Below are 72,089 nucleotides of genomic sequence, written 5' to 3'. Positions count from 1 at the left end.
AGGGGGAGAGCTCTGGGTGATGGGATCTAGCACACGAACCTAGAAGTTTCTTCTGTTTCTGGTTCCTACACTTCTGCAGAGTGAGCACTTGGGGAGGGGTGGTGGTGTCAAGAAGGAATTCCCCTGCTGCACAATTTTTTTTAGCTTAATGGAGGTCAGGCTTCTCGTCAAGAATCTGGTAGTAGCCATAGCTGGAGTCAGCAGAATGTCTTGATGTGCTGCTGAGTTGATGTAGCTTGGCAGAATCCTATGTCCTTAAATTGTAATCCAGTTCACCCCCAGGCAATAATGCTTGCATGTCAAAAGTTGGCTACTAGAGAGTATGGAAGTTGGAGTTGAAAATCTGCCACAAGACTTGGGGGGAAAACAATGAGTGAACATAGAGTCTTGGAATGAATGTGACATTGGCTGTTGTCTGCACAAGGAACTCTGTCATTTCTGTGCCAGGGTGAGGGTGTGCGTACTCTTCAGTCACAGGAAACTTGTGGTCTTCTGTTTCACTATAGTCCTCTGGAAACCCTTAATGGAATGTGAGAGACAAATGAAGTGTTTCCAATTAAGAGCTATGAATAGTATCAGTGAGGGATGCATGCTCTGAAATCTGTCTGTTAATCAAACACTTTAGTGTGCAGATGCAAATCAACAATATCCTGTGGAAAAAGTTGTGATAACTTCAGAAATTGTCTCAAACGTAAAGCTACTCTTCCCTTGTTTTCCCCACTGAATTGCATTTATAACAGAAGCTGGTCTTGACGGCAAAAGCTTCCTAAGAAAAACAAATCAAAATAAAAAGCAATTTAAAAATCAGTGCAATTTTCTCAATTTTTCTTGTATGTCCTGGTTGTTGGTCCTCAAGGGAAAGCTGTACTTTCTGATCAGTACTAATACAAAATTCATATTTGTCTGGGCTATTATGTGCAAAGTAATATGTAATCCCTCAGGTTAGAGTGAAAAGCCAAGTCAAATATTACAGAAGACCTTTCAATTTTGAAAGGTTTCAGAAATAAGCACAATACAAACATATAAAGGGATCCAATTATATGTAAACAAACTGTTATTGCAGTCTCCTCCTTAGAAAACACAATTAGGTTGCCAACAAGATTGCTTTTGGATTACTTGGATTAAGCATTGCATTCAGAGGCTTATGAAGTACCTGGAATTTCATTTTTCCCTACATTCCAAGTTGTGAGACTCGGTTATAGAGGGCTCACAGGCTTCCACATGTGCCGAGGTGCTCTGCTGTGGTCTCTGGTGCATGTGTTCCTCTGAACAGACGTTGCACTAGTAAAAGGTGGTTCCTGGCGATAAGGAAATGGTTAAGCCATCTTTAACAAAGGCTATATAATACTAAGTTTACTGAGTAACCTAAAAGTTAATTAAAAGAACCATGTAGACATAAAGAAATGCAGAATTAAAGCTGTCCCTTCTGATAAAGTAGGAAAATCACTAACTCTGCCCTAGGGGGAGATGTGCCTCCTTTCTTTGCATGTAGGGTACCTAGATCTAGAGAAATCCCAGAGTAAGGGATTCGGCTGGAGTCTTTCTCTCTCCATCAGCATTTAGTAGAACCAAACAGGGAAAATGAAAGTAAAATGTTCAAGAGAACAAAGTGGTGGCAATTTCATTGAGGGGAGAATGTAGATACACTGGGTCCTGTCCCCTAAGGCCCTTTGCTTTGGTTACCTTAGGTTTGGTAAGGGCCCAGTGACATTTGTGGGATTCTTGCGATTTGATGCAATTCCAGGGGATTCAGTTAATTCATACGCTTCTACTATCTCACGGATTGGTTTGCATCAGGTATGACCACAAATCACCCTGAGAATCACTGACAGAAACAGTTGGTTGTTTATCTCTCTATTGCATCACTAGTCTTGAAGTATTAAATCCAATGAAGATACGATCAGAATAACCTCTTGAGTTTGATTTTGGTTTGGTTTTTTTTTTTAATGGCCAGTAGCTCTGCTAGTGAGATGCAGCTCTGGTATAAGGGCAGAAATGTAATGTAGCAGCGCACTGAGATTCTCTTCAAGAAAATCTGTTTCAAAATATGATGGATTCTCACTGATATATCTATAAAATATGCCTGTATTTCAGCCCAAGGTTTCGGAACAGAAGATCTTTAGGATTACTTTGACCTTCCACTCATTTTTCAGTAAGTTGAGGACCGTACCGTTGTCCTGGCTGCTGACAAGAAATTGCCTGTTCTCTTAAGTAGGAATGAAGTGGTATAAGATAATTATGACCCATTTGGCCTGAACAAAAAGCTGGTGTTGTGTCCCTTGTCTTCTGTGATCAGGAAGAATGAAGAAAAATTGACTAGATGCTTGTTCCATTTCTGAAAGTCATATATGTATTAGTGCCAGCAGGACTATCGATTTTCTTTTTTCCTTGACTTTTCAGGAAGTAAGGTTTGGTTTCATTCAAGTTACATGAAAATAAAAGACTGGAAAAGCCCTGCTCCATTTCTGATGTGATTAATAAAGTTTAGGCTGAGCTTGTTGCCAGTGAATAGAACAGTAACAACAACCAAAAGGAGAGATGGGATTGTGCCAGCTGGAGAACCTGTCTTTTTGTATAATTTTTTTTTCTCCTTATTTTGCCTTCCGCACAGAAGACTTCTTGTGGAGCTGAACAGGGAACCTGAATGATGAGTTCACATTCACGGATCAGTGGTGAATGATGCTGGGCAATTATGTAGGAAAAATATGACATTTTCTTACAGGGACAGTGAAAATGCGGGTTAATTTTATTTTCTATATTTGTCCTCTTGTTATTGTCTTAAGGAATACTGTTTCCTGCACACAGTGAAACTAAGAATAGAAGTGGGTGGTGCGGGCTGAGGAATAATGCAGTGAATCAGAATTTTAATGCTAATAAAATCTGTTGATGGTGCCGATTAATTATTACTAGTGCTGATGGGAAGGCCAGACTCTATAAGCTAGTTTAATTATTTTCCAGTTAGTGTTAATCTCAGTTAATGAAGACTCTCAAAGCCAGAGAAGAGATGACACAAATCACTTATTCCTGAGAGGCTCTCTTAATCTATAAAACATCAAAGATGTCATTGCAAGTATCTTTGCTTTGCTTGTATTTTATTTTTTTTAAATGATCATAACACTCTGTTCTCAAGTTCTTGATGAATCAGCGTGTGACAGTTCAGAAAAGATCTAAATAGGAGATGATCACTTTTCTTAAAGAAATGAAAGGCATTGACTCAGGCACGAGCCCCTACACAAGCACGGGTGTCGAGGTAACTGTGTGATGCTTTGTTATTTGTATCTGTGCAATACCTCTGTCAGAGGAGGAACAAGTCATTTGAACTGGGAGCAAGTCCTGATCCTGAAATATATTCATATGCCTGAACCCTAAGTGAATGAAAAATGAAGTGGCTAAATAGCTCTGATAAACAGCCTAAATGACTAGCCTCAAGTTGCCTAAAAAACCCCAGTCCAGCAAAGACTTATGAATTGCATCTGCTGTTTTTAAGGCTCCAAAGTGTGCCTTGGCTATTTAACCACTGGTGCTAGTGAGAATATAATCTATAACATCGGGATTGGCTCCAAGTCTATTAAACAGGCCAGTGAGGTAGAACTCGATCTGATCACATTTTTATAAGTATGTGAGGCCACAAGAGGTAACACAAAACACCGAAGTAAGCACATCCACTGACTGTTCTGTATTGATCAGAGCACGGTAGCACAGTGAAGAGAGAAGTACAGTGGAAGCTGGTAATTGTAGCAATATCTAGAGAAAACCTCAGTGTTTTAAAGTAGTTATAAATGTATGCCATATAGAGCAACAAACATACATCTATCTGGGGGAAAAATTGCCTCTTTGCAGAAAACCAGCACAAGGGTGGAACTTTTATTTTGTTTTGAGGCGTTAAATAAGACAAAGCTTGCTCAATAATTATGTATAGAGACCTGACTTTGGACATATTATCAGGTGATGCATAGGCACAATAGAGTGAAATTCAGTTAATTTACATTAATTCATAGCTTTAATGAGTTTTTGAATGGACTTCAAACACATTCTATTCCTATTAACATTCTTTTTTATTCGTATGATGCAAATGATCATCGTCATTTTGGCAATGCTTTTCATAGGACAGGGACCATAGAGGGAGCATCATGGTTTCTCTGCCTCTCCCTCATCCTTTCTTGTTTTGTGTGTTCAGGCTAACATCAGATTGGTTTAATGCTTTTCATTCCTTTCTTAATTGCTGTAGATATATAAACTAGATCCTCTGGTAAAATGGAAAATACATAAGGACATGTCTGTATGTTCATACAGAAAATTGTGGAAGCATATGTAGTTGTATTAGTTCAACACTGAGTATGTTGTTTTAAGTCTTCTGAGTTTGCATTCCTTCATATACGGAACAGAGCACAGCTTAAATCAGAAATTAACTGAACCGGGGGCTTTTGAGCCTGAATGCAGAGGCTGGCTAACGCTGAACAGGGGCTGGAAACAATGCACTAATAACGCTCTAGTTCCAGAGAGCAATTTGATTAGAGGGAAGGAATCTCTTCCATGGATAACATTTCTCATTTTCATGTCAAACAAGAACTAAATAGCACAAGTTAATAAGCATGAAAAAGGAACATGAAATCAGTAAAGTATGTTATGTGGCAAGGAGGAAAAGAAAGAGCAGAGATGGAAATTGCAAGAGGGGATAATTTGCTGTATTCATGTGACAGTTTGGCTGCGCTCTAAGTGTCCATTTCAGATCTATGGATCTCGATGCAATTGTCAGTGTGATCAGTTGCTTAGTACTTGAGAAGGCAACTGGCACCTCCTGACTTAATATGTGTACACACACAAGTGGTTCTTGATGCAGCTTTGAAAGTTTCTGCTGCTGTTGACAGCACTGGATTGATCTTACATTACTCAAGAGATGTGGGAAACTTTCTTTTACTGAAAGACTTCTGAGAGATTCCCATCTGGTTAGCACTCCAAAAAAATAATCAAGTGTACAGATGAGCTTAGCAAGCACTTTGGTACCCTGGTCAGAGTGTGTTCAAATAAATGCTGAATTCACTTGCATGCTGTAACTAGAAGACAGTTGGTCCCTTCCAATGTAAGGTTTCTCCATTGCTCTGTAAAGAATTCCATGCTGTAAGCTAACTGAAGCTGAAGTTCTTGCTTTGAACATTTTCTTGCTTTTACAGGAACCTTTACTAGATTCTGCTATATGTATTTTTTCTGAAAAAATGGAGGCTGATCTATTTGCTGAAGCACTGTCTCAGAACAGCTGGTTTAGAAACTTCTCTTTGGGGGGAAAAAAAAATAATTAATAGCCCTGGTTTTGAGCACTCCTGGCAGATCTGTCATCTGTTCCTCAGCCCGAATGACAAGTGAGTTATACAGTGGAGCTTTGCAAAGTTCAAACCATATTGTATAGCAGATGCTGTGATACTATTATTCAGTAAGTCCACACAGACTCCCCATTGTCATCTCCTTCCCTTGTGGCAATTTACGACCAGTTCTCTCTTTGCAGTGTTACATTATGACTACATTAATCCTAAAGATACATTAACCCCACTTCTGGCGTTACAGATTTTTCTGGAGTTCAGCTCTACCCCTCTCACCATCATCATGCAGGGGATTTGTTCTACACTGTTTTCTTATTAGTTTGAAGGTGATCAGTTTGATGTATTTCAACATTTTCCCTTTAATTCACTAGTTCTGGTCTTTCCAGATTTAGTTTGCCTATAAATCCAGTAATAAATGCAGTAATAAATGCTTTTGGGGGTTTGTTTGGGGTACGTATCCAAATGTTACTAAGATGCAACATTGAACTGAGTCATCTTGACCAGAAGCGTGAATCAAAAATGAAAAATAAACTTAACCGAATGGTAAAATTTTCATTAAAAACTGACCTGAGTTTCCCTAGACCTGTCATATAGTCTGTGACTGTCTCTGAACTGCGTCACCCATTCCTAATTGAATCCCTCTATACCAACACTTAGAGCCGAAATCTAACACACCGACCTCCAGTTGATCTCAGGAATGATATTATCCTATCCATTTCCTAGCAAATTACAGTTCTTTGCAGGAATGCATTAAACTATCAGATCTTTCTCATTATGGATTTCTCATAGGGCTTTTAGCTCCAAATGAGCTTTGAGGCCAACTAAAGCTCTGATGGAGCTGTAGCTCACTCACTGCATGAAATGAAAAGTGCATCTTCTATGCTTGAATGTGAGAACAGGTTTGATATTTATTTTTTTTTTTAAAGAGTTAGGCAGCAATAGGCACGGATTGCTACAGCTGAGATGGAAAGACAGCATTGCTAAATTGCAAATGGGCTCAGGCTCTGTACCAGTGCTGGTATGATAAAAAAAAATTGACTACAGTATGTTTGATATTCACATTCTCCTTTTCCTCCACAGAATCACCCGTAGGGGAATTCTCAAGGTATTTCTGGCAGCCTGAAACTCACTGAGTAATTATCAGGATGTGCACTAACATAAATACTGTTACACCAAAGGAAACATGAATCTTCTCTGATCAACTCTTGGCATCCTTATGATTCTGGGAATATTTAAAAGGTAAGAAGTCCCAAATTAACTATGTAGATTGATTTAGGATCCACTTTATATGTCTGCTCTAGCTAGCAGCATCAGCTTTATTGCTTAAAACAAAAGCTATTTCTATATTTGCATGAATGGATCTGTTGCCATTTTGCAGAAGAAACAAGGGAAAAAGGGGTAGAGAGGACCTTAATCTGTGTCTGAACCTTTGAAAGCTACTTCCTTCTCATTCTGCCATCTTAACTTCTTCCTCTGTTGGATGGAAATAATGTCTTCCTTTGAAAAAAAACCAATTTCACCTCCATATGATGAGGCCAGGAGAAGTGCTAACCATTGCTATTAATACAAAATGATATATCTGATAGACAGCAAAGTATAGGCAGTGTGCACAACATAATATATGCTGTGTGTAGTAATGCAGTTGGGTGTAATGGCCATCCTTCTCTTCATGGGTTTGTTCAACGGGCTGCCTCTCCCCTTACTTTTAGCAAGATAGCAGTCTTACATTACACCGGCTCTGGTTACAGATGTGCAGCACGGCCAGAGTTAAATCATTCTCCATGAGATAGTCCCAGGCTTTACAACTGGTTTAAATGAAGAACTCAAGAAAAGCAATAACAATTTATAAACTTCTAAGTCAGAGCTATAAATCTCTCTCAGCTTGTTAAATTAACAGAGGCATTGTGCTGTGAGAAGGGACCAAATTTAAAAACTCAGCAAGACAGATCTTAGCAGGTTCTACTATTAAAATCTCTCTTAAGAGGGTCAAAATGGAGAGCAAAACATACTTGACTTCTGCTTGAGACAGGAGGAGGTAGATTCTTCACATTTCATTTTTGGCTCCCACTTAATATATTTCCTTCTGGCTCTTCTTTGCTACCATGTTAGAGGGGTTGTGTTGATAAGACTATGCGGAAAGCCATCGTCTGGGATATCGCTGAATAGGTGTTGGACACAGGAACCTGCCCGCAGAAGTTGCACTTCTGTTTACCCTGAGTTACTGTCTGACTTCCCAATATGGGTTTATATTGCTCTAAACAAGTTATATTGCTCTAGCTTTCACTATTCCAGCTAAAACTAATATAAAAATGTCCAGCTACAAAGCTGTAACATTTTAACTAAACCACTATAAAAAGCTTACTCTCCAGTTAAATGAGCTCATGTGTGTGCATAGGTAAGATCCAGGCACCATCAGCCTTTGTGGCTGAAGCAAAAAAACAGGTCTGCAGGCATTGCTCTGAGGAATCAAGCACTTCTGGGCTCCCAAGCTTTCCCTTGCAAAGCTGTCTCTTTTCTGGGCTGTGATTGCCATATTTTAAAGACAGTTTTTCTTAAAATCTAAAAGCAGAAATGGAAGTAAGCAAAATGGAGGGTTCTCCCTTCTGTAGCCAGCAAAAAGATTGATGAAATAACAAATAGTCTTTAACAAAATAGCAAGTCTACCTGACAGGAAGCACACATCCATTCAAAGGATACAACAGCAAGACTGATGCATTTTAAACATACTCCCAACTGGTTTGTCAGTAACAAATTAGACTTGTCACATTCTCCAAACAGTTTTAGTGAGAACATTAACAATGTTAATGATCTACGGTCTCAGCAGGAGGAAGAAGTTGGAGACTACTTCCAGGAAAGCAAAGAATGGCTTGCAATTGTTTGTGCTTGAGACTGCAGGGTTTAAAAAAAAAGAATAAAATAATGTAAGCAATTGCTCAGTTTGGAAATGTAGAATAATTGGTAGTCATTATGCTCTGGATCATATAATTGTGTCAGCATATGCATAACTTGACTTATTTGGTACCAGATTTCAAAAATATACCAGCTCCTTTCTGAACAGTCACATAAGGGCTAGAAAGCCATGGCACCCAGTTCTGGGTTCTGAGCTGGTATGAAAATGTTGGTCTCTACATTGTTTACATAATTTACAGAACTGAAGGAGACTCTTGTCTGTGAGACAGGCAGGGGGAGCTGCTGCAAAATTGTATGAAATTAGATGCAGGTTTCTGCCAAGTTCTTTTTGAGTTTTTTGTTTTCCTTCTAACAGTCTTATTGCATTACCTTTCTTGTTCAAGGTCTAATTCAAAGTAGAATATTTTATGAGGGAATATGTCTATTGTTGAGTATACAGGAGCACGCAGAAACCAATCTACCTGTTTCTGTTAATCTCCAGTAATTATGCCAATGACCCAGACTCAGTGCAGAGCTAGGGGAGAGAGAAGCTTGGAATGAGGAGTTGTTCAGGTTGAAGCCAGCTGGTAATTAATTCTGCAAAGCAAACACTGTAATTACTAAAAAGTAATAAAACTTTACATTACATTAAAGGGTATAATAGGTTTTCTAAAAGGATTCTATTAAGTTTAGTGCATTAGAAATATGCTATTTATAAATGCGAGCCTTGCAAAGTGTCAACAGCCTGGTATTTACCTGGGAAATTAGGTAACTACATTAAAAAATATATTTAAAAACACATTTAGAAATTCTTCCATTAGTGAAATTAATTACATAATCTTAATGAGGCCTTTGGTGCATAATATTTCTAATTTGTGAAGCTCTGAAAATAAAAATTATCAACAGAAAACGAGAACACAAACCAAGGAAAATATCTACTCTTACTTGTTTTCATTTTAAAACCAAAAGGCTCTGAATTTAACCCCCTTTAAGGAGAACTGGGAACTCCTTTGGAGGTTGGGCTAGGGATGTGGGAGTGGGAAGCCCTACTGTGTTGACTGTGGGTGGTGATTAGAGGATGGTCTCTTCTCAGGTGAAGTTACCACCCTGAGATCTGGCAACTCATGAATTTTTGTGGTAGCTTCAGCTCAGCAGTTTTATTTTGAATAAAAAGGAATCTGTTGATAAGAAATGGGACTGTTAATTGTTGTGGTGACTGTTTTTGTAACAGCAGCATGGAGAAAGAAACTGGGCTGAGGCTGCAGCACACTCATCTAGTAAAGCTGCTTATTTCTGCTGTCTCTGTATTAGAACCACTGGCCTATTAAGAAAAGGCAATTTAAGCCATTGTTGATTTGGCAGAATGTATATTCCCTGTAAAAGTAATGTTTTTTCGGTAAAGTACCAGCTGTCTTTGACCAGGTTGAAATAAATAGTAGTAGAAATGAAGTACAGTGTCTGTACAGTCAAAATATATTCCTGTGTACCCCTCACCCTGCAGTTTATCTTGACTGTTTAACCCAAGGTAAAGGCATGCTTCTTGCTGGGATTTTGCATTAAAGCAGCTATCTCGGGTCAGCTATTTTGACATGAAATATTTCTTCTTTCTCCTGCCCTGAAGGTACCAATTCATCCAGTCACAAATATGCCATTGACAGCATGCCTTTATTCTGACTTTTGTTTCTGGTAGGGCTTGTACTAAACTGTGCTTTGAAAACTGCAGTGGAGGGGAGAAGAAAATGAGGGGAGTATAGTTGTAATACAAATAAATACACAGACACTCAGCTGGACTAATTCTGCCACCTACACCCTCCATATCCTGGTATTGGGACAACAGTGAGTCTCTTTCAGCTTATGCTGACAGCGCTGTAACTTTTGTTCCTGTGTCTCTGAAGACCTCTGTAGCACTAACATAGGAAGCTGAATTTCTGTGGGACACACTTGAGTGTTGCACAATTAATTTAGGGTGGGTTTTTGTCTTGGTCTCTCTTGTGCCGCTTGTTGTTTTTGTTTTTTTTCTAATAGTTGTCAATTCTAACCACCCTACTGCTTGTGAAAAGATGTTGAAGCTCAGTAGAGCGTCTCACAGGGCTGGTTGGCCATAGGAGTTTCAAATGGAATGAGATTGCGTCCTTGAAATATATATATTTCTACCTTTGCCTCCAAAAGCTGCCTTAAAAAGCCTTGAGGGTATCATTGCAGATTTCACAGGAGACCCAACACGATTGGCGGCGCTTGCTCCAAATCTTTCTGAGGCCAGTGCAGTTTGAGTCAGACCCCTTAATTACAACAATGAAGATAGGAAAAGTAAGTGCAGAGAATTTGTGTGTTACTGCAGAGAAATGGGGGGAGGAGCACAAGAAAGTAAACTATAAACCAGCAGCCTCCATTCTCACATGCGTATCATCCAAGTGGAATACCTTGCAGCTCCTGCTCAGAGACAATAAATGTTACAGCTTTACAGTGAGAAAAAATGACAAGTGCCATTCCCAAAGGATACAAAATACATCTCTACCTATGACAAGCCGTTAGCAATATGGATAGCGTCTGCCTGGGCTTTTATCATGATTTAAATTTGTTTTCTGTTCACCAGGCTCAATTGCAGGAGAGTAATATTGAAATGTGCATGAACCACTAGATACGAATTTTATTACCACCTCTGTGGTACACCTACTGTAGAGAGAGAAGTTTATGAGTGAAAAAGATCACAGGATACTTAGTCACCTCCAATATTTGCAGTCCAGACTGGAAGAAGTAATTGATTTTCTAGTAACAGAGGAAATTCTTGACTGGAGGCATAGTATTGTGTTTTAGCCCATTTTTAGGTGGTGTAATTTCCACTACAGGGAGTCACCGTACAGTGATTGGTTTGCAGGATTACTTCTTAACAGTCTTGCAGATGATACATCAATGCTGGGGCTTTCCAGCCATTAGACTCCTTGAAAAATGCGTTCCTATTTCTTGCAGCTACAAAGTTGTTGTCCCCTTTGAATGGTGCTACAGTCCTGGGAGGCACAAAGTGCCAACTTTATGGAGGGTAAGTCCAATTGAGTATCACTGAGCCCTGGTAATGACAGAACAGGCACCTGGAGGCCAGGTGGGACAGTCTCTTCTGCTCCTACTCATTGAATGCAGAGGTTGCCCGAGGCTGCAGAGCGCTGTGCTGGTGAAGGACACCGCTGCCTTTTGTGGAGAGCTACCTCCCAGCAACACTCTTTAGCCCTTCTTGGACAGGAGAGCTGGTTTGTTTTGATAGTAGATCTGTCTGACCTGTCTGTACTGGGACAGAAACAGATCAGAAAAACAGATGCTGTGATAATAGATCTGAAGAGATGGGAAGCCAAGGAATGGTGGATACAGTAACTGCTCCAGATAAGGTAGCTGCCTGTCCAGACTGGGGAAGGAACATCCATATGCACAATGTATGCAAAGGATGTTATGCAGTGCATTGTGGGGTTTTCATCTTTCTAGATATAAACAATTCATGTCCTTCAGAGTGATTACTTGTCCTGGTAAAAGCTGTCAGTTGGGAGAGAGAGCCTTCTGCATTTTACTGACTGACTGATTTCTGTGTCTGGGGCACAGTCTCAAAAGATGTGTTCCTGCTTTTATTCTGAATTATTGGTATTCATGCACAAAAAGTATACATGCCAGGTTAGAGAGACCACAGCAGTGCAGCCCAGTGATGTTCAAACAGATTCTGAAAGGGTTTCATATGAATTTCAAAGGGCTTTGGATCCGATCTTCTGTGAACTGTATCAAAAATGGAGTTTGGGTCAGTAATGTTTACATTTTTTCATAATGCTTGTATTGAATTATTGCACATTCACTGTCATGTTGTCAGTTAAGAGACGGGAGCTGGAGCCTGGGAGTGCCATGTATTTTTCATGTTGCTGTGCAGTTATCACACCAATTCTGAGTGATCAAAAGGGGGGAAAGTGCATATGGTAATAGTGTCCTGAGGTTATGTTGAGCCTCTAATTACAAAATACAGTTTGGGCAATTTGATTCAGTTTTCACTCATGAGAAGGTTGTTTGGCTCAAAATGGAAACTTCTAGTTTCTAATCTTGCAAATAGCCAGCTTTGTGGGCTATAACTGTGTTTATCAGTCTGTAAGATGGGGGATCTCAAAACAAGGTTCCGTGGTAGTTGGGTATGTACAGGTCTCCAACCCCAACCTGTGTCTTGTTCAAGTGGTGAGAGACTTCCCCTCTCCCTTTTTTCTCATCATGGGCTGAGGGCGTGAATCAGGAAAACAACTGGCATGTAGAACCCCATTTGATGTTTTGGGTTGCTGTCCTGGCTGAAAACAGAAGAATAGATATGACTGCTGGTACTCTTAATGAAAATAGCCAGTGTCTTGATAGGACTGACAGACAATGATCCTTTCAGAAGGTTTGGGATTAACTGTAATATGCAATAGAATTTACCAAAGTTCTATTTTAATCGGTTACACTGTTGGCGAGAAGCCCAACAGAAGCAGATGCACAAAGAACCGTGACCCTCCTTTCTTTTCTGCTAAGTTCTTCTCACATTCGTGAGGTTAACTGGTTTTGTATTAATATTAGCTGTGGTTCAGAGTTTTCCATAACTACCATATTAAGAAGAATGTGTCAGGTAAGCTTCCTTTCCAGCTTTGCTGATTCTGAAAGGCCACGTTTCTGAAAAGAACTCTAAACTAGTGATCCTTGAACTAACGTACAGGCTTGAGTTTTCAATTTGAGGGGCACACCAGCAAAATAATCATGGAGGGAAGTAAGAGGTGCAACATCAGGCCATTGTTTTATACAATTCTAAACAATTATGTCCAGTATATATATCTGGTAGGCAGCCATACTAAGGACTTGTAATGTATTTTGAGAGAATTGCGGAGGAAAGGAAGCGTTGTCCTTTGTAGATGCATTCAGAAGAGTTGCGGTCACTTAACAACTTGATGGACTCACACTGGTAGAGAGCTCAAAGGTCTGCGTCTGTGTTTCCTTGTCCCAGCCACACATATCTGGCAGGGGGATCTCATCAGCATTCCTGCTGTAAGACTTGCTGCCAATATGGTCTTTGTTCTCTGAGCTTAAAAACCAGCCTGTTTTCACTGCTGACAGCTTTATGGAAGCAGCTATAAAGTTTTGCCAGTGCTCCCTCTGCCTGCACCGATGAATCTACATTTCCCACTACAGAAAGATTGATAGTGGGCTATTTTTATATTCTGAGCCAGATTTATGCATTCTGCAGAATCATATGAAGCTAACCACATAATAAATGCATGTAGCAGTGAGTGTGCAAAAAGTTATGCCAACTCTTCCTGAATGTTTCCCTACATATAACTAGTTGTGAAAGAAGACTTTTGGAAGGCAAATAATGTGGCAATTTTAATTCTTTTTTTCTTACACGTGGTTGGTCTACATGGAGAGGAAAACTTGGCTGTATGCAGAAAGGTGCAAGAGGAAACATTCAGTTAAATCAGAAGAAATGAGTTCTAGTTGTCAGGCAGCCCCAAATCAGGGGCAGTACTACCCCTCAGGGCTCAGGCTCAAATGAAAATCCCGACAGTTCCTGTAGCTGAGTTGGAAATCTTCCAACAGAACAAAATAGATTAAAAAGTAAGAGGGAGAATGACAAAACTTTTTTTTCCTTTATTTTCTGAGCTACTTTCCCACAGCCTGATTTCCAAAGAGATCTGTTGATATAAGTGCAAACGCCAGAGATGAGAGGTTTTTAAAACAACCTTCAGTGATATACAGTTTATACTGGGAAAATAATTATTCTTCAAAGATTCCTGAAAAATAGTGTTTTAAGGTGTTTAATGATTAAAAACCTGATGTCCTTGAATATAAAAGTTAGATGAAAGAACTGCCAGGGACCTTAATGCAGCTGAAATGATAAACATAAAGGGAGCAATAATGATCAAGCCTGAGGTGATTACATTCTCTAATTAGAACACATGTATCATTTAGGCGTGTTAATCTTTGTCTGTCTGTTGTGCTTTGGTTAGACTAATCTATATCCAGTGCAGACTCCTTTGATGGTAACATCAGCACGTGTAGCAGGAAGGAGCATTACATGTGTTCACCTCTGCAAACACCTGAGTGGGCTGAGAGCCCGGCTCCCACCCAGGTGTTACTGGGAGCATCTTGCTGTGGTAGACCCCTTGGAGTATTCACAGCAGTATCTCAGGAGCAGAGAAGAGGTGTTTAAAATAAGGAGTGACCCAAGCAGTAAGTTTAATCATAGAATCATAGAATGGTGAGAGTTGGAAGGGACCTTAAAGATCATCGAGTGTCAAACACCTGGTCCTTAGCATCCTAGATGAAAAAAACCCATGAATGAGGTTATATAGCTGCAATCTCAGCTGCTGGGTCAGTTTGTCTCTATGGCCATGACTCAAAATTAACTGAGTTATACCTCTTTGTGCTTGCTGGGGATCTGGAGCAAGGATTTTGGTTCCTAGGCTGAAATATTTAAGAGGCCCAGGGAAAAAAAAAAAACAAACCAATCACAAAACGAACCAAAAACCCCGCCAAAAACCGAAACAGTGTTAGCTTAAGTCCCTTGGAAGTGTCCACTGCAGTAATCAGCAGGTGTGATTCTGCTCGAGCAACTCTGTGTGAATGTGTGTCACAGCCATTGTGTCTAAAAGCCACTGTGCTTTTACCAATTCCTCTGCACAAGCCATAGAAAAGTGCGGCAGCGCAGGAAAAGCAGCTGGGCTGGCTACTAAATCTATAGTTACTGACAGATTCTGCAGTCCCAAGGGCTGTAGAGTATTGTTACTTAATAAGCTGCTTTTGGGCCAGGTGGAGTCAAAGAGGAACCTGGGAGAAATAATAGAGGTTACAACATAATGTTCTGTGGCTCTGCTTTTCAGATTGAGATCTGATTCTTAATGTGACTGCCCTCCTGCCCTCTCCCACTCCACTCCATGTTGGTGATGATGATGCTCATTCTGTTAATTTTGATTGCTGAGAGGTTTCGATGGGAGTAATTTACTCTAAAACTGGAGATACTTAAATACAGACCCATTTTAACCCACGGGAAATTTTTTTAAAAGCGAAGGAACTGATGGCCGTGCAGCACTTGCGCTTCTTGTTCCCACTTGCAGCTACCCCTTCCCAGCTTCTCCCAGACGGAAGAAGGTTTGCCTCTTTCCAGGTTGTCAATTGAACTGGAGCTTTCTTTGCTAGAGCTCAAATGGAGGAAAAGCGTGTACTGTGTGGTGCCTGTTTTAGTGAGCCAGGAACCTCTCTGTGGGTTGTAACCAGTGTGTGATACTGATGTGTTACAGCAGGTCTTGTGAGGAGGAGGTGTCCTTGGCTTGTGTGCTACTAAAGCGTGTTTGTCTACAGCAATAGGGTCGGCTGTGACGAATCATGGAACTTAGAATGGGGACAATTGAGTATGTTCTGACCCTTCTTGGATCTGCACATATAGGTGGACCTTTATATATGATGAGTGAACATGTTTGGTCATGGTACCTCTCAGGAGCATTCTTTATTTTCAAGGTTTAGGGTCAGGAACAACAGGTTTGGGTCCAATTGTGTTTGCACCACCTCGGTAACAGCAGTTCTTGCTGGTGAAGCAGTAAATGATGACACTGTACAAGGCAATGGGAGTTGGTAGTTCTGGCTTCCATTCCTGGATTTCCCGGTAGTCAATAGGCATGGAAGACTCTCCAGCTTCTTGCACTTCAGTGTTTGTTCTATAAAAGAGAAATACTGTCGGAATTCTTCATCAGTGTAAATAGTGGTTTTTACTCCTGGCAGTAACAAAACTAGTTTGTCACTGCTGGTAGAGGGAGGAGAGCTGAGAGCTGGGACCTTTGGGAGAGACAGTTCCACTCGCCTGCAGTCCTCCTGCTTGACTTCGGGGAGGAACAGAAGAATCATGTACTACTCCTTTTGTTTCACCTCCCTGTATGGAAAATGGGGATATGCAATTTCCCTCCCACACAGACATGCTGTGAAGAGAGCTCTGCAAATGACTGATATGCTCTTGTACTGTGGAGAAAAGGACCAGAGAAACAACAAGGGCCCAATTTATCCCTGTACAACCCATTTCAGACTCCTCACTTGCATCCTCCGTCCTAACTCCCAGGTGATCAGTAGCCCTATGAGATTTGTTAAATCTAGGAATTGCCCTGCAGTAGATCTCATCCTGCTATGTCCGTCATTTCTCTTGAATACTTGTGTCTGTGGATACTCCTCCACAGAGGGAGAGTTGGGAAGGACAGTTGATCCTGTTTTGTGCAAAGAGTAATTCACTATAAAGCTTTTGTGTGCGGCTGGTGGAAAATACAGAGATATCTTGAAGGACAGTTAGGGATTCCTTAGGGGATTCTGGCTACCAGCATGCGGGTAAGACTTTTCTGTGCACCTGCCTTTATAGAACAGCTTGTCCCAAGCTGAGAGGTGTCCCTCGGGGCATGGCCTGTGAGGTTCTCTGGTGCTAGGCTGTCACTGTCTCTTTGGCACATGGTCTTTTCTCCCAGCCTTTTTTTTTTCTGTACTCTCATCAGGCACAAGAGGCCCCATAAGGTACAGTGTGACTTTCAAATCAGCGTGATTGAGACAATCAAACTGGTTGCATAAGGTTGCATAAGGTTGTTAAGAGAATTCTTCATTAACTTGAAGTATCCCTTAGTAATGAATGCTGTGGATAAGAAAGCTTTCGAAGGCCAATAGCAAGCCGAACTTTGCGACTGATGGGCTGTATTTAGAATCAGTGTGTGTGGAGGGAGAACAAGAGCCAGGCCAAAGAGATAAACAGATGCTTGAGACGGGCATCTGAGAATGCCGACAAAATGCAGAGGTCAAAGGGAGGATCAAGTTCAAGAGTAAGCTCTTGTCACCCTGTGCTTGCTCCATCACCAGTGGGTCTGAATTTCGTCATATTGGAGTTCATTTTCTGATATTTTTTTCTCCCCTTATTGTGGCCCTAAAGTGTAGCCATAACCACTTGGAGGATATGGAACGTGATTTCAACAAATAAAGGTGGGGTCCTATTATTTGAAGTATTTGAAGTCAAGTGACCTTACATTTACTAATGTAGAATTCTATGGCATGAGATACATCTGGTTGCTTCAAAAGCACTGCATGTACCGGCATGCATGTACTGAGCTCAGAGAGACCATCCTTTAGGGACTGACAAATGGCAAAGTCCACACAGGACTGTGGTTCTCCCAGAATGCCCAACTGAGGACTGAGGAAGGCTGCGCACAGCCCCTGTGTTACTCAGGCATGCTGAATTTTCTGCTGATGGGTTCCAGCTAAGCCTGATGTATTTTTCTTGCTTGTTTGCAAAGTTGCTGGCCTGGGCCTTAGGACATCTCTGCAGTTCACTAATCCCTTCCAAAAGGGGACTTAAAAAACTTCCTAGTTCTCAGCAGTGTTAGCCTGGCCTGAAAGATGTGAGTTAGGAAAGCTGCTGCGTTTTGGATGTAGATGCAGCATGTCTGGCCATCCAGCCTGATGGGGCCCGTAGACCTGCTCAGGGGCCGGCTCTACCAGAGGAAAGCACTGCGGGAGGCATGAGAGATTATTATCCTCATCATGAGAAAATGAGAAATGATCTTACTAATAAAATACATGCATTATATAAATAAAGAGAATTCTTACGCAATTCATTCTCTTCATGGACATGTTTGATTCTATGTCACATGGAGTGTTTGTATGTGCATTCATATTAGGCAGAATAATGGCCTTTCTGGAAATATATTAGTGGATTATTTTACTCTTGCTGCAGGTGGCATTAAGATGAGAGGCCTTGGCTATTGTGCTGTCAATTTGTTTAATGATTATTAGAGGAGCAGGTGATTTCTATTAAAGGGAAGTGACAGACTGTCCATTAGATATAGATGCATGTTTATTAAATTGGAAGCCTGGAGCAAGCAGCCTGGCTCATTTGCTTCCAAATTCCAGACCAATCTGTTTTATTTTGCACCTGGAAGGTTCAGAGCACAGTAAAAGTGGGAACTATTTACCAGGCAGGGATAGGAAGACTCTTGCATTCAGGCACATATTTTCCCTTCTGTCCCAAATGGGGATTGCAGTGGCAGGGAGGCTGGGGGAACGCAGGCTGTAATCCATGGTTCTCAGTTTAATTTCTCAGCCTTCTTGCCTAGATGGGCTTGGAAGCAGAGAGAGATGATATAAGGATTGAATCTTTAAATGCAAACCCTTTGTCTCTTCAATCTGTGTGTGTCTCTCCCCATAATAGAGAGATGGGTGATTTCCTCTAGACCCGTTTATCCCAGTGTGCTGGGTCTGCTGGTAGCCAGCTGCTCAGTGGGAGATGTGAGTTCTCCACAGTGATCAATTACAGAAGAATCTACCCCAAGGAGACATTTATTTGTAGTCCCCACCAGCTATTGGTTTATGCTCTGAAGCAGCAGAATTTATCTTTCTCTTTAATCCGGTCTAATGTGACTGTGGATGTTCTCATTACTCAGACAGAAGTTTAATCCTTTCGGGAAATGTCTCCCCAATTCAATGCCTCTCTTATCCTTCTTTCCTCTCAGTCAAACTGGTGCACTTTAAAATGAAATCTTTCCTTTCACGGGTCTAATGTAATAAGCTTACCACTCCATCCACCCCCATTAACCAGATCTTCACTGGGATAGTGATTTGGGGTCTGGTGTCTGCAGATCAAAGAGGATGCTGAAAAATTGGAAGGGTTCATAAAAGAGCTGTATAAATGATTCAGAGCCTGGGAAACATCTTTCTAGTGAAAGATGTAAGGAGCTTGATCCATTTAGGCTATCAAAGAGGAAATAAAGAGGAGACTCCATCACAATGTGCAAGCACAAATATAGGGAAGATGACTTCTTGTAATAGATGGCTCCACTAGCCAGCAGAAAAATATACAGTGAAATTGGGCTGGAAGGTCAGGATTCAGCTTTTGTTGGAAGCTGGAGCTAGCACAGGAGTTGGAAAAAAGTATATATGTTTTCATGGGAAGATAATTAGCCATTGGAGGAATTTACCATCTGAGTAACCAATTAGGAAAATCCAGAATATGAGCCTAATTTAGGAGATCCATAATGGTGTCTGATGAAAAGCCTTATTTTATTCCACTGATTAGAGACCAAGCTAAATGATGTGTCACAGTGGGCACTGAACATTCCTCTTGGAGACAGCAGCTGAGCATCATGCTACCGTGTTGCAGCAGTGTGGCTGCAGAAAGGAGGCAGCTTAAAACACAGACTTTTGTGCCAGAAAATTATGAAATCAGGTTCCTGGAATCGTACGGAAATCGTACGGCCCCTTTGGGGCCTTAATTTTTCTCATTCAGTTTTTCTACCTGTGAATATTGATAGCACCGAGCTCTTTCCCGTCAGGAGACAGGTGTGGATGTCCTCACACTCATAAAGCACTCTGAGTATCTGTAATGCTGTTCTTGCACCAGAAATGAGCAGTACATGATGCCTCTTGGTGGATTTCCACTCTGTATTTAATTCCAAATGCATGCATCAGTGCAGCCTGAACTACGATTTAGTCACATTAAAGAAAGCAACAGACCGCGCTCTGTTGTGTGTCTCTTTCCTGGTTTATGTGTCTGTCACAGCGGAGACAGGGCAGGGCGCTACTGCATGCTAATAAATCCCTTTCTTTTTGCAGTCTGTGCTCCCACGGAGTGGCTGCGATTTGTGAATGACCTGTTTCTGCTCTGGGGACAGCTGGACTTGAGGAATCAGCTGGGAGTTACAGTGAGCTGGTTCCCGGCCTGGCTCAGCAACAAGGGATGGGCAGAGGCTGCCATCTTCAGTCAGAACCTCTCTACGGCAGCAGGAAGGAGAACTTCAGAGGGGAGCTTGCACCGCAGGAGATGTGAGACACAGCGGGGACCAGGGGCAAGAAATGTGTTAAGGAAACACGTGGAGCAGAAGTTGCACGGACTGGTGTCACATCCCTTTGTCATCTGGGGCAATTCCTGTCCCCAGGTAAACGATTCATTGCTAAAGTGGGGGTATCTGCAGAGTGAGGGCGATTTTACTGCTGTCCTTAGTCCCCAGGGAGAGTGAACCTTTTCTCCACCCCTTCTCCCTTTGGGAACGTATTTTAAGTTCTTTCTGTCCTTGGCTCAGGCATCCCGGAGCCTTAGATGAGCTGATTGCAATTTTGTCTTATTAGTCTCTATGAAAACACAGGTAATGACTCCTCAGCTGACACACTGTCCCCAGGACCACCCTCACCATTCAAATCACCCTATTGGTTCCAGTCACTCATAGTCCCCTCTGATGCTCAGCGAGGGAGGAAAAGGGAGGGCAGACATTAAATATTGCTGTATTTAAAGGCTATGATACCATATTCTTTGCCTCCCTGCCTACTGTTTGCTGGGCTATTATTTCACTGTTCTTTTTTTGGGTTTTATTTTTTCTTTTTTTTTTTTCCTGGGCACATGTTTTTCCCAGGCACATGTTTTTCCCAATTGAGGCAAAATCACTACTTCCACACTCAGCTGTCCTGATTGCATGAAGAAGAGTCTGATTGCATTATTCATCTGCAGTGCTCATAAGAGTTCAAAACTCTTGACGAGACCTAAAGCTTTTGATGACGCTCTGTTTCAGTAGAAAGGGGAAGAGATACTGCGTGAACCAGTGGCATCTGATCGTGGTGCCACCCCACCAGCTGTGGGTGGGACAGCCAGGCCTGTGGTACAAGATGAACTGTTGCTTTTACTGAGCAGTGTCTGGGATGTGCTTTGCTGTGCTGTTCTGCTTTGTTGATTTTTTTTTTTTTCTGTGTCCAAGGCTGCAGTGATGCTGAGAATCAAATTGGTGTTACATACTGGTATGCAGAGGTAGCCTAACTCCAAGGAAACGCTGCCACCTGTGGGCATGAGAGCGCATTTATCCCAGCTTGGTTATTTTCATATCATTAGGAACTCTGACTTAGCACTGTTCATTGGGGCAACCAGTAGAGAAGAAATGGGACTGCATCTGTGTATCACAGTCTGTGTCTGCACAGCACGCCCTCAGCAAATCCCAGGACGATAAGGCTTTCTTGAAGCTTTTAGTAGCTTAGCTGGAGGAAAATATATTCCACCCCCCTCTTCCTTTCAATCCCCGTTCAGATTTGGTGGTGGCTGAGTGTGTTGGCTTTAGCCATCTTGGGAAACAGTGTCTGGCAAAGCCAAGGTTAACGATCTCTGCCCCTCCCTCAGGAAAAAGATGTCTGGTGGCCAGGCAAAAGGAAACGCAGTTTGGTTTAGTGGATCAGAGTCTTCTCTACACAGGCAGAAACACTGCTATCAGCTCAGACATCTGTGGCGTGTGTACTGGTAAGTAGATCGATTAGCGCAGGTTTCCTCTTCTCATGGACCGTGTGTAGCTTCAAGGCTGGATTTTGGGAAGAACTGAGGGACAGATGTGCAAATCCTACAGCTTTTGAAAAGCGCCCGGCACGTGTTTTGGTACCAACATTTTTCAAAAGCATTCAAAGCCCAGCTGTTGTTATTGCAATGTTTAGAGAACATGAGACTTCTAATAAAGCTTGTCACCCACGACCCAAAGCTCTTTTGAAAGTATGGCCATCTATTTTTTGGTACCTAAATGGTAACGGGGCTCTTCTATAAAATCCAGCCTTCAGAAACATTTTGATAGGAATAAAATACCAAGACTGAGTAGGAAAGCACAGTGCGGCCCCTGCCAGTCTTCACCTGAAGACATGTATTTTGTAGAATGTGCTCGGGGTAAAAAAATATTAATATGTAAACCCCTTTGATTTAATATGCCAGAGCATTGTTCTCAGTTCTTTGCTTCAACTGGTGCACAACACTGGAAAAATAAAATGGAATCATAAAATAAAATAAATAAAAAATAAAAGCTGTGGAGCACTCTGAACTGAATTCAATCAGCAGGGGTAAACCTAAGAAGTAGAATTATACATCAAGAGCAATTCAATATTGTGTTTAATCCCAAAACGTTATAAATCTGACAAACATCTAGGAATAGCTTCAGAATGGAAAGAGTTGGGTTTTTTTAAGGAATAAAGAGGCAGTTAATCCTATTTATACAGAGTTCTTTCCATGAATAGTGTTGCACCTGGAGGTGAGAGTAGATGTTCACGTGAGAAGGAAGCAGACTGCAAAAATGGGCCTCCTCGGGGGGCTCTGATCATACAGCACTGATGCTTTTTGATGTTATTCATCTTCAGTTTGTGGCAGCAGACGACGAGCTGAGGTTCTGGCTCGAGCTGAGTTCTCTTGTGGATTTCTTCATGATCCCTCCGGTTTATCTTTCCTGTTACTTGAAGAGGAATTGGCTTGGTAAGTAAGACTTGGACATCCTGCTTTCCCTCCATGTTGTTCTGCATCTTACATCGAGACTCCCTTCAAATTTATTTTCATTCAGGGAGGCTTTGACCATCAGTATGAAAACTCCTTTGAGGGGCTTTTAATTTCCCTAAGTCTATCTCCATTGTGTTTTTCTGCCTCAGCAGTCACTGTAACTGGCTGACTGGGTGAGGAGTTACCCAGCAGGGAAACAAAAATGGTATCCTGATTTTTGTGAATGGCTTTCTTGCATGCTCTGGGGTCTATAGCCCAGTGGAGCTGTATGTCACATAAGCCTTCATGTTACAGCTCAAAGGAGCTGCAATTCTTTATTTTTCTCATCATTCAAGGCCTCCTCTGAGGACATAAGTGGAAATTCAGTGACATAAGGCTCTGAATACTGAGCAATGTTATCCGCTCTTGCTGGGTTTGAGGTAAGATCCACTATAAATGTGTGGGAAACAAAGCATGCATATTTAATTGTATCTGAATACCTGAAAACACTCCACTTCTGGGCAGAATTTTTCTTCTCTGACTTTCTCGCTTTTTAGCAGGTTTGTGGTTTCTGAGAGCACTTACGTTGTTAGAACTTCTGTGAATACTACAGTTCCACAGGATCATGAAGAACAAGTTAAAGCCTTGCCAAGTGCACTTGGAAACCTGACATTCTCCGATGTGTGTATTTTGGCTGACTTGGCTAATAAAGGAAAATAGTGTTGTATATGGAAAAAAATGAAGTTGTGGAAACTGTTGAAAGCCATAAAAATTACAAATCCTCCTATGAAGTGGTGAGTGGGAAAAAGTAAGTATTGTTGCTGTTTGTCTTTAGAAAATAAAAATCAGGTCAGTGACTAGGCTGGGAACCAGCTCAGAATAAATAAGAAGCTAAATAAAGCTTCCTGTAGTAACTTCAGTGAAATCCTGAAGCTTACTCTTGGTTGATCCTTACTCAAGACTGTCAGAATAAACCTTGTCAACAGCACTATTCAGCATGCACTTTATTTTCAGAGGAAGAGAAGCTGCCTGACGTGGTAGCCTAACTTAGAGATTGAAGAGGCCTATTTCGGTGGTGGTGGTGTTGTTTTTTTTTTAGTGTAGGTTTGGTTTAGTTTTGTTGTTTTGGTGGTTTTGGGGTTGGTTTGTTTTTTTTGGCCGCTCACAGGACTGGGCAGGTATGGCTTTAACCAGGTCTTATAAAGTTCCTTCTGTGGCTGTGTTTTTGGAGTGTCTACCATGCGCTGTCTCTAACACTTACAAATCCTCTTCCTTTCCAAAATGACTCCTGAAGTACATGGTCGTGATGGATGAAATTTTCATTGAACCAAAGACACAAACTGTTTTCTGTGTTACTGGGATTACTACACTACAAGCAGGTGTGTAGTTTCATACAGTGTTGGCTTTGCAACAGCCGTTCTGTTTTCAAAGTGACAAATCTTGCTTGATCTCTTCCTGTAGCTAGTTCCTTGTCTGTGATGATACCACTCCAGAGAGTGTCACTGCGTTCCTCCGAGACTTTTTGCTTCAGGACAAGGGAAATGTTTGCACAGAAATCCTTTTTCTGGGAGAGTAAGTATCCTCATTTCTCTGAGATATTTCACTTTGAGTCCCTGAACGCTTAGGGGAAATGCAGGAGATATGAAAGTGAAGGAAAGCAATGCTGTGTGACTAATTAATAGGAGTTACCAACCAAATTGTATCAATGGAGCTTTCAGGCTGGAATGTGTGTGATAAAATGTTTTCTGTTGTGATCAATTGAAAAAAAAAGTATGTTTCCCTGTAAATTGCATAGTAAACTAGCTCTGCCAGATATACCCGACTTCAGGTCTTGCCAAGCCTGGTAATCAAATAATTGTCAGCTGTCTCAATTTCTCAGACATTTTTTTTATCCTGGGGAGAAAATTTGTAACTGCTACTTGGTTGTGCTGGCATATGGTGAAGGGAGGAAAGTGAAGCCACATTTCTGTGCCAAAAATATTGGGCATTTCAACTGTCCTGTCAGATCCCCTTCTTCTGCCCAGCTGAAGCTATTAGACATGTTTCCGAAAGCAGAAGCTTCTCTGGGAGGTGATTGCAGGAGCACAAACACAATTTTACCTTGGAATGCAGTGGAGGTGGGGCAAAAGGTGAACAGAATATTATAGGCATCTCCTTCTAAATATCATGACATTTTGAGAGGGCTATTGAGGAGGATGCATGGAAATGAGGTACAGGAATGGTTAAAAAACAGGAAAAAGTGCTTTAGAGGAAAAGATGTAGAGTTCAGTCTGTTTAGTGTAGCAAGAAGAGGATAGGGAGTTTGGCTCAATAAAAGTGCCTGAGTAGCTTCACAACCAGTATAAAAATCTTCTTTAATCTGGGAAAGATGGGCATAACAAAAGCTAATAACTAGAGTTCAAAGTCGAGCAAACTCAAGTTAGAAGCAAGGCATGCATTTTTGAAAGTGAGGAGTGATTAATAATCACTGAAACAAACTGCTCGGAGAATGGGTGAATTTTCCAACTCCTGTCTTTTAATCACAATTGGATACCTTCCTCCAAGGCACGCCTCATTACTGGGAGCAGTGTAGGAATATCTTGATAATGTATTGCACAGCTCCTGTAGAAGAGAATGTTACAGACGTTCCTGGATGAGATACAGTTGCATAAATCGAATAGGAAAATAACGCTTGAGTTGGAGAGAAGTTGAAGTTCAGCAGTTTCATTTGAAGAGAGAATGCAGAATCAAGCCCTAGGAAGTGTCATTTCCTGACTCTTGTGGGGTAACAGTGAGCTGTAGAATTAGAGCTGCATGGATGGTGTGGAATGATACTCATGAAAAATTAATGACAATAGCAAGAGACAGGAAAAATCCAGGAAACATTTCCATGACTGTTAAGTTTTATAAAAGCTTGTTTTCATTAAAATCTAAACTATGTACTTTAACTGAGCTGCCAAAATCCCTGTAGCTTTTTTTAAACAGCAAGTAGTTATGGCAAATAGCTTCTCTGAGAAATGGAGACTTGCAGAGAATGTAATTATGAGAGATTGATGGATTTTTTTTCCCCCCTGTTGTTGTTTGTATTGAATAGGTCTATTCCTAGTCTGGAGCTGGGAGCTGTGTTCAAATGCTATTCAGCCTACACGATTTTCATCTATGGCTCTGCACTAAACTCTGAAGATCTGAAGAGAGTTGGGGTAAGAGCTTAATCATTTGCCCTTTCGTGTAGATAAGCCAACCTTGTGAAAGTCTTGTCCCTTATGAAAGGATGCTTGAGCTGCGTTTACTCAATTCGTGTTGAGATTTACACTTCAAGCAGCTCCACTTATTTTAGTGGAACCTTTTGCACACCAACATACGCTCCTGGGTACTGGGAGTGCAAGAGTCAGGAATAACTGACTTCTCAGGCTATAAATTTTTCAAGCACTGAAATCAGGAAAATAAAGGGGAAAGCCAAACTGTGATCATCTGGTTTTGAAAGAGGAATATTATGGAGTGCGGCATTTCTCAGAATTGTATTTAAATAACTGGAATAGCCATTAGTTAGCTCATCCTTAGAGCGTGCATCAGATTTGGGTCTCATTCATGACTGTCCAGAAAAGAGGAGACCTCATGTTTTGCAATACTGAAGGCTCAGTAAAATATTCCAATAGAAGCAGAAGGAATGGACCCAAATTAAAGAAAAAACCAACAAACAAAAACCACCACTGGCTTTAACTTTAGTGTGGTTTCTATTTGTTAGTGTCCTGTTTGAAACACAGTGGTAGATTTCCACCCAGTTCCCAGCAGACTGTAAAACCTCCACCATGAATGAAACTTTTTGTTGTTGTTGTTAATGACTTCATTACACAGCCCCAGTATTGATTAGACTTCTGAGACAGAGCTCTTCTGACCTGCCCAGATGTTGACCCTTGAAGTGCTTGGGCTGGACTTTGCTGGGGAAGAATATACCAAAGCTGCCTTTCTTGGAACCTCTTCTAGGAAGATGTTAGCACTAGAAACTTAAAAATTTCATGTGTCCAGCACTTTGAAAATAGAAATATGCATTTCATGCTGTATGTTTGACTGGGCCTGTGTCACTGTTGAAATGCTCAGGCATGTGCACAACTCCAGGTAATAGGATCATGATGATCTTACGCAAGTTTTTAAGTAAAGCCATGTGCCACTAAATGAGGTTGCTAACGGAGATTGTTGTACTTCATATGGTGCTAAACCGTGATTTAATGTTTCTCTCCTGGGATACAGATGGAATCTGCGAAGGCTTGTCTCATTCTAGCAGATGTTCACTCTCCACAACCCTATACTGAAGATACTTCCAATATCATAAGGTAGGATGAGATACTCCAGTGCTTTCATTCTCTCTCTGATTGATATTAACAGTGACACAGATAGTGCTTCTGGCAGAGGAACATATTTGTCCTGTCACATTTTTTTCTGCCTGGAGAACTCTGAAAGCCAACTGACTGCTTTCTGGTATGATTTTATCAGATGTGTTGAAGGATTGAGACAGGTAGCAGCTGTGCAGCCTTGCAGCCCCATACAGAATATAATGTTACTAAATATGGTGTAATTACCTTCTTCAATATCCTGAATATTAGCAGTCAAGGAGTCTGGCTCCTTTACACTGGAGAGAGTTGCACACTACTGTCTGGTGCAGCTCTGCTGTCAGATCTGATAATTCTGCACATCTTCGTGCTGGGCAGACTTGAATTGGGAGCTCTTAGTGCTGCTGGATTGGGTGAAGCTGGCATAGTTAGCATAGCCCTAAAACGGTCCAGAAGTCCAAGTTCCAAATTGGATTATCTTTCTTTTCTATTGGTAGGGCAGCTACCAAAGTGGAGATATTAGTTTATGAGTGAAATTTACAGGTGGAATTGGCAAAGCAAATAAATATCCGTTACTGTTTCTTCTCTTAGCTCTAGACTTCTAGTGGGATACAGGAAGCCCAGTGGGATCTTCTCTGAAATGTGTGCCTGATTTCTGAGTAGAAGCTGCAGCCAGGTCTTTTGAAGCTTATCTTGATCATGCTGGGATTGAGCTTGGCACAGAAGGCAAGAAAACCTAACCGACTGTTTCTAATATAATACTTGAATTCAGTGCAAGAGATAAAGAGAGTGCTGTAGAGTGTGCTGAAGTGAACGAACCTAAGGCTGCATTTCACAATAGTGTGTGAGGAGAGGCCAGAGCAGAGGATGGCCCAGAGCACGCCGTGCTGCAGTGAGCCCAAGCGTGGAAACATCTCTTCTGTTGCTACAGGTTCCAAAGCAATAACGTGATGCTGCTGCTGCACTGCCTCTGAGAGAACACAGTAAATCAATTTGGGTTACTGCCCAGTATGGACCCTCTTATCTTCTCTGCCTCTGTGCTTGGTTCTGTTCTCTCTGGCGTTCATCATTTGAATCTGTGCTTACAGCACTTCAGCAGAACCACTCCTGCTTGGTACCCAGAAAAATCAGTCCACTGTACCCTTTCCAGTTTATAGGATGCTTTTCTTTAGTATCTTTTTAGGCTTATTTGTTTCTTTGGTTGGGTCTTATGGTGTAACTTACACAAGAAGAGTGACAATTAGGAATTCTGTCATTTCTCTGCAAGGAAGGTGATCCAAATTTATCCTCCTTTTATCTGTGTTTCCTCATCGGTACCTGCTACAACACAAAATTGATAAGCTACACATTAACTTTGCAGACACAAGTTGCTCAGATATTTCCAAATCAATATCAGAAGATTTAATAAAAACGTAAATAGGCAGAACTATTAGGCGTGAAGTTGCCTGAACACGTCTCAGGTTGGCTAGCCCTGCAGTGGACATGCTTTTGCTATCACCTAGTGGCTGTGTGTGATACTTCACATTAATCTCCTGCACAAAAGAATTTGCTATTTGCTATTTCTCTGTTCAGGAACTCTTCATTCACAAAATTAATTTAGAGAAACTAAATAGATATTGGGTGAAGTAAATGCAGAGTTTATCAATGCAGAAGTTGTATGTAGAGTTGGGCTGCTTGTTAGACAGTGGTTTTTCATTGATACGTGCTGTTCCATTCAAGTCCAAATATTTGACAGTGGCAAACCCAGCAAAACTGATTTTTAAGGGGTTTTTTTTTTAGGCATGCTATGAAAACTCAGCAAACTTTTTAAATTGAAAAATGCATCTTATGTCAAAATCCATTAAATAATTTTTATTTGGAAAGCAACACTTTTTTAGAAGTTTTTAGTAGCCTGTTAAGTTTTATGTGGAAGGCATTCATACAGCAAGAGAATGGCGTGTACTGTGACACCGTGAGTGGCAGTCTAAAACCTGAAGGAGCTGTAAGAGGTAGAATGTTTTGCTCCTTTCCCTGCTCACATGACTACCGAAGGGAAAAAAAAAAAAAAAGTGCTTATACTGGAGTGAGTAGATGGTCACAGATCAGCAATATATCACACCTCTAACAACTGTGTTTATGATTGGTAAAACTTAACACAAGACCAGTCCTCATTTGAGTAGCTAAGGAGGCAGGTTAATCTCACTGCAAAGGAAGGTGTAACTTTCCTCAAATAATGGGCTCCCAATACTTTGCCGTCATGAGATTTCCCTGTGACTGTCTGCAGAAATAGCACCTCTTCCTGGATGATAACGTGAATGGGAAGTGTCTGGAAGGGTTGAGGCTTTCCCTGGTCTGTTGTTTATTAACTCCCATATTGTCTCTGACAACACATAGCTGACATCATTCTGCTTCCAGGAACTAATGGCCTTTGATCTAATACCATGTGGTGTTGGAGTGTCGGCCCAGTGTTAGATAACAGATCTTACTTGCTTTGCCTTTCAATAAATGCATTATCTTTATGGTTGATTCTTTCAGACAGAGAGAAAATATCTGAAGGACAGAATGCTTCTGGAAGGCAAAGACTACAAAGTAATGACTTTTCAGCTCTCCAATGATTTTGCAGACACGACTTTTATAGAGGTTTGTCGGTATGTGGTACAGATGTGGTTGTTTTTCTGTTATTTCCTTCCAGATGTGTCTTTTCACAGTACAGAGACATTGGCACTAACTGTGACTTGCTTTCTTTCCCCAGGTTGTGCTTTGTGAAACTGAGTCTTGTCCTCTTGGGAACTGAGCTCAAATTTGGCAGTCAAGGGGAGAGGTAATTGTCTGGGAGACTTCTCTTCTAGTAAGAAATCGACTAATTCCAAAATAACAATTTCCAAAGAAACATCCCCTAGGGTCTGCACAGGTTTTATACGCCTCATATCTTCCTGTGCTTGATCCTGTGTAAATACTGAGCATTAGTTACTTAAGTGCGGGGCTGAATTTCACCATATACTACAATCTCTTCTGCCTCCTCTTGTCTCACGGATAATCAGGCGAGAGATGGGAGATGAGACACCAGTCTTCTATTCCGCATGCAAACAGCGCAAGTCTCACTCTGATTTGGGGTGACTCAAGCATATTTATTTTCATTGGTAAAGGAAACGCCTCCTCATTTTTTTTTAGCCACATGAGTTTACAGAGGCTCCTAAATGATGCTATAAAGTGTTGTCATAAAGGGATAATTTGTCAATGCTGGCAGTAGAGGGTTTTTTCTCTGAAGCTGATCTGGTCCTGGGCCAGATAACGCTTTGTCTGTTCTAATGGTGAAATACAAGACATCCTAATGGGGAAGCTGGAACTAGTTCAGAAAGGGAAATAAATAAGTGCCATAGATCTTTAAAAAGCTTGAGAAATCACTGAGCAAATGCAGACTATTGAATGCAATTATTTCTCTCTCCACTTTTATAAAGGAAATGGCTGTTTTGATGAAACTGTAGAATAGAAACTCTGAAAGCAGAGGGTTGTAGGGAAACACTGCTGCGAGAAATACATCGGGGCTCTTCCGGAAGTGCTGCATGAACTCTGTGCTGAAAGAAGGCAGTAGATGGAGTTGCTTAGAGCTAATGGAAAACAGGCCACAACTCAAATCTATTCTTCCTTGAGTTCATACATTGTCTGGCTGAAAATAGAATGATGAAAGGAGAAAGCAAGAGGGAAAAGGCAGCTGCATGCTCTTTGAGAGATAGAGATTCTATTTTTGCTTTCTTTACATAGCAGTTGGCACAGAAGAGATACCTCTTGTAAAAGCAGGACATCTAGATGTTGCTACAATATCTGTAGTAATAATTATAGTCATTCATATTTTGTCCTCTGAGCCGTGAATCTGGAGGAGCTGAGTACAGGCCTTCTCTTGTCTGGAAGGGAAGAGTTAACAACCTTGCCATCTTCCCCCTGCCATTCACACTACCAATATTCATTAAAAGCAGGTTGAAAACAATAGGAGTTTGGACTGAGCTGGTATCTTGAGTGATCTTTGTAGGGGAAAATGGTAAATTTACAGGGGATTCAACATAGATGTGCTTAAAGCGAGTGTGTTTTTTCTCTCATTAGTTAAACACAATTCAGTTCTGCCCGATTCACTTTTGTTTTGGAGGGTGCAGTTCTATTGTGAAGCCTGGCACAGTCATATACAGGATCCAGAGTGGATTAAAAAATGTCAATGTAAAAACAGATTCTACTCAAAACCTTTCTCAGGTAATTTTTAAAAATCTGTTTCTCCTTGAAAAAAAAAAAGATGGTTCAATGAATATCTGTTAATTGTATTTTATTAACTATTTCTGTAGAAGGAGAGATTGGAATACGCAGCCCTTTACTTACCTGATAAAATAGGGAGTAAACAACAAGCTTTCCATTAAAGGTGGACATACAGATGCATGCCTACTTGTATTTCAGACATGCCTACTTATATTTCCAGCACTTGCAAGTCCTTTAAGCAGCAGATGGCAGCCAAGCCCCATTATAAAACATGCCTCTGAACTGCAGATGGCTGAGATAAAGGCAAAACTCCTTCACACTGTGCTCAGCCAGACTGAGTGAACAAGCACAAACATGCTGACACCTGGAGGACTCCATGTAGTAATGTCATGTAGAAGGAGAAGCTGGAGCCCATTTCCAACCCAACACACTTATCAGCATAGATGTAACCATGGTCCCTGAAAGCCAACTACCTCCTAGAAAAGAGACTTCCATAAACTGCAAAGACATCTTAATAAAAGTCAATGGCAAATGAATAGAAAGACATTGACACTGTAGGAGCTCTCCACCTGGTTGATTTTCTTCTTGTTTCCTAGGCAATCTCAGATTTTAAAACGACAAGATGACATTTCAATATAAATGTGTATTAATAAAAAGCAGTTGTTTACAAACCTGCAGTTCTGCACCAGTTATACTGTGGGGAGAACGGTTGCCTGAGGTGGATCAGGAGCTTTGCCAGGTATAAGACCTTGCCATTGGTTTCCCCCAGGATTCTGGATGTATCAGAGCAAAACAGAGCTTAATTATAAGTGCTTTGGTTCATTCCTCCACTCTCTGTGTACTGTGGTTGAAGTGGTACGTGGTGTTCTGGATTCTTCCAAACTCATTGTGAGGGAGGTAAGGGGAAGGTGAGATGGAGATGAGTGCCCCCAGTGCCTGCAGTGGAAACCAGGTTGCTCAAAGCCCCGTCCAACCTGGCCTTGAACTCCCCAGGGATGGTGCAGCCACAGCTTCTCTGGGCAGCCTGGGCCCTGGGCAACCTCTTCCTGAGATCGCATCTAAATCTACCCACTTCCAGTTTGAAACCATTACCCCTTGTCCTGTCACTGCTTATTAGTGCCTGCGTAAGATGGGCTGTTCAGAGTTTTCATTCTCCGAATTGACTTACGATGCCTCCATTTAGTTTGACCCAGAGGAATTGTGGCATGTAGTGTCCTCAGAGAGCCCTCCCTACCCATCCAGCTCCCACCTCACTGAACACAGGGTGATAGAAAGAGGTATCCTGTTACTAAGGGTAAATGCACCTGCTTTTACCACATCTGTGTCGAGCTATTACAGCTTAAGGTTGACAAATCACCTATTCAGAGATGTCCCTTTTTCTGCCAGGGGTGTGTTTGGAATCGCTGGCTGTTTCATCTGGGTTAGCGAGGTTTGGCAATGGTTACGACATCACAGGGAAGTTACGGGTATGTGAGAGGGTTCATCTGTCAATTTGTGAGATAAAAAGATACGTGTGTCTGAACGTTCCTCCCATCCAACCTTTCCTGTCCCATCTGTATGCGTTGGACACGTTTAGACATGTGTGACACGGGGAGCTTTGCTGCGTCTCCTGTCAAATGCTGCCGAGGGGAGGAATGCAGATCAGCGGCAGAGGTACAGACCAGGGGAGTAACGTGGTGTATCCTGAGCCGCTACATCACTCTGTGGAGCAGGAGATGTCGGTAGGCTCTGGTGCTCTTCAAAAAATCTCCGAGGGTGCTGCTGTACATCCTCAAATCACTGCCTGGTGTTATAACGCTGGGCTTAATGGCCCATGACCTCAGATTATGGCCCAGAAAGGACTAGATCAAATGTCAGAGAAAAGATGTTCCAGCTGTTAAATGGCTACTTTAGGATTTGGGGAACTTGAGCTCGTTTTCTTGATCTGCTTCCTCAGATTCAATCTGGGACTTTAGGCCACTTAGCCTTTCGGAATTTTGATTTCCTGATGGGAGATTGAGGACGTTAAAAATGGTTTGACTCTCAGAGAATAGTGTCGTAAATAATTGCATTAAGTATGAGGATGGTAGAAGTACAGAGCCTGGACTCTTCCTACCCTCTGGATTATTATTTTTTTCTTGTATGGAGGACCATGTTTTCTTGGAGCACTCCAAGTGTGTCTTCTCCCCTGCAGGGCCAGGATCCTCCTCCTCCACGTTCTTAAGGACAGGCCCAGCCCCAGCACACCCCCACACACCTTGGACTCCCCCTCCCTCCAGGACCAGCCCTGGGACCCCCCCTCTTCTAAATGTAGGCTGTGATTCTCTCTAGGCAGGAACACGTCTTGTTCTTTCCTGTGCAAAATGAGAGAGCAGAGCTTGTGCAGGTCCCACATGTGTGTGTTCAGGGCACACTTTCTTCAGCTGTGCCTCCCCCTGCAGGAGTGACAAAGGTTCCCTTTGCTTTCAGGAGAAAATCTCAGTAGCTTTGAGTGAGTTTTAGCTTCTGGATTCCAATGTAAGAACCTCACAAAGAAAAGGAGCTCCCTTTGGAATGAAATGGTGTGTTAAGTATGTAGTGCTCACCATATTTAAGGCTGTTTTATGCATATTGGATGGAATTATTATTTTATAACGCTGTGCTGTATTTCTGAGCAGTTGGTATGAATAACCAATTACTCAGAGCTCCTTTGTCTGGCATTTCGGAAGCCCCCACAGAATCCTCAGATGCCATGGTAGCCATTTGCAGACACAATCTAAACGCAACTGAAGGCTGTACAAAAGGAGCCTAATTCTGTTTCATTGCCTTTGTTTCAGAGAAACTGAAATTCTATAGAGAATGGCATGTTTGAGATGGAGAGCCTGCAAAGTCAAGGTCCCTGATGTCCTTCCACCTCGGAGTTTCGTTACTGGGTAAGAAATGTCACATTATGTGTGCGCTGAGCAGGCCTTTCCTGGACTGACTTATTGAGAATTTGGGTGGAAAGAGGGAACAGCAGAGTGAGCCTCTTTACTGATCCTTCTGCTACTGTTGGTGGTTGTGGTTGAAGTGGATGGTTTATGGCTTCTCCTTATCTTGATTAATTGAACAGTGTAGAAAACACAACCTGGGCCTCTGCTTCCAAATCCTTAGCCTCTCATATTCTCCTGCAAGCTCAAAGCCTGTGCTGTGAACTCCTGATACCTCTGCGGAGGACCAAGGGGAAGGAGGAGGAAGGGATTGGTACAGCTCCTGAAAGGGCTCTCAGCCTTCCAGACGGACGCCCAAAGATACCATCACTGATCAGCTGAGTCATAAGCACATTTTATTTGGCTCCTTCTGAGAGAGCAGAGCAGAGGCAGGAGCAGCTATGGGTAGAAACAGGAACAGCCAGCACCAGGATTTGCTCTTTGCTTGGATATTCACTTGCAGTGTGACACTGGCAGGAACCCGGAGGAGCAGCAAACTCTGGTATACTCTGAAAGAAGTTTGCTGTAAAGGCAAGATCCAAGAGAAATCACACCCTACAGCCTTTCTCTCTAGCATCAGTAATGCATGCTAGAGGAGTCCTTTTAGGCAATATAAATTCTTCCCAGCCAGAGGAATCTGATTTCCCAGCAGGGTTTACAAACTGGTGGCAGAGCATAGTCAACTGCTGTCTAAGGCGAGGTGTGAGTTGCAGTATCCTCACGCACAGTGTACTTGGTTTGCCAGGCCGGTTGCCTTGCGCTGGGACTTCTCCTAACCTGAGCTGCTGCATTCAGCGTAAGGAGGGGTATCGTGGTCTGATAGGGAGCTGTCAGGAATAGCAAGCTGTTACGCTCTTCCAGAGCATCCTCTTGAGAGGGTGACAGGACATATTGGCAAACAGTGTCAGACCAGAATTTGGAGGGAGTAAACAGGAGCCTGGTAGGGGAGGAGATGCGCAAACCGGTGTTTCTTGCCTTGTTTGTGCTTGTGAGCAATTTGCAGCCGCTGTAGAACTGAAGAGGCTTAATAAATGATGTCTCCCCTCCCTCCAAAACCCTGCCTTGATCTTCAGCAGCAGAGGCAAATGTCAGTATGGGAAGGACTCCGGGTCCTCTGGAGAGCTCTGCATCATAGCAGCCGTCCCCAGCACATCCATGGTGTGGGGACAATAAAGCGTTGCTCGGTGCTGCTGTCCTACAACTGATTAGGTCAGCTGTAAATATTGGGACTGCACAGTAAATACATACTACCAGATTGTGCTGACTTGTTAAATATAAATGAAAACATAATTAGATTTATAATGTGTCCCTCCCCCTCCTCATGCCCAATAACATAATTTACCAAAGGGGGTGGGGGTAGGGGGGAGAGAACAAGCCCTCACAACCTGCTGAAATATCATTATTAACACGCACATGAAAAGTCAATTATGCCAGAGGGAGGTATTTAAGTGAAGTGAGTTTCCATACTCTGGGATTACACCTTGGGGATTATATATTTCTTACTTATTTATTTCTTTTCCTTGAGATCTCCACTGCTGCTTAGCAGTGAGGAACAAAAGTGTTACTAAAAGATATTTTTAAATCCCCTAAAGAAATAGGCAAATATGCAGATAAATAATTGTTCCCTTCCCCATCAAGATTCTCCCTCATCACCATATCATGGAGACTCTATATTCTGTCCAATGAGTGCAGGTATGTTTTCTGGTGTTTAGTTTTAAATGGCACCAGGGACTGGTCTTCCATCACTTCCCCAGGGAAGGCGTTTTACCGTACTGTTATTATTAGTTGCAGTATTTATTATTTGTATTATAGCGGTGCCTTGAGGCTTCTACTGGGACTGGGATCCTGTTAGGCTGGATGCTGTATGTGTGCATGGGAGAAAGCAGTTTCTGCCTTAAAGAGCTCTCAGTCTAAATAGAAAGAGCAGACAGAGTGGGAAGGCAGAGGGGAGTAGGGAAGGGTGAAACGAGGTGTGGAAAGCCATAGAGGAAACCTCACAATCCAAAATACAGCTCTTTGGGGCTGGCTCTTTGTAGCACTAGAGTTCTCAAATTAATCCCAAATAATTTTTTATTATTATTTAAACCAAAAATAGAATTGGATCCAATTGCCCATTTTCAGATTAAGGTGAGGTTTTCCATCAGGGGTGTTCCGCTAATAGAAAAGCTCCGTTTGATTTAGGATGATAAACTGGAATCTGATCCAGGGAAGGTAGGCATTTCAATGCAAGTCTAATTTCCAGGGTTCTCCGGATATGCAAGAGAGATTACTTCCACTGTGTCCTGCAGGCAGTGCTTTTAAAATTACTTGGATACTGACCCTCTTGCCCCTTTACAGGGTCCTTTGAAAATATCTGTATTTATTGGGACAGTTAGCCAGCTAAATATTTAAATTCCAATTATTTTTTTAAACAGAAATTTGCATATGAGATTGAGACAAGATTTGCATATGGGCTAATCAATAAAAAATGTAATCAAACCATAATTCAGGGAAATTCAGTAAGGTATAGTGGGAAAGAATTAGTCATGGCCCATCATAATACTCAAAACAGGTACTTGGTTGAGGTCTTGCTGATATTGCTGGTGTCCTGGGCTATTTTAATGAAAGATACCTTCTGTCGTATTGCACATATTAAGTCTTGTACACTTCTTCCTTTCGCTTTTTGTTTCCCCCACTGAGAATAAGCAGATCTTTATATCCGGGGGAAGAACTTAATTAGCGTCGTTTAAAAAAAAAAAAAAAGTTGTCACAAGCCGATACAAAAGTACCCCTAGACCTATAAAACTCCTCTAGAAGTGAATACATAAAGACCTGTTAGGATTCCTCAAGCACTTCTGAGCCCCTGCGTCGATACACTTGCTTTACTAGTCATGGGGTTTCCACGCATTCTTGCCTAAGCCATGACAAATTTAATGGTGTATGTTTTGCTGAATTGTTGACTCTTGTTTTTCATTCCTGCTAAGTTTCTAGTGAGGCATAAAAGAATGTTGGTGAGCAAGGCTCCGTGTGTACACAACTCTGTGGCATCTCCTTCCCTTTGTCCTGGTGTGGAGTCACTTCAGCCAAGCAATGGATTAGTAGAAACTGAATTACATTAAAAGGGAAACCAGGTTAAAGAACTAAGTTTTAGCTCCCTGTTAATTGTAACTTATCTGGTGTCTGGATAATTGCTCGTAAATACCTGCTGAGTTGCCAAGCCTGTGTTAAGGCTTGTCAGTCTTCAATAAATCTTAAAGACTTAAGATCGTACTCTTTGATGCTACCCATCGCTTCCCAGCCCGAAGGCAGGGCACACCGAGGCAGTGGTGCTGGGCGCCCCAGCTCAGCTCATCTGGCAGAATGCATCACAATCTTTATAAATGTGTGAGAAGGGCTGTGCAAGAGCTCCTGAAAAGGTCATTGGTATTTTTGGAGTGATAAATCATGGGGGGAAAGATTTGCATTTTGGCTGTATAAAATCCAGGGCTGGATTAGAGGGAGCATACTTCGCAGTAATATTTCTCTCCTGACTTGTTTTATTAGCTTCCTTTAAACATGTTACATTATTGCTTATAGAATTTCATTTACTTGGATTGGCAGCTTGATAAATATGTCTATTGGCGATGATTTGGATTGCTCTGGGCATTAATATTATTAAAACCTGTCACAAGGAAATGTCTGAAAGATGACTTACTGTAAAGATTACAGCATGAAATAAATCATACAATGGTATTTGTTACCGTTTATGGCCTCTTGGAGCCGAGTCAATCCCTTTTTATGTTGCATTATTTTTCAAGTTTTTATAGCCTTACATTATATATCGCTGTCAGAAATGAACAGATGGGGTGTCAAACACGAGCCTTCTGAATAATTCCCACCCTCGGGTTATTTGTATGAAGGACAAGTGTAAAACTGTGTTCTCAAGAAAAAGGAGATAGATAGAGGTGGAGAAAGTGTTGTTACAGTGAGCAAGATCCCTTTTGTCAGCAGGCACATTGTGCTTTTGATCACTACCTGGGGTTTATGCTACAGGGCGGGGGCTCTGTGGAAAATTTAGCAGTCTGTTGGCATAGCAAAACCCTCCCAAGTCAGACAAGTTTTGTGTTCCTTCAGCTTTACTTTCATTGCTAGAATGGGGGAGAGCTGGGGAAGGGTGTTTCAGTGACAGCCAAACCTCAGAGGATTTGTAGAAACATGGAGAAGTGTGGATGCCTGTAGATACCTCTCAAATGCTTCATGGGTGGAATTCTAAAAAGAGTCCCTCCTGAACAACGCCAATGGCATTTCTGGAGTTTGGGGCACATAAAGAAGAAGATGAACAGATACTTTGGGCACTGGAAGCTTGTGAACTGATGCTGGGCAAGGAGCTCCTCTAGGAAGAGGTGATAATATTTTGCATTCCACGTTTTGTTGTGTTGGGAAGTCCTATCTTTCCTGCTGTGTATTGTTGAGGACTGTTTCTCAGAGTCAGGGTGACAGGTTGGATGGAGGGATAAGTAAGCTGATAAATACACATGCACTTAATTACGTTTATCTGAGTTTAAAAAAATTCAGGTGGGAGATTGTCCATGCATACTTTCCCCCCCAAGGTTTTTCTCTTCAAATCTCCAAGCCCCAGAATCTTGTACAGGTACCCAAAATATAAATCAGCTGTATTTTGGGAACGTGACTCCTCTTGATATAAATGGTCTTTAAACACCCGAATAAATTGTTCTGTCAATGCAGGCTGCCTGAACTCACAGAACACTGAGGTCTTACCTTCACTGAAACTTGCCCAACCAATAAGGCTGACGAGCAGGTATTTTAGTGGATTTCTGACCCAGAAAACCTAGCCTCCATGTGTGCAAAATCTGCCCAGACTTGTTTTGTTGTTTTGTACGGACTGCATTGTCTCTTTGCATGAAAGCCAAGTCTGTTTACTGGCACTGGAACAGGGGTTTTGCTTTTTTTCCTTTTTTTCCTCTTTTTTTTTTTTTTTTGAAACCCCAGAATAAGCAGAAGCATACTCTGTTTGGGTTTACTGGTAGCTCTAACAGGACTCTTCTTCCATCAGTGATTTACTTCCTGATTCAATTTTGGTTGAATTTTTTATATAGGCCTCCATTTATTTATTTTTTCTATCCTTTCTGGAGAGTAAAAATTTCAAAATACTACAAAGAAAAAGTCTCAGCTCTTGCCCATCCTTATATATCGAATTTTTTCTTAACTTCAGTGTGTGTTCACGCTCACTGTGTTTGGCACCTGAGCTCCCTGTGACTTTCGCCAGCCACCATTCCTTACGAATTTAGTCAACTAATCCAAAGTTCATTCCAGCTTCTTTCTGAAGCTCTCTCCCCTTGTGTTCTCATGCCTCTCTTGTTACTCCGAGACATGATAGACCAGAGCCTTATCCTTTGCAGCCTCTCCCTGTATTCCTCAGTCTTTTTTTCTACATTTCATGTGAAAATCTGCCACCTCTCTCTTCCCCAGGCCCTCGTCCCACATCTCTCATCAGCCTTGCATAAGAGTTTTAGGGATTCACATTCACTCTGCAAAGTACAGTTGTACTGCACATTGTAACTGGAGTTGCGCCCACCTGTACATACTAATCCGATTCCACATTATACAATAGTATAATCACTTAAAGAATTTGCATGACTGATGGTGTGAGTTCTGAGTGCATAAGGATAAGTTTCATAATTAGGTTTCCCTGTGAACTTGTGCAAACCAGTCTATTTATAATTTGGTCAGCTCCTGATTTTTAATGAGGGTGCTGAGAGTGACTGAAGCCTCTGGCAGCATGCATTTCATATTTTAATTACCCACAATAATTCTGACAATTACACCAATGTCATAAATCACATCGTAATGACCCATTAAAAAAAAAAAACCCAACATATTTAACGATTGGATGGGGATTTAAGTTAAACAGATATGCAGTGGCTAAGCAAGAACCCAAAAGCTCCATGGAGTTTCGATGTCTTCCAAATCTTTTCACTGAGCTGTGGCTCCAGAAGGTGAGGAAACTTTGTGCAAAGTTTCTTTCACAGGCCAAGTCCCGATTTCCTCAGCAGGGGATTGCTTTTCATGGGATGAAACCTATTCCTGTGTGCCAGGCTAGAACTGGAGTCCTACAGGATTTGAGTCTTGGTAGCTAACTGGCCATTCTGGTCTCTGTCTCTGACTCCAGGAGAAGTTAGGACGTCACTCACTCTTGGCAATGCCGATACGAGTCACGAGCATCCCTGGATGTCATGCGAGCATAATGGCATTGGTTTTTAGCCAGTTAACTTGCATTTTAGTAGGGATAGCGTAGAGGTACAGCTCACGTATTTTCCTGTTCTGGCAGATAGCTGTTGTTACACTGCCCAAGGTTTAATGAGGTGTAAATTTATCTGCCTTGTGTGTGGTGCCCAATGCCCTTCTTACCATTAACTGTTGTTGAAGAGGGCAGTTAGTAAGGGATGGTCAACATCACATTGGTTACGTAGCATTTTCTCCTGGTTGTTTCTTGGGAGGCGTCACCATGTGCCACCCCTTATGCAGACCTGGAACAACAGGAGTGGGCTGGGTCTGCAGGTGAGTCCTTTGAAGAGCAGGGTCCGTACAAATTTACCACCGATTCCACCAGAATGGGGCTGTGCTGCCCAGCAGAGCCCGTTACTCCCCTGGGGCCTGGCTCCGTGGGTTTGGCCCTTCGTGAAAATCACTTCTATTATCTAAGATCTTGAGCAAGCCAAGTTCTGCTCTTTAGATTATTTTGCTATTAATAACGTCACAATAAGTGGGTGGAAGTAGCTAATGGCTCTAAGCCACAAATGATCCCAAATGTTCCCAGTCTCTGCTCTCCTGTAAACCTTGACAGATTGGGAGTGCTTAGTGAAATATTGTAACACTCAACACGCAGTTACAAGACAGCGATCTGTCCCATGACGGCTTCCAGATGTGTGAGTGTGTGCAATTTCGTAATTCAAGAACAGATTCTATTGCCCTCTGCAGATCCCCCATCAGGCTGTTCATAAATGCTGCTCATAATTAAATTAACGCACTAACTAGCCATGCAAATTTTGATAAGCATTGACCAAAAAAATAAAAACAGGGAACTGTTGAGATGCTCTCAGAAAATGACAAGGTTGTCTTCAGAGATTATTTGTCATTATGAGAAGATTTGGTTCTTCCCTTCCTGTTTGCCAAATTCTACTTTGTCCCTTCATACATGACAACTGTTTCAAGGTTTAAATCTAATAATTAGGAGCTGAATTTTGCTACCCTTACTCAAGCTGTCTGCTGTCTTACTCTCTGAACAGCCTTTCCAGAACAGAGCAGGTCTCTACTCTGCGTGTGGGCAGCAGGATCAGGCTTTAGTTTTTAAAATACGACCTGTGCCCAGCCCAGGTAGCAGGGGAAGAACAGAAATATGCACATACACTTGTCCGTGCCAAGGAGAAGAACTGCATTTTTATCTAGCCCTCCTGTGCCCTCGGAAGGGGAGAGAGAGAGTTCGGCAGAGATTTCACAAGGGATGTTATGAATAATGAGCTGTTGTTCTCTGTCAGAAGCAATGGCTCATGGTGCTGACGCAGGAGATCTGCCTGCAGAAGGAGTATCCAGCTTCCCCGGCATAACTCTGCTATATTAATTTTCAAAAGTTTTTGAGTTATTACACCTGGTTTCTATCTCTGGTTGAATAACATGTCCTTATGTAGCGAAGTGTTAGCTGAGGGAGGTGATTTGGATGGAGGTTGGATGGAGGAATGGAGAGCAGATGACAAAAGCAGAAGATGTCTTTTCTCAGCTGTCGCTCTGAGGTTTTTGTGGTGCAACAGACCCTCACGCATCGAGCTCAGTGCTCAGCCCCTTCAGTCCAGTTCTCCTTGTGCAGTCTGGAGTTTTCCAGTGCTGCCAACCCTTAGCCTTTGCCACACAGGTATTGGGGATTCTTCCTAAGGCTTCATCACCCGGAGTCCTGTTATATGAGAATCTTGGCTCCACTTTAAGATGTGGTACTGAATCCCTGTTAGACCAGGATTGAGCCCTTCTCTTTGTGTGGTGTGTAAGTCCCGATGATCCGTGTCTCTTGCCATGGGGTTTTCTCAGTTCAACTTAGTTTACCTTTATTGTACACGTTTACAACTCTAAATAACTCAGGAGTCCCTGAACTTAGTGGGGGACTGTAAGTATTGCTGCAATATAAATGATAACTACAGACTATTTTTATTTTAGTGTATTCTCTACAACCACACTGACTTCACTGGGATTACATGTGCATTGCTTAGGGGCAGATTTGGTTCAGTGGATGTAATTAAGAAAAATTTAACTACTCATTTTAAGATTGGTTTTACTTGTTGCCTGATGTATTTGTTAATTATTGGATGGAATACTCTAAATTATAATATTTTGCAATGACACGTAATACCTCTGTGTCAATTAATTAAGCCTCGTAGTTCCTTGTGAGGCAGGGAAAGGCATTGTGATTGGAAAGATATAATCCATGATGATGATCAAGCCAAGTCCAGACAAGCACCATATTCTCACAGCGCGGGGCTGGGAGCGAGAAAAGGGGCTCTGCAGCAGCCTTCGCAGGCACAGGCAGTTTTCATTGTGTGTGTGAAGCCCCGCTCCTCCCTAAAGGAAAAGGTTCACATGTGTGCGGATCTGGGAGCCATTCAAAACAACAATAAGAGGATTCCCAAATGGGATGTGAACCGAGCAGCCCACATGCCAAGTGTGAAATCATCCCAAGGCTGTGGTTCGGAGGCAGGGAAGGATGTCGGGGCGTTGGTGCTGGGGGCGAGCAGGGCTTTCCAGGTCCTGGAACAACCTGCCTGTGTCCCGCAGTTCCCACGGGGGCTTTCTGTCTGGGGACTTCTGTGCACGGGTTTCTCATGTGCCTAGGTTTCTCTATGGCTCTTCCAGGCCTTGCTTGTCCAGAGGTGCTTTGTGAGCAGGCTTGTGGAAGCCTTTATCTCTCTCCGGGTAAAATTTAGGACACAGAAATAAGCTCAGATTCCTGAGGATTTGCTGCTGTTCTGTACTTAGAGCGCAGAAGGCAAACCAAATGAGCACAGACCTCGGTACGTACTCAGGACATTAAGACTCATTGTAGCCACGTTTTCCCACGACAGGGAGTGGAAGAGCTGATGTCGGAAGACGGCAGGCGAGGGATTCAACAAAGCTTTAGGGCTTTGCAAAGGCATTATGAAGAATTTAAAGATAGCTTGTCAGCGGGAAGTTGTTGGCAGCTAACAATTTGATAAAAGGACTTCCACTCCCTGCCTTCTAATGCTATAGACAACTGTTAATCACTTATGTTAGTCCTCAAATGAAGTTTGAAACATCTTGGATGTGTCTGACCATCTTTTAGTGTAGCTGAGAACTACATTATCTACTTTGATTCATGGAAATGTGAGTGACTGGTTTATATTAGGTTGTGGCTGTGGAAACAGGCGAAAAAGAAATGTTTTACCATGTTGTAGCACTCTCAGTTCAACTCTGATACGCTGGACTGAACTGCCATGTTGAGTGGTACATAAGGTATTGAACTGGGGTTATTTGCAGTATAAAACCAAATTTTTCTCCGAGTTTAACGGTGGGCTATTGTTGTAATAGACTCAGTTTGTTGGTTGGGCACAGACTAGTCACACCAGTGGTTTATGCACCTGACACTGTAGAAAAGTATTTTCAGATGTTCAGCACAAGGAGCACATTTCAGGAATGCCCACGGTCCAAAGTACCCGTGCTCTTGTGAGTCAGCTCCTCTTGGACGGTCTTTGGTAACGTGGCCTTGTGCTTTTTTGAGATTCTGTTCAGTGCAATGTGGGTGGTGAGGACCTCAAATAAGAATGCGATAGAGAGAGGTAACATGGACACGACAACGCACAGCCTCATGTGAATGCAACTATTTTCTTTCCAGACTCATGCAGAGCCAACAGGGATAACTCTGCACCCACAGCACAGTCAATTTGTGACCCAGATTATCTGCTAATGGCTGCAGTGAGTGACTGTAGTAGTAGAAATAGTCAGAGACTATTTCTGTCTCTGTCGGGTACTACAGCATGTCAGCTCCAGTGCCCTCATCCTCCTCAGAGTCCAGTGCAGGATGATTTACGAGTCTCTCAGGAAAATCAGATTTCCGTAAGAATCATGTAATTTGCAGAGGGTAGGGCAGAAGGAACCCTTAACTAAAGAATGGCTTGTTAAATCTGAACGTGCTTGGCTTTGGCAAGGTGGATGCCGTCATGAAGGAGTGGGTTTCCTACTGTCTTTTCCCTCTATCTCCCACTTTAGGGATCCAACAGGTGTTTCTCCAAGGCGTATGTATTTCCCATAATATTAGAATGAGGAGTTGTCATTTCTGACAGGTTGTGTATATAGAAGATGGCTTTATTATGATAGAGCTGTATACATTGATTGATTGGTAAATCTGAGTCAAGTAAGGGAGCTCGTGAGAAGAGAGTCTCTAAATTGCCAAAATACCATTTAATCACTGGCCTAAGGATGCGTTATCTGAGGAGGAGGCGATAGATGCGATTGCTTGTGGGTAGCACGGGGCTGCATAGAGACACTGCAGGGATTTGGAGGGGTACTGCTCCCCTTCCTCTCCAGTTTTGCACTAATTTAGCCTGCTGAATTCAGGAGAGCCACATTGAAGCTTCTCCCTGCCCCTTGTCGGAGATGCCCAGTCTTTGAAACAGTTTGATGTTCAGAGCAGCATCTGATTGAATGGCTTTTGTTTCACTTGGTCTTGTTGCTGCTTCTGAACTAACACAATGCTCACAAACACAGCTTCGGTTCTGAAATTTGCCTCTAAGAATATCCTGCAATATGGGCCTAATTTAAAGTCCCTGAAGACAAGGGGAAAATTCCTGCTGACTTCTTTTTGCTCTTAATCAAGACCATGTTTATGTAAATATTGCTTCAATGAATGTCTTTACTGAAGAACTCATTATTTAAAATAATCCTAGGGACCAAGTCCAAACAGCTATAAACATCACAACTAATACAATAATTCAAGGAAACACTTGCAGTATATTTTTCTTTATGTTTGTCTCACTCAGCTGACATTGACAAAGGAGTTTCTCCTCCACACAACCCTTTTCCCTCATATTGTCATGGTTAATATGCAATTCATACATCCTAACTTCTCCTTGCTACTATGAGCCATGAAAGCTGTGACGGAGATAAAGAGGGCATCGCAGCAGCAGCTGGAGATGTGATCTCAGCTCGGGTACACTGTAGCTGCCGCTGCTGAGAGTTGGTTCTGTAGCTAAGAAGTTTCTCTCTCTGTTTTAGGGGTTTTGATGGCCAAGGAGAGGAGAAGAGCAGAGTCATCCTTGATTCCACAGGAATGGTCCACTGGTGTGATGCTGGTCCCCTACTGAGGCTCTTCTGGTGGGTGTGGGATATTTGCTTTTGGGATCCTCATGTGTCTTCTTCCTTATTCTCCTAAGGATAAGCTGCAGCTTCAGTGCACTGATCTGGGTACAGGACAGATTGCTCTCTAGTTCTCTGCTGTTTATTTAGCAATGTTACCTTAGCCAGTTTCTAACTTTGATTTCACGTGCAAAGGTAAGAGACAGACCCTGCTCTGGAGGAGAGAGACTGGAGGTTTTCCATTACCCCCTTTTTCAGGAGTGAGCTGCAGAAGTATCTTGACCAGGGTCGTGTAGAGACTCTCGCAGTGGTGGGAGCTGAAGGCTCATTCCACGGCCATATTCCCGTGTAATGTAGGTGGTAACCTGGGAACAGAGAAAGATCTCCAAGGTAACAGGGGATCAGTAATGCCTTCATGTTCATCTAAAGCGGGGCAGGCACCCTGTCTCCTCAGGAGAGGATGTCAGCAGATGGACAAAGGAAGGTCTGATTGACATCTATTTTATTTTAAAATGTTGTGTGTTGTGTTTCCAGACCCCTGTGTCTGTGACATTATTGATCTGGATGTCTTTAAGACAGTTTGGTTTATTTATTTAACGTGTCTAATCCGTAAAAGAACAAATCCCATCTAGAAATGGCAGGTTGTACTCAGAGCTGCCAGAGAGCTGAGAGTAGGCAACCAAATCTTGCAATGAGGTGATCAAAGATTTCATCAAAAATACAGAATGTTCAAGCTGTTCTGCCAGCTGGGAGACTTGTAGCAGGCTGGAATTCATGCTGCTTGAAATGCTGCAGCTTCTTTCCAAGCAAATAAAAGGACCCTATTGCCCAGCAACCTCCAAAATAGGATTAGTCATTACAAATGGGCAAATATCCCAATAGGACTGGGAGCTCAGCTCTGTGAATTGAAGGGTAGTGTTTTGAAAAAATCTTCCAGGCGGGTTTACATGAGGAAAAAGCTTACAACTGGTAGTGTGTCCTCACTCCCCATGTGCCACTTTGGTTTTGTACGGAGTGTTTTTGTGTAGCTAAGATAGACTGTGCAAGGGGCTCTTTGTGAGGATTAAGAATGTCCACAAAGGAAATGAGTGCGTAACAGCTATTGCACTTCATGTTCCTGCAGCAGCTTCCTTTTCAGTCGCGTTTCTGGGACAGGCAAGCCCTCAAAGGACTCTGAGGTGCTGTTTTGGGAGAGAGCTGGGTTCTTGATAAAGTCCCAGACTGTGCTTTATGTTTTTAAAAGCTGCACTTTTAAAGTTGTTTAGGTGCTTAAATGTGCAAGTACACCCCCATGGGATTTGTCGTAACACTTCAGCATTTCATTCTGGTTGGAAACCATGGACAGGTAGATGGATGTACCTGACAGAAGTTCCTCCTTGATGTCCTTGCAAAATACAGGGCATCCAAACACGTATCAAAATGTAGTTCTCTGACTTTTACATAAGGGATACATATTAAATAATTTAAATGTTGGGGTTTTTTTTATTTTGACCCTCAGTCTAATACAACATAGATGTTTGAGAATTAATGCAATTTTTTTTCTCTTGACTTCAACAACAGATAATAAATGTCAGGTATGGCCAGTGTCTTGGCTCCAGGTTGAAAGGAAGGCCTCAACCTTCCTTAGTGTCTTCAGAATGGCTCACCTGTCCCTGCTGCTCCTTTGCTAAACTGACTGCTCCTGTTGGTCCTGTAATTGTGCATTTCCTCTGCAGATTTCAGTGGTAATAGTTTTTCCAATTGTTCCTATAAAATAAGCTATAAAATAGATTGTGTTTTTAATTGTTTAGCTTCATTCAGCAGACTAATCGTTGGACTTCAGGCATGTTACATTAAATACAGCTAAAGGTTTCATTATTCAATTTAAAATAATCTAATTAGTTAGAGACAATCATTTAATTTGGTTATGATTCTAATCTCTCATCAGGAAACTTCTCGCTGACAAAGTCCCTTGTTTCTGTTTGGAAAAAAGCTGCCAAGGAGTGAAGATTGCAGGATATACTGATCCCGTGGCTCCTGGTTGGTGAGTTGGACACTAATGAAAGGCTCTGACAAGCCTGGTTGGCCGCCTCGGCCATCCCACCTACCAACCGTGAGGCACCACACCAGGCAACACCCACTCCCCCGAACGCTTCCCAGAATAATTAGGTCATTTGAGAAACATGATCAGTTAGCCATGAAAAAACCACCATGCTGAAGTCATTATTAAGCTCCTGGCATTAAACTCGTATTGTTGCCTTGTTCTACATTTTTTGATGGTTTATGCCAACATATATGATTTTTTCACTGCTGTAGGATACACTTGAAATCCAAATATTTAAGGGGAGTTACTTTGTTTTATATATATTCTCATTCTGCCCATAGATGTTACAATAAAATGGCTTAAGTCTTTCTAACCGAACAGAAAAATCTAAAATAAACCTAGTAGCTGGTTTAGCAAAATTCTGTTTTAAATTTAGAGTTGGAAGGACCAAGCAGCACTGAACCTTCAGGGTGACATTTGGGCTGCCTCTTTGGCGATGACTGGGCTGCAGGACTTCGTGATGCCCTTAAGAGCTTCTAACTGCATTTACCGTGGCTTGAAAGACATTGTTTTCTTTGGGTCTCTGGAATATCTGCAAAGAGAATGGAAATTTATTCAGAACTTCCCAAAGCTGTGGTTATTCTCAGTAAGAATTTTTTGCATATTCTCTCTTTCCCTCTTCCTTTCTTTCTCTAGCTCTCATTTCTAAATACATTTTAAAACTTCTTGGTGATAGCAAAATTCAGACTCAAAAAGGACCAAAATTATCTCAGGCTCTAGACTTGAGCTTGAATCCAAGCTGTTGTTGGAAAACTTTCCCTTCTTAAATATTTGTTTTTCTTCTGAGGGTCCCTTGGTGCCCTCTGGTTTCCCACAGAAGCACCGAGAAGCTAATCCTGGTTGATCAGAGAATAAAATTCACAGGTCTAGACTTGCAATTTATTTGACACTTCCCTATTTCCAAAGTTGCTCAAACTTTGGAGATGTTTCCAAAACACATTTGTGCCAGCTGAGATTGAAACAAATTTAATGTTCCCCTTCCACCATTAAAGACCCTTAATGTTCAGCTTTCTCGGGTTTCTCCTGATGGCTATTTCTCTGATTTTACCAGGGTAATGCTCTCTCCTGCGCATGTCTGGAGGCAGTTAATGTCCAGGATTGTGCTGCGTGTGTCATTGTGTCTTCCAACACCAGTGCTTTGAGCAACCCTTCCCTGGGGGCACGGGGAGCATCCCGGCCACTCTGACCGTCCAATCCACGTGGGGTAAGTCCAGCTCAGCCCCGTGAGGTTGAGCTTCCTTTTGCCTGTGAGTGTGCTGATATGACAAAAATGGAAACTGAAGGAGGGAGTAATGAAAGTGTCACCACTTGTCACTAGTCTGAGCCATAGCCTGTGTTTCCCAAATATAAATATGTAAGTTAAAAGGACCCAAAGTCTGTTTCAGCATAACCGGCTGCGCAGCCTGGCCCAGTTTCTGTAGCTACAGGTAAGGGAAGGAAGAAGTGATAAACCAGTGCTGCTCCTGGAAATACAGATTGCGAGTGCTTCGGGTTTTCCAGTAAAGAGACCATGGCTGGAGGGTAAATGGTAACCAGTGCTGGTACCTGCTGTATGATTTGTAAAAGCACCTGCGAGTGGAGGCCCCTTCCGTACTTCAAAAGGAGAACAGCAATCCCTTTCCCTCGAGGCCCAATGGGATGGGTGCTCTGTTCCCAACACACGGAGCTTCTGCCTCAGAACTGCAATGGAAGCAAAAACGACTTCAGCCCAGTAGAATATTTATGGCGTCTCTTCCTCCCTTAATTTGGCGAAGGAGCTGAGATTTGTCCTCCTCTTGAGAATGGGAGTATTAATTAACTGAAGACGGGCTGAGAAATGGATGGCTCTCCTAAGTGTTTTCCGTATATTTTATTATCATTCTAGGCTTTTAAAACAATGACTGTGCCAAAGAAAAGATTAGAGTGAGGCAGAGACAGGTTTTTTTACTAATAACTAGAGAAAAAAATATCAATATACAGTGTATACAATGAGAACAGAAAACAAATTATTTATAAGGTATATTTGAGTAAGAGGTAATTGTGACTTTAGAATAGATTACTTTTATCTAATGTATTTATTGCTACATAAATATAAAGATGTATGGAACTCTATTGATTGTACATAGAGAGAAAGTAAATATTATGTACTTTTGTATGTAATTTATGTATCTCCATCTATAGTGACATATACAGATACTGTACCTACTGCATTTTCATACCTATATATGGAAAAGAGAGAGACTCAGAGCAAAAAGGATATTTCATCCTATCAATCACTGTCCTGCTCCCCTCCAGTGTTCTTTGTTTTATCACTTAAAATTGTAGTACATGGAGTGCAGAACTCTGAACTACAGTGTGCGTATGGAAAACAGAGATGTGAGCATCTGTTCATCAAAACCTTCCCCAGCTGCCTTGCAGAGTTCATACATACTTCTTTCTCTCTGAGGTGGTGGCTTTTGGCTCGCTCCGTCTCCTTCCAGCAGAAGAGCTCGGGAACCCAACGCTGACGTAGGTGTGATCGGTTGGGTCAGCTGAGGCAGGGCCGGTTGGGGATTTACCAGGTGTAACATCGTCACAACCATCACCACCATCACCGCAGTGGTTTCTGCAGACTGAAAAGCAGCGTTCAGTTACGGGGTATCATCATCAACGAATAAAGATACATTTGCAAAATAAGGCTAAGACACAGGTTCCACTTCTTCCTCAAGTCAGCCATTAAATCTGCCAGTTTGAAAACAAGCTCCCTCTCCCTACAGGCTCAGTAGATGAGTTGCTACAGAAGCCAGACCATTTTCTTCTTTGTTCCGTAGTTATTTAGAATGACAGGAACAAAATCTTAGGTTTGGATTCTCATACCAGAAGTTCCTTCAGATTCAACTGCAAGATTAAGGCTGTGTCTTACACTCTTTAAGGTCTTTGCATTAGAAGACAAAGCTACAGCATTTTGTATCCTAACCATAGTGGAAAATAGTGATTTGGCTGAAAGGCCCCCAATTTCCCTCAGCAGTTGAGGCGTGTTGGTGAGCATTGCAGTGGTCACAGTCTCCCTGTGGAGGCTGTAACAAAGCCCACATCAATTGCATTTCCCATGAGTTTAAATTTTGCTGTTGGCATTTCCCACCCAACAAACCAGGGCTGTTCTGCCCATCACCTCTCTCATGGACTAGAGAATTAAACAGGTCTTCAAGAACCAGACCCACACAGAGGTAAACATCACTTACGTTTGCAAGAATGAGCATTTACAAGGGTCAGTGCGGATGCCAAGGACTTCTAGTCTTTCCCATGGAAAAATTTAGGTTTTCCAGTAATGCTGTAATTATCACCCTGTCATGTCACAAAGCAAACAGGTTGGCAAACCTAGGTACCGAACTAAATAATCTGTGGCATAATCTAAACATATAATGGTAATTAAATCTGACAACTTAATAAGATACTGAAATTCAAATGTACGGTAGTAATCTACAATTAAGTAATCTTTTGTAATAGCACCCTGCCAGTTTGTAAGATTTCAGGTAGAGCGCTGTGTACTGTTTCACAGCAAAAATATTGACATAAGAAAAAGTTATCCAGGCAATGATCAAACGTGGATTCAAATCAACCAGCACAGTATGTGGAAGGGTACAATAAAGGCAATGATTCAATTCAGGCATTCAGTTGGTGCCACTGGCCTGCGTTCAGGGATGCCTTGCTGTACTTGGGAAGGACATTTTCTGCTGTTTTGAGGGATCATGACGCCTGACATCTCTAATGAGGTTTTTGGCAGCCCATCGCCTAACCTCAGAGGTGGTTAATTAGAGCCATGGTCTATTTAGGACCCTGCTAGGGTCTCTGATCTCCAGCGTTCACCTGCTCCTCTGAGCAGAGAGGATCCTTACACAGTGTCTGAACTGGAATGGAGTGGAACTGGAAGTTCCATTTCTAGCAAAATCTTTAGCGGAGTTTAGGCTTTGATACTACCTTGTGCAATAAATAGTATTATTAATACTCAATTACTCAGATGCTGTGCTAGATAGCAAAGGAAAAATAGACACAATGCTAAGGGAGACAAGATTGGATGTGATCAAAACACAGAAAGCAGACTTCAAATTAGTACTGATTCTACTAAATCAGCTAACTGGTGAGAACTGGGAGGAAATAAGGACACATGCTTCTAGGAACTTCTGGATTTCTCTTTTAAGTCTTTTTGGTTGCCAGGTTTTAAAAAAAAAAATTATGGTATATGCTTTTGCTTTCATTCCTCCAGCACATGTCCCATCTATTTATGTACAGCCTTCTTGAAGGGGAAGGAAAAAACACACACACCCCCCCCAAAAGCCCTCTGAGCGCAAATTGGCTTAGCGGGGGCTTTGCGCCAAACAGCACTGTAACCAGCACTGCTGCTCCACAGAGGGTAATTATATTTTAGTTATGATGTCAATAAGCAGCTCCCAGGAGAGCTTTTCTTTTTTAATCCTTTGAAGCTCTGAGTGAATGAAGTGAGCCTTGGAAAAGCAAACCAAGGCAAGAAACTTTCTAAATATAGGAAACGCTTTGGGATTTTTGCATGACAATGACATTATTTTTAGACATAGGTATGAGATTTCCTGCATTTGTCCGTCTGAACCATTGTGCCTTGGTTTCTTTCCTTTTCTTTCTCCCCGCCTTTCTGTTTCTACTAACTTCCCTCTCTCCTCATGTTGTTACTGACTGTTTCTACAGATGCTGTTTTCAGAGCGAGAGCACTGGGGAATCAATCACAGCCATGTTATAAAAGGATCCCCATCACTACAGAGCTGAGTAAGTTATTCTTTAGGAACAAATTCCAGAGAAGCAATATGCATGCTGCATTATTTATTTACCCCAGGCCCTTTTTAGAATTCACAGGCAGAAAGCAACAAGCACTGCATGTCCAAGGAACATTAAAAGGTTTGACTTAGATGTTAATTCACTGGCTTTGAAGGAGTCAGGATGGTTTATCAGGAGAATAAATATAACAAAGTGTTACAAAGGTCTCCGTGTGTAGCAAAACTCCAAAGCATCCATTTAGGAGACAGATAATGTCCTTGTTTTTTTTTCTACTGGACTGGATCTCAGGAGAGCTGAGTTCTAGCCACATGGCCTGCATTCGTGCCACCTATCCTAACGTACTTCACCAAGGTAGATAAATCAGAAGTGTATGTATTTGCCTGGTTTACCCTTATTTTCAGTGGAGAAAGAGGCATCACCAAAGGCAGTTCTGCCCTGGTGAAATCTAAATTGCCCTTTGGCCATCTTTCCTCTCTCTGATAATTTTTAAAAAGCACTGAGAGAGACACTGTGCTTGGTTTTCATCCCGCAACAAAATGGGGTGAATCAAGGCCTAATTCTCTATGTTCCACCCCTCCCCTTTCTGAAATACTGGTGATGGTTCCCTCCTCTTCTGGATTACGGGGGGGTACCTGCAGGCTTCCTCATTTGTACAAGTGGCTGCGAAAGGACAGAGCCTGTTCCAACCCTCCTGCAGCAGTGAGCACTGCGCAGTGAGTGCCTGGATGGGTCCCTGCACATGCCAAGGAGGACATGGAGCGCAGACATTCCGCCCCAGCGCCCGACAACTCCTCATCCCACGGGGAAGGCTCAGCCTGCATTCGTGTCTGAAGTAACCCATGGAGTTCTTGCATGCAACTCTTGGCTGTCTTTGTCTTCATCTCCTGATAGTTACAAGCTGGATCTCTTAATTAGAACATGTGTACCAATTAATTGATTACTAGTGACATAGCAGTCGGTGTCACACCAGAGTGGTGTGGCTGGGCTGCCGGTCCTGAGGGTCCTGAAGGTGTAGCTGCATTTAAAGTGCTGACACAAGAATGCACCCATGGCATTAGCATAGCATGTTGCTAGGCATCACCACTGGCCACTCACTCACTCACTCACTCAGACTTCTTTTTTTTCTTTTTTTTCTTTTTTTTTTTCTTCTTGATCCAAGGCTTGTAATGCTTGTAAATGCTGTGTGGACTCGGCATACGTGGGGTCCCTGCTTTCCAGTCCTCACCAGCTTTGCAGCTGGAACAGGGCTGGTGAGCAGCCTCCGCTTGTCTCAGCACTGGCGGTATCTTATTTATATGGAGCTCTGGTGTACTGCCTAGTCAGAGCTTGCACCTGATGAGCTGTGTCCCAGACGTGGTTAAGCGCCTCAGTGGCCTGTTCAGTCCTGTGTGCTCCTTAGACTGAAACACTGAGGAGCTACTGCAAAAAAAAAAAAAAAAAAACCACCAAAAAAAGAGCACAAAATAATGATAAGATAATGATGCCTCCTGCCTCCTTCTGAGTTGTTCCAGAACTCTTGAATTTCCCAGAGTGATACTTGGATATCTAGTGCTGTGGTTTAGGCTTTTATTTCTGCTGTGTCCACAAGTCTCAGAAATGTTTTGAGCTGGCTACTGAGGCCCGGCTCCTCGGAGAAGATACCGTGCAGTCAAGCTAACGTCTTCAGACAGGCATTGCACCCCTGTGATTTCCCTCCAGGATGTGGTGTGTCAGTGGAGGGGAAAACATCTGCAATCTGTTGACATGACTTGGATTTTAGTCATGTCAGATCTTTGACAAAATAATGAATCGAGCCCAGTCCCTTAGCACATGGATGCCTGCCCCTGCTGTAGTCCTGAACAGCAGAGAAATATGTTCAGAGTTACAGGGATGGGCTAGGAAGCAAAATAACCCCAAGAATTTAAAACCTGGAAGCACAAAACAGCTAAACAAAACCAGCTGGAGCTTTCTCGTGATTGAATAAGCTTCCTGTAAGTCCCTCTGGTAGACCTTGATCTAGACAAATGCTCGCTTTTGTGCCTATCTCTAGAAACAAGCTGAGAGGGGTAATACTAATGTGTCTTAAGTTGTAAGGGCTTTGCTCATTCCGGGCAATTTCTTATTTCACAGCACACTGAGTGTTGACCAAGGGCCATCTGTATAATGCAGCAGTAGGGTACACATCACGAGCGCTGTTGCTGCTCAAAACCTGCTGTAATTATAGAAAGGAGAAACAGAACGGTGAGGAGAAATAAAGCGGATCCCTTCTTGTGGCTGCGAGACCATGCTTTTCATACCCAGCCTGTACGAGGCAGTCAGTGGATACTGATTAATGCCAGATGCAGGGCCAACTCCACAATCCAGGGTGGGTGAAATATCTGTGCTGAGAATTCATGGCTGAAGGATGACACCAACTCTGCAAGACAACAGGAGGCATTAATAGTATTGTGATTCTGGCTGGTTTTAGTCATCTTTAAAAATGATGCACTCAAATGCTTCCTGACCCAAGGGGACATAATAGAAATCAGTCATTACTCACATAGAGTTAGTTGTGCTCGCTCTCTGTTTTTTAATGGGAAGATATGGGTTCTTGATCTCAATTCCTTTCAGTCTCCTGCTGTGCTGCTGTCATTCATCAGCATTCTTACTGGGACTGCTGGAGTGCCAGGACATACCTGGCGTGTTCAGTAGCACAGCAGGGGCCTCCTGCCTGGGTGTACTCAGACAGTTCCCTGAAAACAGGAAAGAAAGTTAAGGAGGAATCACTTTAGAATTCAAGACTATCTCAGCCAGTGAGAATAAGTTGAGAAACTAGTGAAGATCCCTGTAAAGTAGGACAGCTGTAAAAGGGACTTTGTAACCCAAATTTGAGCCAACGGAAATAGTAATTACATTTCTGTTAAGTCAGGATAATGAGGGGAAGAAGTTAGATTATTCCTTTTTTTTTTCAAAGCAGGTAAATAAATTATGATCTGATATCTTAAAACTTAGTTCTAGGATTCTGTGTCTTTTGTCTGCCATTGCACAATCAGCAGCACTGAATATTTTGTTCCTCTTTTCTGTACTAATGCTGCTCACAGTGGCTAGTGCTGGGCACAGAATGGCAAACTGAATTTATTAACTTTTGTTTCTGATTCTTAATGGCTCGTCTCTGTTGCTAAGTTGTTTCCTCTTTCTTCCTTGTTTTTCCAGTGTAGTCTTCAAATGCCCAGTTCACTAATCCAGCTCCCAGTGGCAATTCTGAGATTCCAGAGCAAGATCACATTTCCACCACTGGTGGCCCCACAGGAGCTGATTTCTCAGAGAGCTTCTTGAATTCTCTTTGGTCTCTGGTAAGTAGATGTATCATGTCCTGTCACATTTAGTGACATCGATATGTAACGAAGTGATGACCAGCCAGGGTAAACCCACTTAATCTCACCTTAACAATGGTCAAGGCCATGTGTGTCAGAGAAAGGCACAAGAAACGTTGCAGAGATCAGTGATGTGATTAGTTACACAGTGCCCTGAGAATTATACATGTCTATTCCTATTTAAGCAATTTGCTAATCAGTTTTCCCAAGTTCCTCCTGTTCCCAGCTCCAAAATATTAACAGACTACAAAAGGTGTTTAAAGCTAGCCCGATTTATTTGCTTTTTGCAAACATGATGTGTTCCTTCTCTTTTTTCTGGAAGCCCTTTTCTTTCTCTTCACCCTCATTCCCCATCCTGCAGCCCAGTTCCACATGCCTCGCTGTCGGCCAAGGGGATAGTGCTTGGGTGGCAGTTTTACAGAAACTGAATAAATACAAAACAAATCTCTCCGAGGGATAAGCAGTCCAAAATAAGTGTGTCAAGTCCAGTTACGCTTTTCTGAGAAGGCTTCAGTGTTAGGGAAAGTATTATATTGCTGCTACTCACTGATATGTCAATCAGCCAGATGGTAATTAATGACTGCTAGTGTCAAGTGTAAAAGTAACTCAAGACATAGCATGACCTGTCTTAAAGGATAAAATTTCACTCAAGCGTAAGATTCCAAGTCTGTCCAGGAATGATCAGCACTCAGCTCTGCGCTAAGGGAGAGGGGCACCTTGGGCTGGATTCGGTCATTCTGTAAATACAGTGAAGGAGGAGAGAAACATGATACTGCTTTGCAGTTGCAGTATCGGGGAAAAGATGTGTGACCTGGAGAAGAAAGAGGGAGAGCAGCCTTCAGCAATCCAATGTCACCTCCTTTTGCTATCATGACTATCTGTTGAAATTTCTCAAGACACTCAGAGCAGGAGCGCTCTTTCAGCTTGCAAGGAGCCTGGCAGAAGAGTCTGAATGGCAGAGTGTGGTCTGTAAAGTGAAATGTTACCCTTTGGAAGCCTGAAGCAGAACTGGCTCTTGGGGTCTCAGTAGGCAGAAAACGATTCAATGAGCATGACCATTATGGCTCAGTTACTCTGATGAGCCCTGAATTCCCTTCCTTACCCAACTGTGGGTTCCTAACCTATACTGGGCCAACTTGAAAAACTTAGTAGCAACAGGGAGTCAGTGGGACCAGGCAATGGTTGGTGATGGGAGAAGGTTTCCAGCCTTGCCTTTTTGTGCAGAGGTGTTCCCAGGAAATCTTCTTGTCTGAAGCTGTAACCAGCCATCAGCTGGGGAAGAAGGTAATGTCTCGTGGGCACATTACAGAAATGTTGCTCCTTTAAAGTCAGCTTCAAGACCCATTCTAAATGCAGTGTGTTGTTTCCCGAGTACTCACACACACATGCACACCTCTATAGTTTCCCCGCCTTTCCAATTCCTGCAGCGTAACTCAGCAAAGAAAGTACAGAATGAGGGTGACATGCAAATCCTATTAATTCATCCAAGTATGGAAATGCAATCCTTTTGATGTCAAAAAGTACAGCAATGATATGTTAAAGAGCTCAGCACGCTTCTGTTAAATATGTAAAGTGCAGATTCCCCCGAAGCTGTATCACTCCTGGATAACCCTGGACTATAGCTCCTTACTTTAAAAGACTGAGAATTACTCTAACAGCATTATACCCGTTTGCCCGACAATATGGTCAGATGTTCTTAAGCGGATTTGAGTTCGGCGTGGATTTAGTAACACCATTCCTTCTCTGCAGCTTGTTTAGTTTCTTTACTCAGGCAAATGCAGGTGATGGATTCCACAAAGTGACTCGGTGTAGGAAAGCTTTTTGAGAAACGGTGGAGAGTAAGTTATTTGATGTACTGCAGGCAGCAGAAACGCTGCTAGATTTCCTTTCTTGCTAAATATTATGATCCTAAAAGTAGTGAATAGTGATGATAGTTGGCTAAATACGTGATTTGGGATTGGGCTGAATTGTCTGCTTTGGTTCCTTTGAGATAAGAGTGGGTTTGCTTCTTTTATAGCAGGAGGACTCCTTTGGAGACATATACTGCAGAGCTTTAGACTTGTTTGGGATACTCTGCTTTGGGCTCTACTGCCTGATGGAAGAGCCCAATCTGTGCAAGAATAGGCAAGTATACTTTATCTCAAATGTACCATAAATCAAAAGATAATAGTTGTGACTTTGAAGGTAGGCATCTGTTATCAGCAACCTGAATTACTTATTTTTATCTTGGATTTAGACATTCTTCTGGGCAGCTGAGGCCATTTGAGGCAAACTGGTGTGTGGTCTGGACATGGTGCTGACTGGTGCTTGTATGAGATTCCCTTATGTTCACTTAAGATGTGATTTATCTCTACAAGTGAGCCTTCTTCATTAGAGAGCTGCTGGAGCATGAGGTTAGCAATGCTGCTGAGGGCAGGGATTTCAGAGTTTGCAGGCAGAGAGAACTTTCTCATCTAACCTGTTCTACTCGCTGATTCTTTCCATTTCAAGATTTCAGTGATTGCTTGAGCTTCAGATTTCCTGGAGAGACATTTAGTCTTGATTTAAAGATTTTGAGCAATCAGAAAAAAATCACATCTTTCAGCAGCTGTTCAGAGACTAATTAGCTTCCTTTAAAAAATATGTATCCCATTCCTAGGTAAAATGTATATTGTCTCATCATTCCAAAGAATTCTGCACATGCAATCAGTCATTGCAAAAAATCCCTACAGCTTCCTGGCTGTCCCAGACACCAGTTTGAAGGCCTCACAAAGCACTTGGAATCTCACATGCTACTGCTTTTCCAGGTTTGTGGTTGTGTGGCCTGTCAGTGACGTGAAGATGCTGTCCGTGGATCTGCGGTTTTGTGTCCTTCCCTTCACCATCGCAAGAGCCAATGCCCTGTGGAGTGGGATGGAAGTCAGTCACCAAGCCAGAAAACAGGTAATACAGACATCCTCATGCCAGAATTACAGATGGTGAAATGCCCTGCAAATAAAAAATTATACAAGTTATTGAGACCCCCACAATAAATTGTCTATGTTCTTATTTCTTAGGGGTGGCAGTTTGAATTTGGCTAAACTTTAACATGAGGTTATTACCGAAAACAGTATTGTTCAGCTTTAACAACAAACATATTGGAGAGTAAAATGCTCTCTCTGCGAGGAAAAGGGCAAAAACTTGATTTTCTGCTGTGCACTGCACAGAACAGACCCAACTATATACAAACACAATGGGTCTGTTGAGTTGAGAGGTTCTCTGCTGAACTTCTCAAAGTTCAAAGACTCCAGCACACTAAAATTCAGTTTTCTTGCAGCAAGAACTGAAGATGCTGGATTTATATGCATGAAAAGAAACAAAAAAAAAACAAGCAAAAAAACCTCCCTGAACTTGTACCATAAATCAGGTCCTGCCCGTATGTTATAAAGTCAGTTGAGGGAAGGAGGAGAATGTTGTTGTTTGGTTTTTTTTCTCTCTCTCTCTTTCCCCTAACACTAATTAGGTTTGAAAGACTGCAGCTTGAGTCCAGATACCACATGCCGAGAAGAAAGGAACCCAAACAGCTGACGCAGAGTTCAGACTAAACTAACTGCAAGCTCCCCAGGGACATCACAAGGTAAACCTGATAGTCTCTGTCATTTACAATCATTATCAGGCAGCTGAGTCTCTGTAATTTTACTAGGGAGCCAATTAACAGATCCCTGAAGCTCAAGAATAAGGTCTTGGTCCTTTTTCTATTTTAGACAGGAAAAGGGGGAAAGCAAGTCTTTGTCTCAAATAGATACTCCAGAAGCTTTCCCCGGCCCAGGGGAATGGTCAGATCTGGGCTTGCACTTTTCCTCTTGAGGAGTACGATGAAACTCTGAGCTCACAGAGTCAAGCCACTGGCTTTGGTGCCCAGCTCCGCAACAAGCTGGCTGTGTAAACTTGGGCAAGTTATTTAACCGTATCCTAATGCTGCTTGCTGCACACAGGAACTATAACAACATACTTGTTCATTTAGATAATGAGAGCTTTGTGGAAAGGACTGTCTTTTGTGATTTGTTTGGCCTAACATAAATAGGTACTGATTTAGGATGGGACATTTTGGAACTCCCCTCACACAACATGAGTAAGAAGTAAGAGAAAAGCTTGGACCAAAACTCCAGATGGAAACATATCTGCACTTGGGGAAGTTTGGAATTTGGATTCAGGTCTGAGCTTAATGTGTTGGACTCATCTTTGCTGGAATAAACTAATCATACATTTTCAACTCAGGACAGATTGTAAGTAGGAATCAGTGAACCGTGCTTAGAGCAAACAAAATACATAGGAAGCAATGCTTTCCCTTTGCCAGCCCTTTGCAGACCGGCGCCTGAGCCAAGACAGTCAGCTGATCTCTTGGTAGGAGGTTTTTGGCCTAAAATCACCCACTGTATATACAAACTTAGATAAGAATTTGTGCACTGGATTCTGTTTACCCTCTGGCAGAACAAGGCTTCAATAATAATGTCTCAGTCCATTCCCTAGCATGCATTGTTTTAAACAGACAAGACAGTTAAAAGGTGGAGGGAAGAGCCTGGGCAGGCTTTGCAGTCCTTTGACTACAAGCGGTACCTCGTACTGCGATTCTGCAAGCTTTCTCTGTTGTCATCATCTGAACCTTTATTTTCAGTATAATTCAGTCTAAGCAGGGCACAGAGGAGGTAACATCCCGTATTCTTTCTTACTGTCCTATTGCTTTTAAATAAGTACACGTGCCTGGAGCTCTCTGTTCTGATAATAAGCAAGTCTTGTGCAATGTTAAGGCATTTTTATTAAGAAAACTGCAAGAAACAGCAAAACCTGTTCACTCATAACTTCCCTGAGTGGGTGAGAAACTCAGACTATCTTGCCAGCAAACTCCTCTATCTGAAATCATCTGCTTTTCCTGGAAAATGGAGGCAAATGTTGAAAGTGCTGCTTCACGATTGAGATCCAGAACATGCCAGTTCCAGCACTAAGGCAGCGAACGCTGGCTGTGTTACTGCGTTACTGCAGAGCTCTGCTCCCTGGGGTAGAACTGTTGGACCTCTGCTGTGAGGATCTTTCTTCTTCCCGTTAGAAAGAGTGCCTTGCAGCAAGTGCATTTTCTAAAACACTCCTTCTCTCCACGGTGTCTGAGGTGCAGGACAGGCGGTGATGGCACGTGCTGTGAGCTGCCGTCCCGCACTCAGGTGTGTCTGGTGGGGAACAGGCCCGTCTCCAGGCACACAGCTTTTCCAGCACAGTGTATTTCCAGTTGCTCAACCCGCAGCCGCTGTTACTGGGGTAAGGTAGAGTGAGGAGTGGTGACGAGGTGGAGAAGGGACCTCTTTCATTCTGCTTATTCCAGCTTTTTGTTCCGTCGCTATATCTGAGCAAGCAGTTCTGCTTCTCGTGAAAGAAGGAAGGGGGAGAGAAATCCTAAGAAAGGTAAAAGCATTAATGGGTCAAGGCCTCCTTTGCATAATTCTATTATCACCAGGAAGATTCTGCAATAATCATGTTAGGCATGTGCTCTGGAGCATCAAAGTGACTTGTCTTACCTTACTTTTTGATGTTAGACAGGTTTAAATGCTTTGTACAGATGAGGCACCTCAGACAGCTGATCAAGAACGCCTGTGCTGTTCAAGCAAAGCAAAGGCCTGTTTTGCTTTTTTTTTTAATGTCAACAATGCCACATTCTTCCAGCAAGGAATAATCTCTGTTGTCACAAACTGTGAAAAGCAAAGGTGTAGGAGAGAATCTGTGTGTGGGTGCATGCAAACATGCTTTCTGAAGCTCCCTCCTTTGAATCTTCAGCAGCACTCTCTTCCCGTGTATCGTTTGGGTCATATGTTTATATACCTCCTGTATAAATAAATTCAGCTCCCGCAGTGAAAAGCACGGTGTGGTACATAAAGCTGCTACAGGATCTCTGCGCTGCAGTTTGCTAATCTGCACCCATTCTGAGCTGTAAAGGGCACCTTAGTGTGTGGGTGGTGATTTATATTAGTAGGTTTTATGTTTTAGCAGTGGTACCAGAGTCTCCAATTGAGCTCTGAAACTGAGTCAGATACAATCAGAGAGAGTCCCTGACCCTAGCGGGCTTAGCGGGTATATACAAAAAAGAGTTATAAGGAAAGCAGAGGAGTTGTAGTTTGCTCAAAAGCATATATAAATTGGTGGAAAAGATAAAAACAGAACCCACCCCTCCTGGTTTCTAAGCTAGCAGCTTTCCCACCAGGCCATTTTGCATTTCCACTCTCAGCTCCTGCTGACATGAGCATTCCTTGCCAGTCTGTCTCTTCCAGAGGTGGCTCAAATAGTCTTCGTGGAGCACTACCTGATTAATTATTTTTTCCATTTGTTACAAGATGCTCAGCCTCTTTACGGGAGCAGACATCATGCTTTCCAACAGGAAAGGAAGTTACTTGAAGGTTACCCAGTAGGTTGGGTGTCTCGCAGTGTCTTGTCTGTCCTATTGGCTGGGCCACACTGTCCTTTCAGGCTGGTATATGGTGAATGGAGCTGGAATCTCTCCAAAGATGCACACAGGGATATGCAGACCCTGCAGAGACTCAGACACCCTAAAGCACTTACCCTTACACAGGCGTCCACCTGCATCTGAGCACTGGTGATGCACTCAGAGGCAAATACAGGCCTCTGCAAAGAGTGCTTGCCCATGAGTACATGAATATATACATCCAGGGCAGGGTTGGTTTCTCCCTCCTTTTCCTCCTGTAGTCAGATAAATCCAGCAGAACGAGCGGTGAGGGATGTCGCTGCTGGGAGCTGGGCTGGGTTTTGCAGTGCAGTGAGCTCGGGTGGTGACTGACACATCGTCAATGAGATCTGAGGAGAATCCAGACTCTATAAATGTTAGATGAGGCAGGCTGGGCACTGACAGAAACGAGAGGTGGCTGCAAACACCAAGTGTCATTATTCTCTGAGCAGGGGGGGTGAGAGGCCTAGGAACTTCCCGTGGAGATTAACTGCTTCACAGCAGGGTGAGGAGCTGTCTCCTGATGTAAAGGGACATCCTGTTGTCCTGAGAACACTTGGAAGGAAGGATGCGTGACAGCAGGAGTAGCTTTTGAGAGCATACACATGGTTTCCTGCAAAGCACATATCTTGTCTGAAAGATGATTTTACTCTGCTGAGATAAACTCCAACCACCTAATGGTTTAAATTAACACCAGAGCAGGAGGAGGTGTGTCTCTTAGTCATTAATTGGCAGTGGCTTCTCTAGCCTCTTCCTACTGAAGGAAAGGCTCTTTGCTGCTTTCCCATCCATCTTTTCCAGCTTACTCTCTTGACCTGCCACCAATGCACCATAAAGCCACAGCCGTATGTCTCTCCAGTCTCTCCCCGTCTCTCCAGTGGCCAGGTACAGAGGGACTGGAGCCGTTTAACTGCTGATTGCTTCCCTGCTTGCAGCAGGAGGCTGTGCAGAGTGAATTAGGTGAGCTAACTGTATTAAGCAATCTGGAAGTGCATCATTAATGCTTCTGACACTTTTTTCTGTAGTACACATGTGCCAGCTAATAAGCATTAGTGACTGAAGTTTCCCCATTTCCCAGAAAAGGGATGTAGCTAGAGCAGCGCGAGTACGGCCTCAGCCCAGGGGGCTCTTACTCTCCACAAGTTCCGATGCTTTTCCAGACTCCTCTGTCCTGCGTACGGGTGGGAGTTGCATTGGGATAACTGTTGGAGTTGGCTGATGCTTTAAAACTTTAATGGAGAACTCTGGTTTTCTGGGTTTGGCTTTTTTTTTTTTTTTTTTGGGTGGTGGCAGAACAGGATTTCTGTTTCCAGCCAGAAGGAGGAGCCAGATCAGTCACTGTGACTTGGAATTGGGTTGTCTTGTGAAGTTTTTTGCTAAAAACAAAACAGAAAACAACAAAAAAGAAACCCCACTGAGATTCATTCTTTCCCCTTTGGGGCAAGGAAAAAGGAATATTAGTTTTTTGCAAAAGAGAAATGCATTTTTTTTAAGTCTCATGGTTTTTTTGCAGAAGGCACCCAGGGCTGAGGTTAAAGGTTTAGTTTTGTGTTCCTCTCATTTTCATTCTTCAATAAGCCCAAACCTTAAAGAAAAGCAGTACTGGTATGAGTTGATATTGTGAGTGTAAAATGTGATCTGGTTAGTAGGCATTTCTTCTCCCTTTCTCTCATCTTGGTCCTGTTGAATACTCTGCAGTGGAGAAACAAACGTTCCCAGTTCCTTCCCTCTGCTGAGAGCAAGGACTGGTGCTCGCCAGCAACGAGCCTTTTGTTTCCACTGCTGTGGCTGCTCTTATGTACTTGCTTATCCAGGCAACTACCAAAAAAAAGCAGAAGTCCTAAATGCCAGACTAATGCATCAATCATAATTCCTGAGCTGCCAGCAGTCATGTAACTGCTTAAAGACCTCAACAGCCCTCTGGCACTTAAAGAAAAAAATCGTCTAATTAATCACAGGTGAAACAGCTTGGACCTGCTCCAAAAGCCCCTGAATTTACTGCCAAGCTTTGATGCTAATTTTCCTTCTAAGTAACCCCCTAAAGAAATTTACGATTAGGTAATTAAAGTGATGAATAAAGAGATACTTAGAAGAAGGAGGGAGAAGAAAAAAGGGGGGGTGAAAAAATCAACCTTGAGTCAAAAGCCTTAAATCTCCTCCCTTCCTCAAAGAGAAATGTTAGTCATTTTTGCACATGCATTGTCTCTGAAAATTGGGTTGGATTCCCGCAGGAGACTTGAGAAATATTCCTTAAATTAATGTTTGCATAACCAAATAAAGTAGAAAAGAAGGAACTCCTAAACAGATTGTGATGTCAAGATGGCTGAGGGAGAAGAGGACCTGTGGCTTCTCTCTGCGAGTCACACACTGTACAACTTTTGTCAGAAACTGCCTCATGCCTTTTCCCCTCAGGTACCTGAGGTCCATTTTTTTTGAAGGTAATTAGATACCTAGGAATGCCGTCTAATTAAAAAATGTAGTGATATCTAATTAAGAACTTCAGAGCATCTGAACAGCTTTTAAAAGTCTGCCATAAGTTGTTAATAGGTCACAAGTCCTGTATAATGCTTTTCCGTGTCCTCTCACTTTTTTTCAGAGAAGGAACTAAGTAGCCTTTGATTTGCTTTTTCTCTTCAGACAAATGTACCGCACCAAGCTGAGTGTGAGGAGCGTGAGTCTGAACACAGGCACACATGCCGCAAAATTTTGATGGTGCCTAGATTGCTTCCACAGAAAAAACAGCTGTGGCCCCAAAGTAGAGAAAAAAATTAGGATCTAGTTTCAGGTCTGGGCTGCTTTTTTTTTTTAATTAAAAAAATAAAAACCCAACCCAAAAAACAAGCATGTCACTATCCAGGGGTTTTCTGTGGGCTTTTTGGCACAGTCTTGGCTCATTCTTTCCTTGTGGCTGAAAGCAAGTCTTAGAATCCAGGAAACTTCCTTAATGAGCCATAAAATGAAAAGTAATGGGGATGGGGGGATTGAGTTTGGGGTGGGTTTTTTTTTTTTGTAAAGTTTGTTAGGGGCAGTGGGAATATTTTCCCTCCAGGACTTACATCTCACTTTGCTTTCTGCATTTTGATCCTGGGCCTTGCAGTGGCAGAAACCTGCCACGTACCCACCTCTGCTCCCTCCCAGGAGTGTCCCCGAGACTCCGCTTCACACTACACGGTGCACCCCACCTTTCCCTGGTAATAAATAAATGCCCACGGACCCCGTCCCGTGGCCCCTCCGCTCCCCCTGGCACTGAGGGAGGAGCTGCTGAATGATTTTGAGGGACCAGAGAAGATAAAAAATGAGAAAATGGCAGATTAGATCTGAGGTGACAGAGATGAGAAATACAAGCCATTAGAGCCCATTTGCAATGTGCCCTCATTGAGTCAAGTTTCAAGGTGTTTTTCCAGATTATTAATAGCCTGACAGGAGTTTTTGTACAGGAATCTGATACAGGGAATAACACTCATGTATACACACTGCAGTGTAGAGGGGAAAGTACAGTCCCCTCATTTATTTACTTGAAGAGATTTGAAATACAGCAAACCAGCCAGCTGGGTTACAGACAAAATAAACATTCTCCATTATAACCATGGCATCTTCAGACACACATCTCTATAATAATGCGGTGGTGTGAAAGGAGCTCCCGTAAAGCTCTGCAGCAGCCTGGGTGCGTTCAGTGGGGCTCTGCTGAAGCCAGAGCCTTCTCTGGTGTGGGGTCCATGGCACTCGGTCATCTCAGGCCATTTTTGACACTTAAATTCTCCCAGGGATCTAATTCATTCAACGTGACAGGAAAGATCTGTTTAGGATTGGTGCTTTTGGAGTTTTAAAAGAAGCCTGTCTCATCCCCCGCTTACCTGAATTATCTCAGTCTTCCCAGCGTGATACCCAGTGAAATGAAAGCTAGAAAGGGAGGGAGGGAAGAACAAGAGTACTTGGGCATGTGCGAAAGGAAGGTTAAAAAATTCCCAATGTTATACTTTGTTAGTTGCATGCTTGTAAAAAAGAAATACCAGGTGGGTAGTGCTTTGAACTTCACAAGGCTTTGTGGGACTGAGTTGTCAAATATGAGTAATTGTAGCTTTCTTCATAAACAAGGGGTGGCACAGAAAATTTGACTGATAGAGCTCGTAATGCCTACAGGCCAAACAGACACTCACCTGAAAGGGAGAAGCTCTTCAAACATCATTAGATGGTGGTGTCTGCTCATCTGTGGCTCTTGCTTTCTATCAAACTTTGCTTTTTACTTTCTCATCTCATGTTGTAACCTAACTCTGCTTAAGAGTATTACTGAGCAGAAATAATCGAGTCTTGATCTATATTGCCAAGTTAATTACCAGTGAAACCGGACAACGAACAGTAGAGACTAATTTTACCCCCTTGTTCTCTGGTCCTTTCTGAACAGCCTCCTGCACGCAGCGTTGTCTGGGAGGGTGTGCTACCATGCAGACAAGCAACACTCCCTACAGATAAAGAATTTTCTAGTGGTTGTTGCACAGCCTTAACCGAAACAAAAGCGGCCAGCCCCTTCCCCTGTCCACAACTGAGAGACCATGTCTCACAATTTATAATTTAACCACAACTGTAGTTTATATACCGGGAGTTTTAGTCAGTTCTGGGTGCACTTATAAGCCTCTGCCTAGCAGGAGACAGGAATGAACTTAAAACACTCGGTTGCTTTCCTGCCGGGAGGTCTGTTCCAGGAGACAGATGAGACAGCCTGAAAACCCCCTTCTGCATTAGGGTCAGGTACTTCTCAGTGCATCCCCATCACCTGAGATGCAACTGAGCACGTGCAGTTCCTGCTTCATTTGGTAAACCTCATGGATGCACAAGTATTTCCAAATTCTGTGTCATTGTGGAAGAAGACAATGCCTTGACAAGAGGTAAGGCTGAGGACAACAACCTCCCACCAGTTCTTGCTTTCACACCCTTACAAGTGCTTTGTGAAAGTGCTCTTAAGAGTGTTGAGAAGCATTTGTAATTCCTTGCTCAGCACTTTTTGACTTCTTGGACTTGACACGTACGCTGGGAGTAGCTCTGGGAGCCAACAGGTTCTATAGCATCTTACCTTCTTGATCCAAACCCTGGTGTGAAGTCATTCAGGTTCCCTACAATTGCACTTTCAGTTCCCAGTAGCGCCAACTCAGCACTTTGTGTTTCCCAGTGAGGTGAGTTAGGGATCAAGCACTTTGCTCTGTAGGTTCCATTAGAATAAGCCGTTAAGACCTGGCATTATGTCTCTGCAGAGGAGTGATGCCACATTGAATCAGTCTGAGCAGTTTTCTGCGGGGGGCTTAACCAATATTCTCCTTGTCTCTGCATTTTGTGCAGTGTCTTACGCCATTGGCCTCCCCCTTTTTATCCCTGAAGCTGCTGCTTATAAATTCAGCTTGTCCGAGTTCTCACAGTACAGCTGGTATTTCTGCTTCTGACCACAAACCGCTCCCTCAATGTAAGGAATTTGTGTTTCTCGAGTTTTAATTGAAAGGTGTCCCTCACCTTTTACTGTAACTAGTTGCTTTTCGTTTCAAATGAAAATACAATTTTGTCTCTGCAAAAAAAATGCTTTCCTTCTAAAAAGATACAAAAAGCAACTTTTTCAAATGTTAATTTTTCAGGCAGTTTTTCAATAATCTTTTTCTTTGACAATATTCTCCAATTCGTAATTTCTTAATCAGCTTGGGGCTGAAATAGTAAATAATATTTCAGCTCTGCAAGAGAAAACGTAATACTAACGCCAGTGTTGAGATCTCCGGCTTGTAAACTACTATCCTTCAGGATGAAAGGTGCCCATATAACAATAAGGCATTATTACACTTCCTTTATTACTTTGTACACGCATAATTTACTGACTGCTAAAAAACCCCTGGTGGAATGCCTCTTTGATGTCGTCTGTTTGCCTAAGCGGTGGTTGCTGCTTGCTCCATTCTGACCCAACTAGTTGTGATGCTGCCTGTGGCGATTTCAGTGGCTAAATCCCTTCCTCCAGTAAAATCTTAACTAGTTGAACCGAACCGTCAAACAAGTCGGCATCTCCCTCAATAAATATCAAAAGGGAAATCCAGCTTAATATAAACAGAGAATAGCAAAATGGTGCTATTTATATGGTTCAATTTCCCTTCAGTGAAACCACTAATGGCACATAGAACTCTCATGATTAAAAGCCGCATCTGATGGAACAAAGTCATCTGTGGAAGCAAAGAAAGGGAAGGATGAAAGCACCACCAGTGCAAACCCCGGTCCGGCTATAGGTCTGTACATGTCTCTCTTCCCCGTTCTGAGAGTCAGCCAGAGCCCAAAACCTCTTTTGACAAGACGAGTAGCTGCTCTGATGACAGACGCTCCCGCAGCCCCCACGGCCTGCGAAGAGCTGCCGTGTTCTTGCTGGCAGCTCCCCTGGAAAGGTGATTCCAGTGAGCGGCTACGGGCCTGGTCTGTTAGTGTGAAAACCCAGAAAAATTAGTGGCAGAAACCCCACTAACATGGGGCTACCTGTAGCTGCAGCCTTGTCTGTACTTTGCCTTTTACAGAGCACCAGGATTGCTCCAAGTGCACAAGTGCAGATCAGATACGAGCCACAGAAATGGAGCAAATGATTAACAGCAGGCACGCAGGCTGGAGCTGCAGTCACACCTGATTTTTATTTTAGGGGTTTTTTTTTCAGTACATCTCGGCACTTTTTCCCTGCCCTTCCCTTTCTCTCTCCCCCAGCACAGCTAGGAGTAGCCCATTAGTGTGAGGGATGCGTGTCACCGCATGCTGATCTAGGACAGAGCTCAGGCTGCTTCTCAGAGCAAGTGCCTGGGAGCGTTATTATACTCCAGCCAAGATTCTCAGCGGTGATTTAAAATGGATTTTGATTTTAAAGGTACATCTTAAAAGCACCTGGTTTTCTAAAAATGTAGAAGCGACTCTGTTCTTGCTATCTGCAAATCAGAAGCTCTCAAATTAGGTACATAAAAATAGAAGCATCCCATAGTATTAGTCTCTTCTGGAAATACTGTTACCACAGCCTGATTTCCTTCTAGCCTGCAGTTTGTGCTCGCTGTGGGAATGACCACTGATGGGAGAGCCAGGCCCTCGATTCGAGCAGGTTGTGTTCACCTTACTCTTTGCCCGTGAACTTGAGTCACAGCCTGTGCCGTGTCCCCGTTTGGGGACAGTGGGTTCCCCAGCCCCGACTGGAACCGCTCCTCTCTTCCAGTTCTTGGCCCAAAGAGCCAGGGCTGCTCTTGCACATTGACCCGATCTGGGCTCCACTCTGCAGGTGGCTGCGCTCCCGCCGTCCTCCCCATACACCCACCCCTGGGCAGTCCTGCTGAAGCTCTCGCATCTCCCCGACCAGTTCTGTGTTGCCATGTCTCTGGTTGACCAGTTCCCTTATCCCAGCTCTGCTCGGAAGCCTTTCGATGGCTCAGCAAAGGTCAATGCTGTTCGATACTCGAGCTGCTTTGGTTGTTTGGGTCTTCTCTGACCCTTGTGACCGTCTCTTCCATTGCCGAGCTCTTTGCAGAGAGGCTCTTAACTCTTCAGCTGGTCCATGCATGACAAGCCTGGAAATATCAGGAGTACATTTTTCCTGAGAATTCAGTCATTAAAGTCATCTCTCTAAAGCTTGTAATGGTTCATATGGGGGAAAGGAAATTTGTTTATCTGAGATAAAAGCCTTAGAAATACTAACCTGAGCAAAGTTACAGCTGCTCAGGATCTGTCAGCATGTGCCCCTTCTCCCTTTTATTCATGCAATTCAACAAGTTAAGCCTGAGCAACTGTGTCTGACCCCATGGCTAGAGCAACATCTGTGACTGTACTCTGTCATTTGCAAACTGGAACGGCTCTAATCTCTTGAGCACACTGCTCTGCAGTGACATTTCCAGGACATCCGCACTCCAAAAGGCATGCAGTAGCCTTGGATTAGCGTCTAAAATAGAAACGTGTTTGCTGTTGTGTACAGGATGGGATCGCTAAGGAGAAGGAGCGGAGGGAGCGTGCAGTGGGCTGTGGGACCCCCAGCAGTTGTGTGGGTCAGAGCCCTCCCTGCCCTGGGACCTGGGCTGTGTCTCGTCACCGCGATACCCCCAGCGATTTAGTCAGCTTGGGCAGGAAAAGCTGTTACCTGCTCCTCCTAAGAAACTGCTCACCTCGATAGAGACAGGGATAATTAACACAGTCTAAATTAGAGCAGAACTAAGGTTAATGCTTTAAAATGACTGGCTGAATGAAGGTACTTCCAATATAACATAAAATCAGGAGAGTGTGCGTGGTTCTCACTGAGCAGCCTGGGATGTTGTAGGAAAGGTGTCGTCCTGTCCCTCGCTGTGACCCCCAGCCTCCTGAGCGTGTCCCTGCCGAGCAGTGGGGGACCCGCTGTGTTTGGGGAGCAGCGTGCAGGGTTAGTGGGGGTCAGGTTAGCAGGGGGCCGTGTCTCAGCTGCCCAGCCTCGCCTTTAGCTGCTGAGACAATGCACCTCCTGGTTGTTCCGCAGGCTCAGCTCAGGTCCTTTCCACCCTTCTCTGTAATACAAAGTGAAAAAATCATTTAACTTGTGTTTCTAAAGGTGCGTTTCATAACTGTAAGGCTGTTAACTCTGGTTTCCTAACAAACAACAGCTGAAATTCCTTTGTTTGTTTGTTTTAGGTATGGTATTTTTTAAACACTGGCAGCAAGCTGTTGTTGTTCAGCTGTATGTTGGTAAATAGGAGCTGCCGACTTTCACCTTGGGAGAGGCAGAATTTGAGCAAACAGTAAAAACCGCCAGGGTGGAGCAGGCGCAGAATTCCAGAGCGTGGGAGAGCAGATTCAGGGCATCTCTCCCAAAGGCGGCTGGTTTCCTGAAGCCCCCCGAGTCTCCCCCTGGGCGGGGAGCACGGCATCGCTTCGTGCCTCTGGAACCCCCCTTTGGAGCCAGTGTAGGGCCTTGGGAGGTCTCTGTCTGGCCCAGGGAAGGGGACCTGTGAGAGATGGTCTGTCACCCCCTCTCTCTGCCATCCCTCCTCCCAGCAGCCCAGTGCAGCTCACTGGAGCCCACTGGTGCCCAGCAGGGCCACGTGTACTCTTCCGTTCCATTCTGCAGTGGCAGTTTTCTGCTGGTTTGTAGAGAGCATCCAACTGATTTATTGCTCCCAACATCTCTTAGTTTGTAATAAAGTTTTCAGCAGCTCTGTCGAGCCCTCTCCCCGCCCCCGCGCACGCACACATCCCCGCGCTTGCTTTGTTCTTCTCACACATAATGTCAACTCATAAACCTTTCATCAAGTCAACCAGGTGGAAAAAACCCATTACTGAAAGAAGTGTTCATTCAGGTTCGGGGAAGGGGGGGGGGTGTGGAAATGGAGGGGAAGGCGGAGGAGAAAGTTCCCCAATGGAAAAGAAAAAAAAAAAAAAAGAGGAAAAAAAAGCTGTGTGTGCTGTTAGCTGCAAAGCCGGCTTTGCTGCGCGCCCCAGGTGCCAGCCCCCGGAGGAGCCCGGCAGATCTGTCATCCCGGTGACAGGAGATGGAACGCGCTGCGCAGAGATTCAAAGAGGCAGCGATTTGGGCCTAATACCCACTGATGAAAGGGAGCTTCAACACAGCCGGCCGCTGCCAGCGGGAACAAAACCACTTGTGCTTTTGTGGGGCGGAAAGGACCCCCCCCGCAAACACACACACACACACGCATTGGTGGTGGAGGCTTCCCCCCGCCCCGGATCGATGTGTTTAAGCCATATTGGCTGAGGCTCGTGTGCTGAAAGACGCTGCTGGCCACACAATGGAGGAGCTGACAGGGGAGTGTCGGCAGGAGACATGCTGCCTGGAGAAGGCGCTGAAAAATGGAAGTGAGGAGGCATGTGCGAAGTGCCGGGAGCAGCCCGGCATCTCCTCTCGGCAGCGTGCAACCGAGGCGGCTCTGGGACAAGTGTGCCCAGAGCCCGAGGGGACGCTCCAGCAATGTCCTGAACTGTTTCTGCCCTCGGGGACAGCCCGACACCTTGCTGGATGCGTCCCTGGAGCAGGAGCATGGAATGTCTCCTGGGCAGAGGCACGGCAGCAGGACTCGGGGACCTGGGCAGAGCAGCCCTGGGCAAAGCACCCTCACTGCTGTGCCTCAGCCACAGTTCTCCCGTCTCCCACCCAGTCTCAGCTCCTTGGGGTGCAAACTCCCTGTGGAAAGTGCTGCTGCTCGCTGAGTTCATCAATCCCCATGGCCGGTGAGATTT

At 43.1% G+C, this 72,089-nt stretch overlaps 1 protein-coding gene across 1 annotated transcript; it reads left to right on the top strand.

The window, feature by feature from the left end:
* The first annotated feature begins 16,547 nt into the window (after positions 1-16,547).
* On the top strand, positions 16,548-58,488 carry KCNU1 (potassium calcium-activated channel subfamily U member 1). The gene is given in 23 exon segments (XM_074164069.1): positions 16,548-16,553; positions 21,361-21,477; positions 22,353-22,464; positions 23,025-23,100; positions 23,177-23,272; positions 23,926-24,036; positions 25,538-25,643; positions 26,692-26,774; positions 27,150-27,264; positions 29,286-29,398; positions 29,503-29,571; positions 30,892-30,992; positions 33,788-33,850; positions 33,853-33,883; positions 42,337-42,685; positions 47,710-47,919; positions 48,385-48,487; positions 48,490-48,561; positions 52,011-52,088; positions 55,269-55,408; positions 57,447-57,553; positions 58,216-58,351; positions 58,465-58,488. Coding segments are annotated over 23 exon segments (2,418 nt in total).
* The last annotated feature ends 13,601 nt before the right edge of the window (positions 58,489-72,089 follow it).

This window comes from Numenius arquata, chromosome 26, assembly GCF_964106895.1.
Source record: "Numenius arquata chromosome 26, bNumArq3.hap1.1, whole genome shotgun sequence".
Taxonomy (NCBI): Eukaryota; Metazoa; Chordata; class Aves; order Charadriiformes; family Scolopacidae; genus Numenius; species Numenius arquata.
The sequence above is the reverse complement of the archived record's forward strand: the minus strand, read 5'-3'. Positions and strand labels throughout refer to the sequence as shown.